General features: G+C 36.4%; 6 protein-coding genes across 9 annotated transcripts in view; 3 read left to right on the forward strand and 3 right to left on the reverse strand.

The window, feature by feature from the left end:
* Positions 1–4089, reverse strand: part of LOC120152440 (heterogeneous nuclear ribonucleoprotein 1-like) — a 4107-nt gene extending 18 nt beyond the window's left edge. Inside the window, exons 1-14 of one of the 3 annotated variants that reach the window (XM_039164662.1) lie at positions 4014–4089; positions 3662–3811; positions 3472–3561; positions 3163–3228; positions 3006–3071; positions 2824–2909; positions 2567–2612; positions 2383–2437; positions 2024–2100; positions 1703–1838; positions 1492–1619; positions 1312–1416; positions 457–591; positions 1–225 (exon numbers count right to left, since the gene is read on the reverse strand). The exon at positions 1–225 is cut by the window's left edge and continues 18 nt beyond it. In XM_039164662.1, the coding sequence (XP_039020593.1) occupies positions 163–225; positions 457–591; positions 1312–1416; positions 1492–1619; positions 1703–1838; positions 2024–2100; positions 2383–2437; positions 2567–2612; positions 2824–2909; positions 3006–3071; positions 3163–3228; positions 3472–3561; positions 3662–3679 (1071 nt within the window). In that variant the 5' untranslated portion in view covers positions 3680–3811; positions 4014–4089 and the 3' untranslated portion in view covers positions 1–162. Of the gene's footprint in view, positions 229–456; positions 592–1311; positions 1417–1491; positions 1620–1702; positions 1839–2023; positions 2101–2382; positions 2438–2566; positions 2613–2823; positions 2910–3005; positions 3072–3162; positions 3229–3471; positions 3562–3661; positions 3834–4013 lie in introns of all 3 variants that reach the window. The other 2 variants (XM_039164660.1, XM_039164661.1) reach the window with 2 other exon arrangements.
* Positions 4090–45059: 40970 nt separating this feature from the next.
* Positions 45060–48683, forward strand: LOC120152382. The gene is made up of 5 exons (XM_039164607.1): positions 45060–45775; positions 46429–46892; positions 47203–47748; positions 47839–48206; positions 48300–48683. Exons 1-5 carry the CDS (start codon positions 45060–45062, stop codon positions 48681–48683), a joined length of 2478 nt encoding a protein of 825 aa, XP_039020538.1.
* Positions 48684–48782: 99 nt separating this feature from the next.
* On the forward strand, positions 48783–49187 carry LOC120152383. The gene has a single exon (XM_039164608.1). The coding sequence runs from the start codon at positions 48783–48785 to the stop codon at positions 49185–49187; it is 405 nt and encodes a 134-aa protein (XP_039020539.1).
* A 1027-nt stretch (positions 49188–50214) lies between these two features.
* LOC120152403 (mitogen-activated protein kinase kinase kinase 18-like) lies at positions 50215–51534 on the forward strand. Its single transcript, XM_039164624.1, has one exon. The coding sequence runs from the start codon at positions 50297–50299 to the stop codon at positions 51350–51352; it is 1056 nt and encodes a 351-aa protein (XP_039020555.1). The 5' UTR covers positions 50215–50296; the 3' UTR covers positions 51353–51534.
* Positions 51535–66845: 15311 nt separating this feature from the next.
* On the reverse strand, positions 66846–68157 carry LOC120152404. Its single transcript, XM_039164625.1, has 4 exons — positions 67639–68157; positions 67361–67546; positions 66916–67234; positions 66846–66876 (listed from the first exon to the last, which is right to left on the reverse strand). Exons 1-3 carry the CDS (start codon positions 68131–68133, stop codon positions 66950–66952), a joined length of 966 nt encoding a protein of 321 aa, XP_039020556.1. The 5' UTR covers positions 68134–68157; the 3' UTR covers positions 66846–66876; positions 66916–66949.
* Positions 68139–71767, reverse strand: part of LOC120152402 (nicotinate phosphoribosyltransferase 1-like) — a 7492-nt gene continuing 3863 nt past the window's right edge. Inside the window, exons 10-16 of one of the 2 annotated variants that reach the window (XM_039164623.1) lie at positions 71588–71762; positions 71319–71453; positions 71123–71221; positions 70377–70485; positions 69953–70065; positions 69750–69868; positions 68139–68157 (exon numbers count right to left, since the gene is read on the reverse strand). In XM_039164623.1, the coding sequence (XP_039020554.1) occupies positions 69791–69868; positions 69953–70065; positions 70377–70485; positions 71123–71221; positions 71319–71453; positions 71588–71762 (709 nt within the window). In that variant the 3' untranslated portion in view covers positions 68139–68157; positions 69750–69790. Of the gene's footprint in view, positions 68158–69561; positions 69869–69952; positions 70066–70376; positions 70486–71122; positions 71222–71318; positions 71454–71587; positions 71763–71767 lie in introns of those variants that run through there. The other variant, XM_039164622.1, reaches the window with a different exon arrangement.

The following is a 71767-nucleotide window of genomic DNA, read 5'->3' on the forward strand; positions in this document are numbered from 1 at the left end:
AATTAGATAATTAAATTTGAATATTTGCTACACCATGAAAAGCATATAGCTCACATGACATGTTCTTATAATCAGAATTACTGACGATGATATCAGGGTAATAATCGAGATAGTTCAACAGTTGACATCCGAGAAAAAACTTCAAAGCTATTCCATGGCTGCTTAGTATGGCCGGTACCGCCAATCTGCTCTTGATGGCCTTGTACTCCCAAAGGCATAACCCCACTGCTAAATAGAAATACATAATCAATTGAACAAATGACTAAAGGAACTTTGTTTTCCATACCTAAAAGGTAAAAGGAACTCTGTTTCTGTCTAAAAATGATATTCCTTATAAGAAATGGGTTAAATTTCAAATTTTGCCCACCTTTGTTTGAAAATGAACCGAAGTCACAAGTTAATTGTTTAAGTTGTTTCCGGTATGCGTGTGTGTTTATGTAAAGTATTTATACTCACATCGTCAAAATGCATGCCTCCATACATCCTACCAAAGGGGAGCATTGGAGCACCAAAACCTCTAAATGGTCCAACAGGATTCATCATGAAACTAGGGCCAACATCATCGACAGGCGTTGCTGAATCTATTGCCACCTGAAAAGCAAGTTCAGACGTAAAATGATAAGAGCTTAAACCAACATGCGTTATGCCATTTTGATTGAATCACATAGAATAAAAGGTAGAAAGAACAACTGGAGCATAACTGTAGATGGTCAGGCCCGCCTGCCTAAAAACATATAATTTACCTACAATTCTTAGAAAAATTGTAAACCAGATAGGACTTGTTAACTTGATTTAACTATCTTGTAGTCGTTGCTAGAGGATTTCAAAAGAAAAATCTTCAAGTGAAACTGCTCTTTCTCTAGTTGCAGAGTTTTTTCCCCCTTCTTTTTTTAAATGCATTGCAGATCATCCCATAAACGGTCAAAACCACATTTTGGCCATTAAGATAACATATATAACATGTATAGTCCATAATAACCTAAGAGCATAATGGTATTAAAAATCAATTCCCAGCTGTAAAAATAATAATTGCAGTTTTCTAATTAATTCATGGCGGTAAAAAATAATTCTCCCCTAAAATATTTCAGAGCATAGTCTCAGAACTAGTGTTAATTTCCATAACCGGAAAAATAAATATTATGCGGCAGGATAAATTTAACAAATCACCAAAGTACTTGGCCAGTATAACCTCCAATCATGCATAAACTCTAACAAGTACGAATAAGAAAGTAAGGGCATCATGAACCAGATCTCAGAAGTGAGGTGGCAATAAAACACGAGGAAAGAAAATAAAAGCTTGTTTACATGTACCTGTTGTCCACAAATCTCATGAGACCTACGAGATACTCTGTCTGCAACCCCTTCGTCGGCAAAAGTTACAAAACCAAAACCTCTGTGACCAGATCTTTTGGGGTCCTACATTATAAGAGAATTCAACCCTTCATCAGATGGGTCATCTCGATTTTTTACATGACATTTTAGCACTTTTACCTTGGGAATATAAACATCTACTATCCGACCAAATCTACCAAAATACTGGCGCAGATCATCAATAGTAGCCTCCTGGGGGAGCCTGCCAACAAATATCTTTTTTCCCATCCCTCGACTGGACTCCCCTCCTAGTTCAACATAAAGGGGGAAACCACAACATAAGTAAAATGTAATTCTGCAAATCGAAGTCACTGGTAGGAAAGGAACTTACTTCCATACTTTGGGCCAGGATGGTCATACAAGGTAGGAGCACCAACTGCAGCATATCTAGTCGCAGCAGAAATGTAGGCATCATATGCACCATATCCCCCCTGTGACATTCGGACCGTAGGCTTGAAATCATCTTCCTGCCAACATAATATTAAAATAGTGAATAAATCCCACATATATCGAGTATAAATGTGAAATTTCCAGGCGAATAGAATATAGAAACCAAATTGCACTTTGTCCTGTACTAAAGGTCCACTTGGAACTTTTGGGTGGTAAGACAGGTAAAATGTTAAAAACAAAAAAGCACAGGCTCGTGACTTGCCTTGGGTGTTGCTCGATCAACTATTACAGTAGCACCTCCTAGTTCATGAGTATCAGCCATCAGATTCTCCACAGAACCTGTACATGTAAAACAAGTATCTAACTTTCGGACATAACAAGAGAGGAGGAAAAGAATATATACCTAACTTCGAACAAGTAATAGGTGATCATTAACTGCATTTTCAATTGGAAAAACACACAAGAATATAACTTGTATCCTATAAAAAAAAGAATATAGCTTGTAGGACTTTAATCTTGAAGATACCAAATAAAATATCCCAAAGGTCAAACGCAAACATGAAAACCATTTGATGCAGAGAATTAACTTAAGGTGCTAAGCCAGACACAAGAAAAACTGACCTGCACTAGCAAAGGTGATAAAGCCAATTCCACGGTGTGCTTTTGAGACTTGATCCTGTGAAACACATGCTTAATAATATAATCTAAAAAAGTTCCAACAAGAAATTGACTACATCTGCATGCAGCCATAAGCATAACATAGACACATGAACAAATACAGATTACAGAAAGAGAGAGAGAGTACCTTTGGCATGTACAAATCTGTTATCTCACCATACTCCTCGAAATGACTGTGAACAAGAATATAATGATTGTTATGTTAATTCTTCACATAGCTGACAAAACAAGACATTTTCTTTACCCATTGAACGTGATTAGACAGCTCAAACAAAGAAAGCCATTGTTTTGTTGAGTAGAGTTGACAAATCATGTTCAGAGAATAAAGAGAAAAAAGTAAAAAAGACAGCAGTACCATGATGATCATATACTGCACTTAATTACCTCCGAAAGGTTGATTCATCCACAGAGGGAGGAATTCTGGCCACAAATATCCGGGTTACTTTCTTTACAGGTGCTCTCATCTCCTCCTGTCAATATGACAAAAATGATGCTATTGATAAAAAAACTAGTTAACCCAAAATAATTTTCAAATAAAAAGGCATCTACTGAAGCTTATGTTAAACCTTTGGCGTAGCTATTTTAACTTCCAGCATTCTCTCCCCAAGAAAATGCTCTCTGGATAGCACACGCTGTGCAAAATAAACACAAGCATTATTTTTTATCACATGGTTTAAGGTTAAGGGAAAGAAAAAAACGTGGGAGATAGGGGCAATGAATTACCCTAGCATCATCAGCAGATGCAAATGTCACATAACCAAAACCACGAGATCGGCCAGTAGATCGCTCCTAAACAATGAAACAAGAACATTGATACCAATGAACAACATGTAATTGCACATTATTCAACACGTCCTCATAATAACTAAGGTAGAATAATTAAAATCAGAGGGAAATGACATCCCATGCTAGTGATTGACATTACATTTTTTTCTACATGTAAAGCAATTTTAAGTTTTCACCATCCTCCAGTAAAATACAATCATTGAATATATTGATAAAAGAAATGAGAAAATAAAAAAAGGGGAAAACCTTCATGACAATACAATCTTCCAGATCACCATATTTACTCATATATTCCCTCAAACCTTCAGTATCCACCTCCCAGGGGATTCCCAAAACCTAGAAAAAGAAAATTACTCAAATTCAACAATTTTTTTTTATTAAAAAAACCCAGTAACAAAAACCTAATCTTTCAAAAAATTAAGAACGGTAAACTTACCACAAGCTTCCGTTCCATGGGGAAAAGGAAGAACTTGAGCTGAGAAATGAAAATTGTTGAAATCTTTAACACACTCAAAACCAAAGCTCCCTCACAAAGATCCTCTCTTAATATATCTCTCTCACAAACTGTCTCTTCCTCTTTCTCTTCCTGCAAATAATAAGCACGCGCTCTTTCTCACACACAATCATCGCCAAATACGAAATCAAATTGACCATCTTTATATATAAATATATATTTAAAAGAAGCAAATTTTAAATTGAAAAAAAAATAGCTGATCAATTGTAGTAGTAATCGACTAGAATTATAGAATGGTTCTGGTTTTCATCTTCCCTTGTTGGCGCTCACTGACCTGACCAATCCAACCAAAAACCCTAAAATTTGCAGAAGAAGATCTCTCTCCCTCCCTCTCGTCTCGCTCCGCTCGTTCCCTCCCTCGCCCGCTCCTGCCGCTTCGTTGGTCGTGGAGAGGCCCTGTTGGGTTGCTTTTGTAGCCGACTTGGGCTAAATTTGGTTGGTTATGACAACCATGAGCGGGCTTTGAATCCATTCATCCTCAAGAAAAGGCCCAGCCTCAAGGAAATCGGATGGCGAGTTATTCACGTGCTCTGTGTCTATCAATTGGACTGGTCATGTGTGCATCGAGCTGGGTAAATTTGAGTAGATGACTTTAGGTTTTAAAATTTGTGAATTTTGATCAATTTTAAATCCAGGTTCTTTCCTTTTAAATTATTTTGAGAATTTTTATATTCTGAATCTGAGTTTATAGTTTCAATTTTTTGATCCATTTATAATAAAATTAAATTATTTTCATATCTCTAAATTTTTAAATTAAATTCGATATGTTTAAATTAACAATAAAATAAAAAAAATCTTAAAAATAAAATTTAAACTATTTATATAGATTATTAAAATTTAACAACATTAAATAGAATATTTACTCTAATACCATGAGACCGCAAAAGAGAAAAAAGATCAAAGAAAAAACACTATACCAATAACTACCTAACTATAGGCCTTTTCATTTGACTTACATAATAAATAAGTATCTAAATTATATTTTTTTATTTAAATACCTAAAGTATTTTTTGTCAAAATAAATACATAAAAGTTATCTTTTGGATCAAAATACGTATCTGAAGTATTTTATGTCAAAATTGATACCTAAATTATTTAATCTGTTTTATCTAAGTTCTAAAAAAATTGACATGTGACATTAATTAAAGATTACTTTAGGTACTTAGATAAAAAAAATTGAATGTTTCATGTACCTATTTTGACCAAAACCATATGTGCAATCCGGGTTGATCCGGATTAATCAAGACAAAACATTAAGAACCGGAAGAAAAAAATTTCTAATTATACATTTTAATTATGTAATCTAATAAAATATAATTAAAATAAAAAATGATTTGTAAATTTTTAATTTTTAATAAAATTAAAATTATTAATTAAATTATAAAAATTATAGTTTTTAGACTATTTCTATAACCATTGAATATATAAATGTTAAACAGTAGTCTAAAAACTGATGCTCTTTTAAATTTAATTAATAATTTTAATTACGCCTTTGAGGGTTGTAGCAAAAAATAATTAGGAGGGAATCAAGTGGTCCAATCTAATCCAACCGTGTGGCTAGTGTCAGTCGACTAGGGTTGTAAATGAAACGAGACAGATCGCGAGCTACTCGAGATCGACTCGATTAAGGCTCGATAAATACTCGGATCGAATGGACTCGACTTGAGCTCGAGCTCGACTCGAGTTCTTAACGAGCCGAAACGAGCTACTCGATATTCGACTTGAAAAACTCGTAAGCAGCTCGAAAATTTAATATATTAAGATTTTATTTTTTTAAAAAATAAATTATTAATAATATTAATTTTTATGTATTAATTTTTTTTAAATACAGTAAGATTTCATGTATTTAAAGTTCATGTTCGAGTTTGAGTTTGAGGCTTCAATCGAGTTAAGTTTAAGATTTTTTTTTTCATTTTGAGCTGCTCACGAGCTTCAGTTTAAGATTTCGAGTTCGAGTCGAGCTTGAAAATTTTAAGCTCGCGAATTTTCGAGTCGAGTCAAGCTTCATTTCAGAGTTTTCGAGTCGAGTCGAACTCAGCAATACTCGAACTTGACTAGGCTCGTTTACACCCTACAGCCGACAGCCGTGTCCTTCTCCATCATACATCCGTCGCATGTGTACCATGTCTCACTATCACATTCCACATTCCACATTCCATATTATTAAACATTATACTTCAACGAGCTTGATTAAGCAATGTTTGATAGACCCACAAGCATAAAAGAATCAACGATTAAAAACCAATCTAAAACTGTTATGTATGGCTCATAAAAAGTCTCGTTGTGGGGTTACGAATTATGTGGGTTGGGGGTGTGGGGGCGCAGCCCCCGCGGTACGGTACAGGGTTGATTTTGTAATTATGTACCAGGGTTCTATTATAAATAGAGATGTAACCTAGACCTAAAATATCATTGAATAAAACTTCTAGCGCCGCCTAGGCACCGAGGACGTAAGCACATTGCCGAACCTCGTAAAATTCTCGTGTTCTTTCGTTTTCTTTACCCGTTTTCGTCAACAATTGGTATCAGATGTCAGGAGCAAAATTCGAAGTCGCGAAATTCGATGGTCAGGGTAACTTCGGATTATGGCAAACGAGGGTGAAGGATCTATTGGCGCAGCAAGGGATCTTGAAGGCTTTGCGACCTACAAAGCCGGCGTCGATGGATGAGGAAGATTGGGAAGAATTGCAGCAGCGAGCGGCAGGAACCATACGATTATGCTTGGCGGACGAGGTCATGTATCACGTCATGCATCTATCGTCTCCAGACGAAATTTGGAGGAAGTTAGAAAGTCAGTTTATGTCCAAATCCTTAACGACAAAACTGTATCTGAAGCAGCGGCTGTATGGGCTGAAGATGCAGGACGATCACGATTTGGCGCAACACGTGAATGTCTTCAATCAAATCGTTTCTGATCTGGCTCGGCTTGATGTGAAAATTGAGGATGAAGACAGAGCGATGATTCTGTTATGTTCGTTGCCTTCCTCTTACGAACACATGGTGACTACTCTTACATATGGGAAAGAGACTATCAATGTTGAGGAGATTACTGCAGCCTTATTGGCTCACAACCAGCGGAAGCAGAATGCAGGGGAAAGCTCTCAAGCCGATAGCTTATATGTCAAGGGTAATCGAGATCGTGGACGGAAGCCAGAGAAGGCAGGGTCCGGGAAGCGGAATTCCAGATCCAAATCCAGGGATAAGAAGACGATTCACTGTTACAAGTGCAAGGAGGCGGGACATATGAAGCGAGACTGTCCGAAGTTGAAAAAGCAGACCGATGAGAAGCGTGATGGCTCATCCAAGTCTGTGAACGTGGTCGAGGATGATACTTCTGATTGCAGTGAGGGTGATATGCTTTCTATTTCAACGACACAATTGACGGATGCTTGGATTCTTGATTCTGGATGTTCTTATCACATCACGCCAAATAGGGAATGGTTTTCGACATACAGGCCGGTTAATTCTGGTTCGGTTTATTTGGGTGATGATCGATGTTGCAATATTGTTGGTATTGGTGATGTCAGAATTAAGATGCACGATGGCTCCGTTCGGACGTTGAGTGGTGTTCGACATATCCCAGACTTGAAGAAGAATTTGATTTCATTGGGCACTTTGCACAAGAATGGTTTTATCCCTAAGGCTGACGAGGATAGGGAAACCATTCGGATTGTTAAAGGAGCATTGACTGTGATGAAAGGCAAGATGACTGCAGGGAATATCTACAGATTGTTAGGGAGTACCGTTGCAGGTGGAGTTCACTCTGTTGAGTCCTGTGATGATACGACAAAATTGTGGCATATGCGCCTTGCTCATCTTAGTGAACGTGGTATGGCAGAATTACACAAGAGAAACTTGTTGCATGGTGTCAAAAGCTGTAAGCTCGATTTTTGCAAGTATTGTGTTCTTGGTAAACAGACTAAAGTCCGTTTCAAGACTGCGAAGCACACAACTCAAGGGATTCTTGATTATGTGCATTCTGATGTATGGGGGCCTTCCACGACATCGTCTTTGGGTGGATCTAGGTACTATGTTACTTTTATTGATGATTTTTCACGGAAAGTTTGGGTGTATTTTTTGAAACAGAAATCTGAAGTTTTTGAGAAGTTCAAGCTGTGGAAAGCTGAGGTAGAAAACCAAACAGGACGAAAAATCAAGTGTTTGCGGTCTGATAATGGTACGGAGTACACAGATTCACAGTTCCTACAATTCTGTAAGGAGCATGGGATTCAGAGGCATTTTACAGTGCGCAAGACACCACAACAGAATGGTGTTGCGGAACGAATGAACAGGTCGTTGAATGAAAGAGCTAGATGTTTGCGGTTGAATGCGGGGCTTCCCAAACACTTCTGGGCTGAGGCTGTTAACATGGCGTGTTACCTTATCAACAGATCGCCAAGGGCATCGCTGGCTGGGAAAGTTGCAGAAGAGGTATGGACTGGTCATGATGTTAGTTTTGATAACTTACGGATTTTTGGTTGTCCTGCTTATGTGCATGTACCTGCTGATGAGAGATCCAAACTTGATGCAAAATCGAAGGAGTGTATTTTTCTGGGTTACAAGAAAGGTGTCAAAGGATTCAAGTTCTGGGATCCAGTTGCGAAGAAAGTTGTGATTAGTAGAGATGTCATTTTTGATGAACAATCTATGTTGCAGCAGAAGCAAGACACGACAGTGGTAGATTTCGAGCAGTTTCCAGTTGAGAAACCAGAAACTTCTCAACCAACTTCTGGTGGTTCCACTACGGATGATTTGCAGGATTATAGTCTCGCCAGAGACAGGGTGAGACGGACGAATATAAAGCCTCCGAACAGATTGGGTTTTGAAGACTTGGTATCTTTTGCACTTACTGTTAGCAGTGATGATCCAGTTACTTTTCATGATGCCGTTACTAGTCAGGAAAACGACAAGTGGATGGCAGCCATGGTTGAGGAGATGGAGTCTTTGAATCACAATCGCACATGGGAGTTAGTTCCCCTTCCTGAGGGTAAGAAGCCGATTGGTTGCAAATGGGTGTATAAGAAGAAACCAGCAGTAACAGAAAAAGAGGGGGAGAAGTTCAAGGCTCGTTTGGTAGCGAAGGGTTTTTCACAGCAGAAATGAGTTGATTATGATGAAATCTTTTCTCCTGTGGTCAGGCACACTTCAATCCGAGCAGTACTTGCATTGGTGGCTAGTTGGGATTTGCATTTAGAGCAGATGGATGTTAAAACTGCTTTTTTGCATGGTGATTTAGAGGAGCAGATCTACATGCGGCAACCTGAAGGTTTCACTCAACCTGGAAACGAACATTTAGTTTGCAGATTGAAGAAATCTTTGTACGGGTTAAAACAGTCTCCGAGACAGTGGTATAAACGGTTTGACTCCTATATGATCAAGATTGGCTACAACCGATGTGAGTATGATTGTTGTGTCTATGTTAAGAGCCTTGATGATGGTTCTTTTATTTTTCTATTATTGTATGTTGATGATATGTTGATTGCTGCGAAGAACATGGATGATGTTATCGGTTTGAAAACTTTATTGAGTCAGGAATTTGATATGAAAGATTTAGGTGCTGCAAAGAAAATTCTTGGAATGGAAATTTGCAGGGACAGAGACTCAAGGAAACTGCGACTATCTCAACGGGGTTATGTTGAGAAAATGCTAGAAAGGTTTGCGATGAGCAGCGCGAAACCAGTTAGCACTCCATTGGCGAATCATTTTAAGCTCTCATCAGAACAGTGCCCTAAGACAGATAAGGAAGCTGAAAATATGGCAAAGGTTCCGTATTCTAATACTGTTGGCTGCTTGATGTATGCGATGGTATGTACTCGTCCTGATTTAGCTCATGCTGTTAGTCAAGTTTGTAAGTACATGTCTAAACCTGGTAAGCAACATTGGGATGCAGTCAAGTGGATCTTTCGGTACTTAAAGGGTACTGTGGGACATGGAATTGTTTTTGGGAGTCAGCGGGATAATCCTTTGGTTGTAGGATATGTGGATTCAGATTATGCAGGTGACTTGGATAATAGAAGATCTACGACAGGGTATGTGTTTACTCTTGGTGGAGGGCCTATTTGCTGGAAGTCTACTGTTCAATCTGTCGTGGCACTATCTACAACTGAAGCTGAATACATGGCAGCGGCTGAAGCTGCAAAAGAAGCTTTATGGCTTACTGGTTTAGTGAAGGAGTTGGGTGTTCAACAAGGTGGAGTTCAGTTGCTTTGTGATAATCAAAGTGCTATTCACTTGGCTAAGAATCAGGTGTATCGTGCTAGAACTAAACATATTGATGTAAGGTTCCACAAGATCAGAGAGTTGGTTGCATCTGGAGAGGTTTTGTTTCAGAAGGTACATACTGATGAGAATGCCGCTGATATGTTCACCAAGCCAGTTACGACAGACAAGTTCAAGCATTGCTTGGACTTGTTGAATGTTTCGAGTTGTTAAAGAAGCAAGGTAACCCAACCCACATTGAAGTTTCCAAGGGGCAGGATATTCGCCAAGGTGGAGATTTGTTATGTATGGCTCATAAAAAGTCTCGTTGTGGGGTTACGAATTATGTGGGTTGGGGGTGTGGGGGCGCAGCCCCCGCGGTACGGTACAGGGTTGATTTTGTAATTATGTACCAGGGTTTTCTATTATAAATAGAGATGTAACCTAGACCTAAAATATCATTGAATAAAACTTCTAGCGCCGCCTAGGCACTGAGGACGTAAGCACATTGCCGAACCTCGTAAAATTCTCGTGTTCTTTCGTTTTCTTTACCCGTTTTCGTCAACAAAAACAATGAACCCTAACACACAAAAGATGAAAAACTCATTCTGATTGGCCCTAGAACCGAAGCTCGCGTTAATGGAGCGAGGCATTGTTAAAAAGCACAGCAGTAAACCAAACCCTCAAAACCCTACTTTCATTACACTACTTCAACCTCTTCTTCAACAAACCTCTGCAACTCGTTTTAGACAATGGCTTCACTTATCGACAAGTTTCTTTTTGTTAGAAATTTTGATTTCTAATATTGATTCATACAGTGAAAATATAAGTTTGAGTGGTGTTATGTGTAACTGAAAAGTTGAGGGGCCTTTCGGTTATTGGGGCCTTTCAGTTTTTTGTCATTTAAAAAACATAGTGGAATCATTTTTTAAAAAAAAAACTCACGTAGAAGACATTTTTTTCAAGGCTCTCTCTTTTTCTCTCTTAAAAGAAAATAAGAACACTATCTGTTTTGGGGTTTTGATTCTTTCATCAAGAATCAAACAAGTCTTGATATCATCACAAGACCAATTGAGGATTATATAATATTAAGATTGTATAACATTTATTATTTCTTGCTTTTTGGGATATTCAACTATCATAATTAAATCATTACGCAAGTTTTCATTTCTTTTACTATAATTCTTAATAATTATGCCATGAGCTTGATTTGGTTGATTTAATTACCCTATCAAGATCCTTATGTGTTAATTGCTTCCGCATGCAAGATTAATTGCTTTTAATATTTGGCCTCAGAGCCAAGTTTGATAGGAATTAAATCATCAATTTAGGTTTCATAAGAAATTTGGATATTTTTTCTTATTAAAGGTTTCATAAGAAATTTGGGTATTTTCTTATTGAAGATTAAGTGAAGTTGATGAGGCAAGTAGAGTTAATGATGTTGTCGTGACAAGTGAAGTTGTCGTGGCAAGTGTAGGATCATATCAAACAATTTTATATCATGATTTAAATATTTATTTTAGTGAGTGTGTTAGTCATCAAAGTGGCCCAATCGAAATTAATTAAATGATTTATATTATGTTTATAAATGTTTATTTGATGTAGAATCATAAATCAGATTTATATTATGTTTATAAATGTTTATTTGATGTAGAATCATAAATCACATTTAAGAATAATAAACATTTATAGTTATTAACATGTAGTTATACGATTACCCAAAGGTAGATCTTACTCATGATTAATAACAATTGAAGTAGGTTATGGACTTTGTTTAATTAATATATAAGTTACATCCAAAGATGACTTGTATGTTAAAGTAAACTCAATGATTGACCTTATATATATATATATATATATATATATATATATATTATAAGAATGATGCATGTTTGATGATTGTTGGTTGTATTTAGATTTAGCCCAAAGGTGAACTTAAATGCAATGTTTTGGTATATGTTATAATATGAATTGTGGATTAAATTCAAAGTAATTAATATGTAAGAAGTAAATGTTTGCAGTGGTCTCTACTATGTCAAATATGACTACCAATGGTATCAAGTTTAATGGGAAGAATTGTGATTATTGGATCGAATATGTCAAGCTAAATGTTGGCCTTTTGGGACTCGATTTAGCTCTAGTTATAGATGAGACCACTAAACATACCGATATTAGTCCGGAGGCAGACAAGAAACTGTAGAACCGAGAGAGATCATATAGGCTTATGATGAGCTTTCTTAAGCTTAACATAGTGCCTAATATTAAGCATTCCCAACCCAAGACTGAGAGCGCGAGGGAATTTGTGGCTAAAATTAAGAAGTGTACTATGACGGACATTGTGGATAAGACTATTGTTGTTGCTCTTATTGATGATTTATATAATAGAGAGTACATTATAGCTTTGTCAATAGAAGAACACATTACTCACATGATGAATACCTATAACCGGCTTAAAAGTTTGGATATGGATCTTGGTGAGAGGGTGTTGGTTGAGTTCATGTTGAAATCATGTAAGGGTGATGATTTCAAGCAATTTCAGAGAACATACAACCAACTTAAGGAAAAATGGTCTCTTTTGGATACTAAGGTCATGCTCTTGCAAGAGGAGGCAAGACAAAGGAAAGACCTTAAGGTCAAACTTCCCCAAGTCAACTTTGTCTATTGTGGTAATTCAAACGCTGGTTCTAGTAGCGGTAAAGCTCCAAGTAATAAATGAAAGAACAAGGAAAATCAACCATTTAAGGTGAAACTCTTCCAAAGAAAATAAACCATTTAAGGTGAAACCCGATAAAGGGCAATGAGGGGTTGAAAAGATATTGAAATGCTTCTTTTGCAACAAACTTGGGCACAAGAAGGCTGATTGCCTAAAAAGGAAAGTATGGTTTGAAAATATAGGTATACATTTTGTTTCTGTATGCTTTGAATCAAATGTGATTGAGGTACCTTCTAATACTTGGTGGATTGATACTGGTGCAACCACTCATGTTTTTAATGTTATGCAGGGTTACCTAAATATCCACTGAATGCCAAAAAGTGAAAGCTTTCTATTTATGGGAAACAGAATGAAGGCTAGAATTGAATGTGGAGGGACATATAGAATTGTGTTAGATACGGGCTATTCCCTTGATCTAGATAAGTGTCTATATGTTATAGATTGCTCTATAAATCTTGTTTATATTTCTAGGTTAGATGTTTTAGGATTTGATTTAAGAATCGAACATGATTGTTTTTCATTGTATCGTGGAACAAACCTTTGTGGTACTAGTTTATTGTCGGATACTTTGTATTATTTCAATCTAAATTCTACTTTTGTTAATTCCCTGTTTAGTGTTGATGTTGAATATGACGTTAATATGAAGAGGAATGCACTCAATGAATCTTTTGTTGACTTGTGGCATAAAAGACTCAGTTATATATCCAAAGAAAGGATTTTGAGGCTAATGAAAAGTGGAGTTTTGTCTTAATTGGATTTTACCGATTGAAATGATACTTGTGTGGATTACATTAAGGGTAAGCAAACCAAACATGTATCAAAATAGACTGCCACATGTAGTAGTGTATTATTGATTTAATGCACACATATATTTGTGGTCCTTTCGATGTACTGTCTTAAGGCGGTGAGATGTATTTTATCATCTTCATTGATGATTACTATAGGTAATGTTACATATATTTACTATATGAAAGAACGCAATCAATTGATGTCCTTGAGACATTCATTACGGAGGTTGAGAGACAGTTAAATAGAAAGGTTAAGGTAATACATTCAGAAAGAGGTGGTGAATATTATGGAAAGACATCGAAAGTTGTCGAGCAAAAAGGCTTTTACCTAATCCTTTTGATGAGATCACCGTCACCTGCTTAGGGCTTTGTCCAGGCCGAATTACCCTCATCGGTTCGAGCACAAAAGCCGAAAGAAGCAAAAATAAAAGTTAAAATCAAATATCTTTTCTCATAACATGCAACATAAAAAATCAAAAAATGGGGGCTTTCGTTATAAAAGGGAACAGAACACGAGTAAATAAAAAGGGGAGCAAAGAGAAAAGGAGAAAGGGAAAAACCTTCATCTTTCACTAGAAGGAGCAAGTGTCACCAAAAAGTGTTGTCTTTCGAAGATAAACCCTATATCTAGAATAATTCATGAGTTTCTATGCTTAGAGGAGCTCAGTTCTTGGTTTAGGAGGGGAGAGGTTTCTTTTCGAGCTCTGACTCAAGTGACGACCACCGTAGACGACCATCGGTGGCGTCAACACAATGTGGCTGGAGTCTTTTCGGCCTCTCTCGATGAGGAGGAGAGTGGAGAGTTTGAGAGAAACTTTGGTTTCTCTTTTTAGCAAAAAATGGAAATGATAAAATGAGGGATGTATGGTCATTTTCGGTTTGATTTTAGGGTTTTATACCCTACGTCAAACGACGCCGTTTAGGAGGAGGGGCATGTGTTTTAGCGCTTGATTTAACTACTTCCTTGATAATTCATATTTTGTAATCTTTTAATTTAGTCACTAAATACAATGTTTTAGTCATTTTACTTTAAACATCAAATTTCATTTAGCATACATTTTAGTAATCACTCATGTTTTTACATGTTTTGGGTGAATATTTGATATGATCCTTAAACTTTAGGTTCTTTACTTTTTAGTCCTCTATTCATTCCGTATATGAAAGTGTAGTATTCATGCTTTAGGCCCTTCTAGATATATTATGTGTTCATTTTGGTCATCATTTTAGCGAGTTATATGAAATAAAATGAACTATTTGCTAATAGGTCCCTATAGTTCCACCTTAGTTCTGATTTAGTCTATTAATCCTATTTATTTTGCATCCGTACTATTTTTAATTTCATAAATATTAATGTAAGACCCATATGCTCTAAATATTTTATTAAAATGTTAGAATATCCCTAAAATTTGATAATTTTTATTATTAGATTTATCTAGTACCCATATTAATTTTCAAGAACGCATTTTGTAGAATGGGCGTGAAAAGTGCAACCTGTTGAGGTAGCATGATTCAATACGACATTCGAATGAAAACGAACTTGAAAATAATTGAGTATGCCTAAATAAAATGAAGTGATGGTGAAATTATTATTTTTGCTGTAATAATAACCACGTGTTTGTTCCTTTTTAGCATGTTGTTTGATTTAGTTTTAATCTTCTATTTGATTCATGTTTGACTTGAGGCCATAATTAAATAATAAGGGGATATTCTTGTATAGGGAAGAGGTAGATAGGAAAGTCTTTCCGGAGGATGTGTGAATCTCATTACCTCTTTTCAAAATAGGGAATATTCCCTATAATTTGAAATGAGTTAATTAATAAGAAATAAAATAAAATGTAAGATAATTCTTGACTTTAACATTCTTTAAGTTCTATTACCATGATAATGTATGATCGATTAAGTACTAATACTGGAAGTTATGAGTGCTTTTCCTTCATCATGCGTAACTGACTCCCGGGTCCTTAAAATGAATCTTTGGTAAACATAAACTAAATTGTCCTTTAAAAATTATTTTTTAAGTATTTGAATTATCTAACTTAAAGGTCAATAGCGACTCTAATTTCGAAATTACTAAATATTTAAATATCAAACTTTCATCTTGAAGAAGGAAAATCGTTTTCGATTTGAGAAAAAAAATAACCTTACAACAGTATACTTTATCCTTCCAAGAATTATGTAAATTAGACGTAGTATAATTGTTAAATTAATGTTAACACTTCAAAACAGCACACTTTCAAAGGCAAGATTTATTTGGCTCAAATCTTACTTCCAATTATATCAGCTGACAATTCTGGGCTTGACCAAAACATAATTTTAATGTGGTCTTTATTTTGTAGTAAACTTTTTTTTAAGAAAATTTGTAAAAACAAAATATCTTTCTAAACGTGAGGAATTGTGAACTTGTTTCCCTCCTTCGTTCACGTGAATAGTCGTCTCTATAAAAAAAAGTAAAGTATCTAAATAGTTCACGATTTTTTAGGGCATTGCATTTTTGTCATTCAACTTTTGAAATTTGTAATACTGTCATTTTTTAATTAGTTTTTATTTTGATCCCTATCGTTATCTCCCGTTAATTTTTGCTGACGTGATAATTAACCCGTTAACTCATCCCCTTCTTCTTCTTCTTCTCCAGATTATTTCTTTTTCTTCTCTGGGTTTCTTCTTCTTCTAAAATCAGTAAACTACGATTTATATGGCAACCCTCTTTCAGTCTTTCCCCCGTGGATAATGACTGAGAAGCTCGCACACTTCCAGCCAGATCAACAAAATTCTGCACTCAGGTAACATCTTTGCATGAGTTAACAATTTCGGGAGAGCTACTTTATTAACTGAATTACAAAGGTGAAAGTAAATTCCATGAGCCATACCACACTAGCTGCAAGGATTGTTGAATTTCTTTTCCTAAGAACTCACGAGCAAAGCTTTCAATTGTCTACAAAAGTTAGAACTCATATTAAGTATGCTAAAAAGGGAAGGGAAAAAACTCAACATCAGTACATAATCTATTTTCAATTAAATGTTCAAGCAAAGAAAGAAAGCATACCAATCTTATAATCTGATGAGATCTGGAACTTCTCTCATTCAATAAGGTCTCCCCTATCTTTCTTTTCAATGCAATATATTAAAAAATTAGTGATAATACATGAAGGTGCAACATCATCATGTAAACATAGGAGTACTCTTTCAAATGCTTCATTGTATATCTCAATTACCGAGAACTTTAAAACAAATGCTCTCTCTTCATGCTACAAGGATGATATCCATATTATACAAATAAAAGCTTTAAAATAAAGATACGGGAAAGGTGGAACTAAGTGGAGTTAAACTTTCATTACTTTGTTTATGTAATCAAATATATCTCCTCATGCTACAAGGATGATATCAATATTATACAAATGCTCTCTCCTCATGCTACAAGGATGATATCCATATTACTAAGTGGAGTTATGGTGTACGTCTTCCCACTGCTAGTTTGCCCATACGCAAAAAATACTAGCTGTGGAACATAAGGAGGATGAGGAGGAAGAAGAAGAAGAAGAAGAAAAATAAATAACTTGGAGAAGAAGAAGGGGTGGGTTAATGGGGGTTAGTGCCACATCAGTAAAACTTAACAGAAGGTAAAGACAGGGATCAAAATGAAAATAAACTAAAAGTTTGATGACTGTATTGTAAGTTTCAAAAAATTGAGTGACCAAAATATAAGTTTCGTAAAAGTTTGGAGACTATTTATATACTTTACCCTAAAAATTACCCAATAATGAATGGGGCGAAACCAACAGGAAGCTCATAAGGGCCAAAAATCAAGCAAGGCAGAGAGTGGCTGCGGCTGGCTACTGGTCCTCCTCTGAACCGGGCTAATGTGGTCGAGACCCCATTGGGGTCTTACATTCGCATGAGGTCTTACATTCGCATGAGGTCATAGGAGTCAAGTGAGAGGTCCCTACTAAAGGTGGGATGGATTCATATTTTTTTTAATGGACATTGACTAATAGAACACTCAAAGCCGCGGCTGGTGCATTGCATCATTGATGCTAGGTGTGCAATTTGATTTGGTTGGTTTGCTTGGCCTCCACCCCCACCTTCATATTTATGACTCCACGGTCGTCGCACCGTCTGTATCAACTACAGTTCAATGTATCATTGGATCACGCCGGTCGTGTCCAATTTAAGAAATCTCCAAAATCCCACTTCTTCATATTTCATATTTTTTTCTTCCTGGAACTTTTTAAAAAAAAATTACGTTTTCTAGTTCGATGAATTTTCTGTTGTGTAAAGTAGGCTAGGGTGGCGTTATAAAATATAGTATTAATACGCATAAATATTTAATATTTTAAATTACAAAATAATAAAATATAAACATAGATATACTTAAGTCTAACTATAAAGTAGCGGGGCTCGTTTTAAGCTTCCCATAAATACATAAACAACTTGGACGTCAGACTCTGAATCATATCATAAAGATTTATTTTAATCAAGGGGAAGATATTGTTAAATGAATGGATGCAGACGCAACTCTTCGTTCATGTCCGTACAAATGAATTTAATTAACTTTAAATAATCCCAATTAGTCTATCTTATCTCTTTGAATTGCATAAATAAATAGTACAAAGTTTCCGATGCATTAAAGGAAAGTCCATGTGTAAATATATTCATATCATTCTCGTTAGTGAATATGTATAAAAAAAAAACAAAACAGATATTAACGATTTAGGCCGTAATTTGAGTTTTGAAAGTCACTCGTACTTGCAGCTAGGCTAGTACATTGCCTTTGTGACTTAATATTAAAGAAAATGAACAACTTTTTTATAGTTATGTGTTTACATTTTAAATTAAATTTAAAATTTATGTAATATTTACTCAAGTTATCTTGAGCTTACTTAAATAGTAAAATGTCATGTCCAACTTTAAATTAATTTATATTAGTTAGCATCTATTTATATAGTGTTAAATATTTTTAATTTTGTACAAATTTAAGAATATGAGATGAGTTTAAATAGAGTATTAAGATTAATTTTTTTATTTTTAGTAAATATTTCATATTTTCCTACTATTAATTTCAATTATATATTTTCACTAATCCAATGATTTTAAGTCTCTGTAAAATTAAAACAATTATTCCATTATCTTTGCTCAACTCTTTTTCCCCTTCTTAGAGGGTCATCCTTCTAGTTTTCCTTTAAAGCTTCCCAAATTCATAAAACATAATCAAATAATTAAATTTACTACTTTAGTACAATACATAATTTTATTAAGGGTAAAATTCACAAATGATCCTCTGACTATAAAATAATATTTTGTTGAGTTCCTCGACTATTAAATGTTATAAAATGGTCACTCGACTATTCATTATATTCCAAACTCGTCATTTTCCGTTAATATTTTGACGACATTATAAATTGTACATAACCTACTCACTAATATATGTGTCGCGGCCGTCTTTCGGGTGGGCCAAGAATTGGGCTTCGACTTGAAATAAATTGGGTTAGAGTCGACATCATCTTACCTGATCTGCATTTTACCAGAAATGTGTCGGGTTCGGGAGTCGGTTACGGTTAAGAAATGATTAACACCCTTGAACCGCCCTTTCGGTACCAATTAATTTGTTAGTTGTCTTTAATTGCGAAAATTTTAATTTAAATTAAAATTTAAAGATTCAATTCAAATTAATTACCTTTGATCGATTCAAAGTATCTCTAAAAGTTAAAAATGTTAGATAATAAATAATAAATAATAAATAAATCCTAAATAAATTAAAGGGAAAATAAAAAATAATAAATAATAAAGTGGAGTGACAGTTCGGCATGTTAGCAAACCCACCCATTGTACTTGTCATTATTATTCTCTCTTAATACAAACACCTATATTAATATTTACATTAAATAACTAAAAAAGTAAGGTGTCACAGATTGAGCCACCTTCAGAAAGCATATAGATGTGCACAATACCTGACAAAACAACACGGTTGTAGTATCCACGTGAACAAAGGTTGTTGCAAAACTGGATCAGTCAAGTCATTAGCAGGCACATAAATGGCTTGCACAGAAGTGATAGAACCTTTCTTGGTGGTGGTAATACGCTCGTGAAGGCCTCCAAGATCAGTAGCCAAATTCGGTTGGTAACCGACAGCAGATGGAATTCGACCAAGCAAAGCAGACAGTTCCTGTTTCACTGCATACACAACAGATTTCCCGGCAGCCACCAAAGAAGCATCGGAGTAAACCATGGTTGGGAAAGTCTCGATCACCGATGCTTCAAGTCCACGCATCCCACGCAAGGAACTGTCGGTTCTTCCATTAACGGGGTTGATGTTGCTTCCGTTGGTATTGTTGGAGCAGTTTCGGATGTAAATATAGAAAATACAGATGAAAAACAAAGCGGCAATCAAAACGACGAGGATCACGGTCAAGGAGGGACGGAAACGCTTGTGAGGGGATTTCTCGCCGTATGGGGTAGTGGGTTGGGCGGCGGAAGGCGATGGAGAGGGGGTGAAGAGAAGAATGGCAACTATTCCACATTTGGATGTGTACGATATGGCAATGAGATGAGAGCATGTCAGAGGAAAAATCAAGAAGCGTGGGTTTTTAAATCAAAGAAGAAGAAAAAGGCGGAAGAGTGGTGGTAGTAAAAAGCAAAGAACCATTGGTTCACAACAAGCAAACAGCTTCCAGTGCCCGTTCTCTCCCCTCTTCAATTCCTTTTTTCCTCCCTATTGCTCTCCCCTTCTGTCTCCAACTTAGGTTGTGTTTGTTTGTCGTAAAACTAATTACGGAATTGATTTTCTCCGAAATCTCGTGTTTGTTTCATGTAATTCGTTTTTCGGAAAATGTTTTTCCGTGTTTGCTTCACGTAATTCGTTTTCCGGAAAATGTTTTCCCGTGTTTGTTTCACGTAATTCGTTTTCCGGAACGTAATTCATTTTCCCAGTAACAAAATTTCCTTTGTGTTTTCTGTAAAATGACTTATAGATTCATTCTCCGTAAGTCATTTTCCAAACTTTTCACTTCAAAGCAAAAATACTCAAAATATTTTTATTTTATGAATTTAATAGTAATAAAATATTTTAATATCATTTTCATCAAAATATTAATTATTAAAATATTTAAAATATATTTATTAATATTTATAATAATATAATAATATTATATTTTTAGTTTAATAATATAATCAATTATATTATAATAATATAAGATATTATATTTTTTATTTTAATAATATATAATAAATTTTTTATATATTTAATAATGAATAATATTTATTTATATATTTAAATAATATTTTAGTAAAGATATTTAAAATATACTAATTAATATTTTTAAAATATAATATAACACTATTACTTTAATAAATAATTAATATAATTTATAATATTTTATTTCACTAAAATATATCAATATTGATATTTTTATTAATAAAATTATAAAAAAAATATTTAATAATAAATAAATTATTTTAATATTTTAAAATAATAATATTAAGTTTTATGAGAAATAATATTATTTATTATATTTAATATTTGTAATAAATAATTTTTAAAAAACTCTTCAACTAGTGGAAAAAAGGTTTAAATAACATCTTCCAAACATCATAAAACGTTTTCCAGATGTTTTTCAGAAATGTAATTCATTTTCCAGAAATGTAATTCATTTTCTAGAAATGTAATTCATTTTCCAGAATTCAAATTCCAGTAATTCATTTTCCAGTAATTCAAATTCCAGTAATTCAAATTCCAGTAATTCATTTTCCGGAAAACCAATTACAGGCAAACAAACAGACCCTTAAAGTTGGTTTAAATAATAAGCAAGGCCCCAGATTCCCACTTTCCCTTTTGAGAGAAAAAAGGAATCATGTGTGATCTTAGTTGAGACGTGGAGGTATGGTTGGTAACTAATTAGGTAGTGGTTTAGTGGGGTTTTGTTGGAAATGGGGGCCTATAAAAAATAATTAATAAAAAATGTTAATAATAATAATAAATAAATAAATATAAAAAATATTTTTTAGAAAATATATATATAGATATATATATATGTGTAAAATAAAATAAAGAAATATGAATGAAAATGAGTGTCTACAACTGCCCCTCTTTATCCTTTTTCGTGGAACAAAAAATAGGACAAAGATAAAAAGACATAAATTTTCGTTAGGTGGAGTTGAAGAGTAACTCCCTGTCGAATTGAGTTGCAGATGGCTCCTCAGTCGCGAAGTCGAGTCCACCTTGAAATGATATAGAATTGAAGCCGTAGTTCGGAATTTGAATCGGAACGTGGCTTCTCATTGCCAAATTATAGTCAACTTCGGTCTTCTTATAGGTTTAAATACCTTGGTTAAAATTCGACTGGAAAGTAGTTCTTTGATTCCACTATGTGGTTGATAGGACCTCGAGCTGAATGAAATAGAACTCGAAAGGTCTCTTGTTGGCAGATAACCCTTATAGCCTTGAGCTATGCTGCAGATAATGTGTCTTTGAGCTGAGCGTAGTCGAACTCGAAGGTCTTTTGTTAGCAAATATCCCTTCTTGTCTTGAGTTATGTTGCAAATGATGTGCCTTGGAGCTGAGCGTAGTCGAACTCAAAGGTCTTTGGTTGGGAGATAACCCTTCTATCCTTGAGTTATACCGTAAATGATATGCCTTGGAGCTGAGCGTAGTCGAACTCGAAGGTCTTTTGGTGGCAGATAGCCCTTCTAGGCTTGAGTTATGCTGCAAATGATATGCCTTGGAGCTGAGCGTAGTTGAACTTCAAAGGTCTTTGTGTTTCAAGAGAAACATTTTCAAAGGTTTTTTGTGTTTCAAGAGAAACTGTCTTCAGGGAGGCAAAATTTTGTTTCAAGAGAAACATATTCAAAGATTGGTGTTTCAAGAGAAACTATCTCAAGAGAGATAAAACTTTGTTTCAAGGGAAACTGTCTCAAGAGAGACAAAACTTAGTTCCAAAAGAAACTGTCTCAAGGGAGACGAAATTTGTTTCAAGGAAAACATATTCAAAGATTTTGTTTCAAGGGAAACTATCTCAAGAGAGACAAAATTTGTTCCAAGGGAAACTGTCTCAAGAGAGATAAAATTTGTTTTAAGAGAAACTGTCTCAAGAGAGACAAAACTTAGTTCCAAAAGAAATTGTCTCAAGGGAGACAAAATTTGTTTAATGTAAAACATATTTAAAGATTTTGTTTCAAGGGAAACTGTCTCAAGAGAGACAAAATTTGTTTCAAGAGAAACTGTCTCAAGAGAGACAAAACTTTGTTTTGAGTAAATTAGTCTCAAGCGAGACGCCCCCTTGTTTCAAGAGAAACAATCTCAAAGGTGATCGATAATCTGCTTGTTCCTGCATGTTAAAGAAATTCTTTCAGAAGCTCTAATCGTTGACTTAAGGAAGTCAAATATGTGGATGTCATGTTTGTTGTGACACTAAATCACTCCATCGGGCACGATATCCTTCTTCGTGAAGTTGAAATCGTGGATGGCTCATTCGCTATGAAATTGAGCTTTTAATTGGACGTCATTCGTTGTGAAGTTAAAATCTACACTTATAAATTGCATCTCTTTCGAGTTCAATATCTTTCGCTGTGAAGTTGAAATTGGCTCCGAATAAAACTGGAAAGTTGAATGTTGACAGACGGTCGCCCCTTCGTTGTAAGGTCGAGCAACCACCATCAACTTTTGAATGTGCTTTTGAATCGAGTATCTTTCGTCTTGAAGTTGAAACTTGACTCAAAAAGCTGCAAAAAAATTATGTATGCTAAAAATGATATATGCGATGCTCTTAAGTATGTCTAAGATGCATGCAACATGAATTAATTCTGTTTTATCCCTTGGATGGAGTCTCATTTTTGCCTGATGGTCTTGTCCTTGGAATCGACCATGCACCATTTTCTTCTCAGGTTATAGGTAATGTCACAAGTTCTATCTGATCTCTCGGACTGATTGTCTTGTGAAATGCTCGAAAATTGTTCGTTCTTTCTTTAATAGAGGAAAAATGAGCCCTAGCACCTTCCAAGACCTTTCACATTTGAGATTGTTATGTTTAAAAATGTTTTTCTCATTTTTCTGTTTAAAAATGTTTTTCTCATTTTTCTTATCTTAGAAGGGAAGAAAAAAGATATAAAAATGCAAGAATTCTGTAAAACATTGACTCTTAATTCAGACTTGCAATCGAATCAAATCATAAAAATGATTTCAAGGTATATCAAAGGAATCAATAGTTCTTTTAATGCTTTCAGAGTTATAGCTCTTTGACAAATATTCAAGTGGATGAGTTGGCTTTAGGTTGACATAAGGTTTCAGTCATAAAAAAATGTCATTTTTTTCGGTCATTGCAACATGCTTTTTCTTTGGCTTGGCATTTTAATTAGATGCGGACAAAATAATGCAACTAGCATTATCAATTACTAGACCTTCTATTTAGGTTCTCTGAAATCTTCTATTTGTTCAAGTTTTGTAAACTCCTCTAACAAAGGTAGTGCAGAAATATCGGTCTAAAAATGAAATTCTTGAGTGCTCGTGTGAATTTGACTATAACATGTGTTCCTTAACTCCCTTAGTCCATCATTACCGAAAATTTCTTGATTAGGTAAATTTTATTTAATTTGCCATTATCTGGCTAGCCGAATCCATAAAGTCGGGGTGTTCAACCAATTGCTTTAGAGGGACAACTTAATATTATAATCACTTTTATCATGTTAACTGAAGGGTTTGTCTCATCACAAAGTCTTCGTCCTAACAATAGCAGTGGAGCAAACACCGAATTACTGACCGAGCAATGTCATGGTTTGAACGCAATTTATTCATAAAGCCAGGGCTTTCAAATAACCAATTGCCTTAGTGGAATAACTCATCTTTACGGATTTAATTTCTTAAGATTGTCAAGAAGAACCTATTATAGTCTAGGTGTTGTTGAAAGTAAAAAAAAAAATCATCTTTAGAGTTTAATTTTCAAGCAACTGACCTAAACTAGATTCACCTACTCAACTATTCCATCTGTAAAGATAATGATCATCATTAAACGTCTTAAACAAAAAGTATAGTAATTGTTATATGCAAAAGATGCCTCATGTTGTCCACACCTATGCACACCTAAATGCCAAGCCTCTTGTTTATACCTTGATGGGAAGAGAAAGCTATATCGGTTCTTGTAAGAGAATGATATGGTGCTCGAGTGTATATTTTGGGTGAAGTCCTTTGTTTTATCGGCTTTTAATCGTGTTACTTTGTCAAAGATTTGTAACTTTGAATACTTGACAGAGTTTTTTAATTCAGCTGATATTCAAAGAATTTCAAGTTGTAAATTTGATTCAATTCTCAGTGTAAATTCATTAAAATAATCTCATAAAAAGAAATGTCAAAGTTCAACAACAGGTTTCAAAAAGAAATATGAGAAAGATCAAAAAAACAAGTCCAAACAAGACGCTGTAAAATGAAATACAGCCTCATTAGGATGCCCCATAATGTCGAGGATTAGGGTCTTCATATGCTCTTGCTCCCCATTTTCAACCGTTTCACTTGTCGGGACTCTTGAACAGATTTTTGCTTCGGAAGTTTCATTGCTTTCATCATAGAATTCGCGCTTTTTTCTATTTGAATGAGTGTTATGTGGATGAGGTGTGTCAAACTCTTGAATGAAATATAAAAAAAATGTGAAATATGCAAGAATGCATGATGCATGAAATGTTCGAGGCATTGATCCAAAAACGTGTCTGTTGTTATAAATAATCCTTATTGGGGACAAAAGTGTTATGTCTTTAAGAGACAAAAAACATTTTGATGGTATAGATCCCGAATAGTCTCTGACAAGTTGATTCGTCTTCCATATTTTTTCTGTCACCGGTTGAATATCCTGTCAAACCGTTCTGGCTCCTTTGGCTAAACTTGTGCATGTGACGAGCTGCTTACCCCAAAAAAAGGTCTCAAAGGACTGTATCTCCGACTTTCACTCTCTACCGAGCTTGTGTCTAATGAAAGTGCCATTGGAGCACTTCATCTGAAGTTTATTGGCTTGTTTCTTGAATTCGTCAACAATGGTTTGTTATCTTTGAAGGAGCTCTCTAGGTCAATAACCTTTTCTCGTCTTGCTCCTACAACCTTTGCCTCGGAGTATTCTTTGACCATGAATGGACTTCTGAGCTTTTCATCTCTTTGTATTATAACCTCTTTGTCCATTAATGCAGATTATTCATGTTTAACAAACACGTTTTTGGTGGATGAACACCTCTTTTAAATGATGCGAATAATGAAAACAAAATAAAAGAGAACAAAAATAAAAAGAGTTAGTGAGGTAGATCAAAAAAATAATAAAAATGAAAATCCTACCCCACATGATATCTACCCCACATGATTATTATGTCTACCCGAACATGATCTCTATCTCGCATGCTAATTTCAAACAAATCCTAAATGCATATTTGTCTAGTTCGAATGCTTTGAACATAAAGTAAAGCAGGAAATAATTCAAGCATCTTAGGGTTTGAAATGAAGTTTTGGGGTGAGCTCTAATTCCATGTAGTCTCCCGGTTTATGTTCTAAAAATGGTACCCGAGTTCTCCTTGCTGGTGCCCCCTTGGGCTTACCAGACCCTTAGTCCTAAGCCCATTACAAGGTTGTGTGGACTAACTTAAACTCGAGAGGAAACATTCCTTTATACCCACACGGTGAATAAATTCACACGAAGACATAAGGTATATGAACCCCGAAGGTTACTTGCTAGGCCCGCACGATGAATAAATTCACACGAAGGTGTCGCTTTCACCCCCACTTAAATAGGGTTCAGAGCTCGGGTATAAAGCCAGAGATAAAAACTTTTCAAAAATCTGAATTCATTGAAAAATAAATGTCAGTAAAACTATTTATTTGAAAAATAAATAAAGGTAAATAATTAGAATCGAATAAATAAATTAAAATTTACCATTTTCGCATAAAAAGACAATAAAAAATTAATTTTGGCCTGACTCACTTACCTTTCCCCAACAGAGTCGCCAAGCTGTCGCGGTCGTCTTTCGGGTGGGCCCGAAATTAGGGTTCAACTTGAAATAATTTGGGTTAGAGTCTCCACCAATCATTTTAAAGAAATATTTAGGTTGACCGGACATCATCTTACCTGATATGCATTTTACCATAAATGTGTCGGGTTCGGGAGTCGGTTACGATTAAGGAATAATTAGCACCCTTGATCCGCCCTTTCGGTACCAATTAATTTGTCAGTTGTCTTTAATTGTGAAAATTTTAATTTAAATTAGAATTTAAAGATTCAATTCAAATTAATTACATTTGATCGATTGAAAGTATCCCTAAAAGTTAAAAATGTTAGATAATAAATAATAAATAAATCCTAAATAAATTAATGGGAAAATAATAAAATAAAATAAAATAAAAAAATAATAATAAAGTGGAGTGACAGTTCGGCATGTTAGCAAACCCACCCATTGTACTTGTCATTATTCTTCGCTCTTAATACAAACACCTATATTAATATTTACATTAAATAACTAAAAAAGTAAGGTGTCACAGATTGAGCACCTTCAGAAAGCATATAGATGTGCACAATACCTGACGAATCAACACAGTTGTAGTATCTACGTGAGCAAATGTTGTTGCATAGCTGGATCAATCAAGTCATCAGCAGGCACATAAATGGCTTGCACAGAAGTGATAGAACCTTTCTTGGTGGTGGTAATACACTCGTGAAGGCCTCCAAGATCAGTAGCCAAAGTTGGTTCGTAACCGACAGCAGATGGAATTCGACCAAGTAAAGCAGACGGTTCCTGCTTCACCGCATACACGGCAGATTTCCCGACAGCCACCAAAGAAGCATCGGAGTAAACCATGGCTGGGAAAGTCTCGATCATCAATGCTTCAAGTCCACGCATCCCACGCAAGGAACTGTCGGTTCTTCCATTAACGGGGTTGACGTTGCTTCCGTTGGTGTTGTTGGAGCAGTTTCGGATGTAAATATAGAAAATACAGTTGAAAAACAAAGTGGCAATCAAAACGATGAGGATCACGGTCAAGGAGGGACGGAAACGCTTGTGAGGGGATTTCTCGCCGTATGGGGTGGTGGGTTGGGCGGCGGAAGGCGATGGAGAGAAGGGGAAGAGAAGAAGGGCAACTATTCCACATTTGGCTGTGTACGACATGACAATGAGATGAGAGCATGTTAGAGGAAAAATCAGGAAGCGTGGGCTTTTAAATCAAAGAAGAAGAAAAAGGCGGAAGAGTGGTGGTAGTAAAAAGCCAAGAACCATTGGTTCATAACAAGTAAACAGCTTCCAGTGCCCGTTCCCTCCCCTCTTCAATTCCTTTTTTCCTCCATATTGCTCTCCCCCTCTGTCTCCAACTTAAAGTTGGTTTAAATAATAAGCAAGGCCCCAGATTCCTACTTTCCCTTTTGAGAGAAAAAAAGGAACCATGTGTGATCTTAGTTGAAACATGGAAGTGTGGTTGGTAACTAATTGGGTAGTGGTTTTGTAACACCCGAACCTGTACCCATCCCGGATACGAGTCCGAAGTGTCACATTGACTTTTCAAACTTTGATTCTTAAAGAAAAGCATGAAAAGTTTTAAACTTTCATTAAAATAAAAGATGTTAATTTACACAAGTTGGACCCAATTTGAACCAAATTAATCAGAGCATTAGAAATTCACAATTTTGTTACATGCCAACACACTATAAATAACCAAATACATACACTTAACTACAATTCTGATCTGTTTTGTGGAAAGGAGAGTCTGATCTGTCTAGCTTCAACTCGCTTCTCTTCTCGTTTATCCAGAACCTACGTGTGAAACATTCACACGCTAAGTCGATGACTTAGTGAGGCATAAAAAAACATATATAAAAACTCTAATTCGGAACAATGCATGAACATTTAATATGATTCTATCATTCATAACCATATAATATTTCATATAACATATACATACCTGCACCTGTATATTATCATCTTCACTAAATGTGCACATCATCTATCACTTAGAGCAATTCATAGAGAATCAAATATAACAATGTAATTCACGTTTGTCTACTAAACTATAACACATATGATCATATTATGCACATATGAAAATAATCTTCTGATGCAATTTCATTTCAATTTATCTTTGAATTGCCCATGTATATTATTGAGAACAGAAGGTACGTGAGTACACTGAGGTTGTGCACGAATGTTGTCACCACAGCTCGAATAATTCCCACTAGAGGCACTGAATATTTGTCCCGAAGGACCACTATGTCCCAAATGACCTCTGATATGTCCCAAAGGACCACTATGTCCCGAAAGACCACTGATAATCCCTCGACTCTTGGCATGCCAATTATACCTACAGCTCTCATATTAAATAACATGGGCTTAAATGTGGATACACTTCACATTTTCATATCTCTCTTATCATTCATCATATAAACACATCATTCACTTCAAATATACAAATATGATCACTCTATCTTTTCATATATCACTTAGCATTATCCTTTGATAATATCGCTCATTACACATAATGTCATATTAAAACATGGATAAATTATGCATGTAATCACTTGCAAGTAGAACAATTCCATCTAAATCACATATCACATGACTTATAACTTATTCTTATATTTTATCATAAACATATACTCTTATAACTTCTTATCACTTGATTTCATATAGCTCAATAATCACATGACTTATCTTATAAACATATATTCATATACTTTATAATTACATATTTTACTCCATTTCACATATAGCCACATAATCACGTAATTCACTTACACATATATCATTTCCATACCTAAATCATATAACCCCTAAGTCTTCCTCATAAAGTTATACTATATGTTCATATAATCTCATTTTATCCTATAAGTCAATACTTATCTTGACTCACTTTTCCATTTATTCATATAATTGATTATATCAATTTATATGATATATTACACTATCTTGCATTTATACTGATCATGAAATCTATACCATAACATATAATTTATATACTAAATTAATCCATTTATCTAGCTTCATGTCACATAACTCCTATATCCTAGTTTCTTTTAAATATAATTCTTCTCAAAACACTTAACTTATAATTTGGTATCATCATTTATATTTAGGCACCCTAATTTACATACTACTATCCTAAAGTCTTATAACCCTTTTCTTATACAAATCCTTATCCCATATAATATAACTTACACTTGATTATCTTATGATCACAATTATTTATAACAAATAATTCTTTAACTTAAAACCTATGCCACATGTTCATTTTATCGCTTATGACTTTATCAATCACATAGCTTATGACACATTTCATACAATTTCATATTCCTTTATTACTTGAATTATTTCTTGTTCCTATATCTTCTTATATACATATAAATATATTCTTTCTCATCTTATAACTTATATTACATATGCATGAAATCTTAGAACTTATTAATAAGTAACTCAGATAATATTCTTGTATTATTTCATAGATCATTATCATATAACACACTAAATGCACATCACATAACATGTAATGCAAGCATGTCATATTCACATAGCACACAATCCTAATAATGTTTCGACTCATGTATCAGATTGGAAACCAAGTCATTGGTCAGGATGACGGAAATCAGAATGTCGCGACATTAGACATTGTTGGTCCTGCTGTTAGGCCGCACGTTATTCGTGATCACTTAAATCCGATGCTGGATGATCTGAATCCAGGAATCGTGGCACCCGAAATTCAAGTTGCACATTTCGAGCTGAAACCAGTCATGTTCAACATGTTGAATTCTATTGGACAGTTGGGGGTATGCCAAATGAAGATACCAGGCAGCACATTCGTAATTTTCTGGAAGTTTGTGATTCTTTTCGCCAAAAGGGAGTACATGAGGATTTTCTGAAGTTAAAGTTGTTCCCGTATTCATTGCGTGACCGAGCAAGGGCTTGGTTGAGTGGTGTACCAGCCGGTTCGATGGAATCGTGGGCTGATCTTTGCAAGAGTTTCTTATTGAGGTACAACCCACCGAACATGAATACACAACTAAGGAATGAAATATCATCTTTTCGCCAGGGTGACGACGAATCCATGTATGAGTATTGGGATCGTTATAAGAGTTTGCTTCGAAAGTGTTCAAATCACGGTTTTCATGATTGGACTTAAGTAGTCATGTTCTATAATGGAGTTAATGCACCCACGAGGATGTTACTTGATGCCTCAACAAATGTGATATTGTTGGATAAATCACCTACTGAGGCGTTTGCTATTTTGGACAGAATTGCTAACAATGATTATCAGTTTCCTTCCTCAAGACTTGGGAGTGGGAGGAGATCACCTGGGGCATTTGAGTTAGATACCAAGGATTCGGTGTCCGCTCAACTCTCAACTATCACCAATATATTGAAAAACTTACAACGCTCTACTGAGATGAAGGAAGTGAAAGCAACCAGATTGGCATATCTATTATGCCAAGGCAATCATCATGAAAGCGAATGTCCGAGCAATCACGAGTATATCAACTTTGTAGGCAATTTCAATCGAGGCAGCAACAATCTTTACTCTAACACTTATAATGTTGGATGGCGTCAGCATCCCAATTTCTCATGGGGAAATCAAGGAGCCCACAATGCTAATCAACCTACTCGGCAGTAGAATCACAATGAGCCTCAAGGTTACCAGAATGTTATGCCATGGCATAATACTAACAAAAAAGCTTCAACTTCAGCAAGCATGAGTTCCTTGGAAGCTACGATTCAAGAGTTCATATCTACTACGAAGATAATGCTACAGGACCATTCTACTTCAATTAAGAATCAAGGAGCTTTACTTCATAGTCAAGATGCCTTACTTCAAAGTCATAGCTCGTCCTTGAGAGCTTTGGAAGGTCAAGTTGGTCAGATTGCTACGGCATTGCAAGAACGTCAGCAAGGACGTTTGCCAAGTGATACTGAAGTCACTAAAGGCCAAGGAAAAGAGCATTGCAATGTGTTAACTCTTAGGAGTGGGACACAAATCAATCAACAAGTCAAAGCTAGTGGGGCACAACATGATGACTCTATTCCCACTAATGACAAAGGTGAAGCTGAATTGCATGATGATAGCAGTACTAAGAAGGACAAGGAGGAGGATCTTACTAAGGCACCAGATTCTGATGCCAAGGCAAAAGTAATTCCTACTACTGTAGTTAAGGAAGATAGACCTCCACCACCCTTCCCGCAAAGATTGAAGAAGCATAATGATGAAGTTCAGTTCAAGAAGTTCGTGGACATTCTTGATCAGCTTCATATCAATGTACCTCTCTTGGAAGCTATTGAACATATGCCGATGTATGCCATATTTCTGAATGAAATCTGTACCAAGAAGAGGAAAGTATAGACTGTTGCCACGGTAACAGAATTTTGTTATTCATTGAGTAAGTTACCGCCAAAGCAAAATGATCCGGGCATCTTCATTATTCCTTGTTCGATTGGAGCTAATTTCTTTGGAAAGGCACTGTGTGATCTTGGCTCAAGTGTCAACTTAATGCCGAAATCTATATTCTTGAAGCTTGGCATAGGAGATGCAAGACCCACCTTGGTTATTTTACAACTTGCCGACAGATCTCATGTTAAACCTGAAGGGAGAGTTGAGGATGTCATAGTGAGGGTGGATAAGTTTGTGTTTCCAGTCGACTTCTTAATTCTGGATTGCGAAGTTGATTCCAAGGCACCGATTATTCTGGGAAGACCTTTCCTAGCCATTGGACGTATATTGATAGACTGTGACAAATGTGAACTCACCATGAGAGTGGATGATTAGTGTGTGACTGTCAATGTGTTTCAAACGCTCAAACATGTTGATGACAATGAAGAATGCCAAGGCATTTCTGAATTGAACTCAGTGATTTAAGAAGAAACTGAACATCTTTGCCAGAACAATTTCATTCAGTTAGCAGAAAATGAATATTTGGTGGATGATGAAAGCTTAATGGAGTCCGACGACTTTCCAATTTTGGAGGAGCAATCTAGCTTACTACAATCTAGATCAGGTATGAATTTTGAACCTCTAAATTTTGATGAATTTATTCCTCATAAGCCTTCATTATTGCATGCACCAACTTTAGAGCTTACGAATTTGCCAGGGCATCTTAAATATGTTTACTTAGGTAGCAATGAGACTTTACCGATGATTATTTCCGCTAACCTTACTGCTAATCAAGAGCAAAGTTTGTTAAGTGTTTTGATGCAGCATAAGAAAGCCATTGGTTGGACTATGACCGACTTGAAAGGCATTAGTCCTGCGATCTGCATGCACAAGATTCTACTTGAAGATTACCACGGTAATTCAATCGAACCACAAAGAAGACTTAACTCTGTTATGAAGCAAGTGGTGATGAAAGAAATGCTGAAATGGCTTGATGTTGGAGTGATTTACCCTATCTCCAATAGCTCATGGGTGAGCCCTGTCCAGTGTGTTCCGAAGAAAGGAGGCACGACTGTGGTTACTAATGAGGGTAATGAGCTATTACCCACTCGTACTATTACCGGATGGAGGATATGTATGGACTATAGAAAGCTCAATAAAGCTATGAAGAATAACCATTTTCATGTACCTTTCATCGACCAAATGTTAGATCGATTGGCCGGCAAAACATTCTATTGCTTTTTGGATGGGTACTCGGGGCACAATCAAATTGCCAATGCACCAGAGGACCAAGAAAAGACTATATTCACTTGTCCCTATGACACTTTTTCCTTTAGGAGGATGCCTTTTGGACTCTGTAATGCCCCGACAATATTTCAACACTGTATGCAAGCTATATTTTCAGACATAGTTGAGGATTTTCTGGAGATCTTCATGAACGACTTTTCTGTTTGTGGGGACGATTTTGAACGATACCTCGGCAATCTAGCAAAAGTTCTCAAAAGATGCGAAGAGGCTGAGTTGGTCTTAAATTGGGAGAAATGTCACTTCATGGTGACTGAAGGCATTGTATTAGGCCACAAAATTTCACACAAGGGTATTGAGGTAGACAAGGCAAAGATTGAGGTGATTGAAAAGTTACCACCACCAACTTCGGTCAAGGGGATAAGAAGTTTTCTTGGACATGCCGGATTCTATAAAAGATTTATCAAAGACTTCTCCAAGATTTCTAAGCCCTTGTGCACATTGCTTCAACAAAACCAACCCTTTGTGTTTGACGAGTTATGCCTCGGCACATTTACTGAGCTGAAAAGACGACTGATCTCGGGGCCCATTGTAGTTCCTCCCGATTGGACATTACCATTTGAGTTGATGTATGATGCAAGCGATTATGCCGTAGGAGCTGTTTTGGGGCAACGCCGAGGTAAAATCTTTCATGTTATTTATTATTCTAGCCGCACTTTAAATGAAGCACAGTTGAACTACACCACCACTGAGAAAGAATTACTTGTTGTGGTATTTAGACCTTACCTAATAGGAACTAAAGTCATTGTTCACACTGATCATTCGGCTATAAAATACTTAGTGAACAAAAAGGATGCCAAGCCTAGACTTATTAGGTGGATCTTACTTTTGCAAGAATTTGACTTAGAGGTGGTAGATAGAAAAGGAACTGAAAATCAAGTTGCTGATCACTTATCTAGGCTAGAGAACAATTCTGAATGCCATGACACTGTAGATATCCAATAGGAATTTCCTGATGAGAAACTTTTATATGCCGCGTCAATTCCGTGGTACGCTGACCTGGTTAATTTTTTTGTTAGTGGAATTTTGCCTTTTGATTTAGATAGTCAGGCTAAAAAGAAATTCAAGCATGATGCAAGGCACTATTTTTTGGATGAGCCATATTTGTTCAAGCATTGTGCCGATCAACTCATTAGACGATGTGTACGCGAAGAGGAGCAACGTGATATTTTATACCATTGTTATTCGGCCCCATGTGGAGGCCATTTTGGTGGAGCAAGGATTGATGCTAAGGTTCTGCATTCAGGCTTTTACTAGTCAACTCTTTTTAAAGATGCCCAAGCATTTTACAAAGCTTGTGATCGATGCCAACGGACTGGAAACATCTCTAGACGTCATGAAATGCCGCTGCAAATATCTCGGAGATAGAGTTGTTTGATGTGTGGGGCATCGATTTCATGGGACCATTCCTGTCTTCTGAAGGAAAATTATACATCTTGATTGATGTGGATTATGTGTCAAAGTGGGTGGAAGCAATAGCGACATCAAGGAATGACTCCAAGACCATATTCAAGTTTTTGTATAAGTATATTTTCACTCGGTTTGGAGTACCTCGTGCTATTATTAGTGATGAAGGAACCCATTTTGACAACAAGTTGATTGCCAAGGCATTGAAGAGATATGGAGTTTGACACAAGATTGCCACGACATATCATCCGCAGACAAATGGCCAAGCAAAGATATCCAATCGAGAGATCAAGCAGGTTTTAGAGAAAGTGGTAAACCCAAGGCGTAAGGATTGGTCTCCAAAGTTGGATGAATCACTTTGGGCGTACAGAACTACATTCAAGACTCCTTTGGGGATGTCACCCTTCAAGCTAGTATATGGGAAAGCTTGTCATCTCCCGGTTGAACTTGAACATAAGGCGTATTGGGTCATCAAGCAATTGAATTTTGATGCTCAACTAGCTGGGGAGCAGAGATTACTAGAACTTAATGAAATGGAAGAGTTTACAGCACAAGCATATGAGAATGCTCGGATATACAAGGAGAAAACCAAGAAGTGGCATGATCAGAAACTGATGCCACGACATTTTCATGTAGGGCAACAAGTCTTGTTTTACAACTCCAGACTCAAACTCTTTCCTGGGAAGCTCAAATCTCGATGGTCAGGGCCATTTGAGGTGCATTATGTCTACCCCTATGGAGCTGTTGACATCAAGAGAATAGACAATGGGACGATCTTCAAGGTCAATGGCCAGCGTCTGAAAGCCTACAATGGAGTTCCACAACCGCACAACAAGGACGTGTTACGTCTACACGATGCTGAAGCGTGCTAAGAGGAGAACCAAAATTCGATGCCAAGGCATTGAATTTGTGTCTGTGCATAAATAAAATTTAAAATTTAAAATTTAATCTTTTATTTTATTTTGTAATTAATTTTTGATATGATTTGTAGGGACCACATTACTGCAAACCATGCAGGGAGCGGTCACCCAAATGGAGGAAATGACATCGCATTAATGGGAGAGACATTCTTTGATTTTGTTTCTTTTTAATTTATTTCTGACATTTCTTTTCTCTCTCCAACAGTTTTGTCCTATCATCATTATTTCTTTTGGCAGTTTTTTCTTCCCCATATACGCATAACCCCTCCCCACCCACTAATTTCTCTCTTAACTGTCCTATCACCCCTTTTCCCTCCTAAACTTTAAACTTTTTCTTTTCTTTTTCTTCCTTAACTTTTCTATTTCATTTTTAACATATTCTTCATATTCTTTACTCTTCTCTCCATAGCCGAAACTTCACAAAGCTTTTGAAAGCTACTTCCTTTTCCATTTTTCTTACTTCACAACTGTTGAAAATGGTGCGCACAAGACCGGCTGCACCCGAAGGTTCCAAGTTCCAACAGTTTGGGAACGAGGAGGCCAAGGCTCGGTTCCAAAACTTCAAGAACAGGAAAATTTTCTTTGAGTTAGGTTTTATTTTTATTAAGGAGACCGATGGTGGCTTGGGACCTGACGTAATGGACATTGTTACGCCACTCAAGTGGAAGAAGTTCGCACGCCATCCGGGTTCAGTGAATGCCTCGTTGGTTAAGGAATTTTATGCAAATATTTCCAAGCCAAACCAACATGCCATTTTTGTGCGAGGTAAACAAATTCGTTTTAAACCCACTGTGATTAATCGATATTATCATTTGCAGGATGTGGTGGACCGATATGCCCAGTTCGAGGATGAAGCCAATAGCACCACCTACGATGAAATCCTTGAGGACTTATGCTTCGAAAACACTGAGTGGAATGGGCGCCAAACAAGTAGATACTCGGTCAACAGAGAGCGTCTTCAGTCGCGCGCTAAGTTATGGAATCACTTCCTTAAGCACAAACTCATGCCTACTTCTCACAATACGATGGTATCACTTTTATGCTTACTGCTTTTACATTCGATAATTGTATCCCATCATATTGATGTTGGTCGCATTATTGTTCAGCAAGTTCATGACTACTTGAGTAAAAAGGCAAGTGCTTTAGTGTTTCCTAACTTAATTACTGCTTTGTGTCATAAGAAAAAGGTCGAGGAAAATGCTTTTGATAAAATTTTACCTGGATTATCGGGCATTACTAGGGCTAGACTTCCACTGCTATTAGGAATTGAAAATCCCAAGTCTAAAGACCCTGTTCATGAGCAATCTACAAGAACTACACAATCCAATGTCGAGACAAGATTGCTTGCTCTCGAGGAAGCTGTGATACAGACTTAGACTCATCTGCATGCTTTACACGGTGATATCTGCAATTTCTTTGGGTATGTGAAGCATAGAGATGATGTGGTGGAATCGATGTTCCAAGAAATTATTCCCCACGGTCAATGGAATTTCCCTGGCTTCCCAGAAGAAATTCTGCCGGCATTCAATGCCGAGGCATCTCCAGATCCCGAACAAGATGAAGAAGATCCTCCAGTTGATGACCCGACTCCTGATCAACACCGTTCTGACACCCCTAAATATCAGCCCATTGTCCCTGTCGAAGAAACACCCAGTCTCGTTCCTGCACCACGTAGTGGTCGACGCACTAAGACCACAGCTGGACGTAATAATATTGCGCATTATTACTATACTTCTTCAGAGTCCAGCCCAGCACCCCTTCGCAAACACACTAGGCGAAGAGCTGCTAGCACCTCCAAGGTAACACCACCACGTAAACATTGAGGTACCTCACTTGCATTCATTTTCATTTAGTTTGCATTTCATTACATGGCATTTAGTTTATATTTAGTTCTCTTTAAGCATTGAGGACAATGATTCCCTTAAGTTTGGGGGAGGTAGTGTTTTTAGTAGGACATATGCATGATAGCATTAGCGTAGTATTATGTCATGGCATCAGTAAATGGTAGGATAGTTAGATAGAATGTTTTGAGGATACTCGATGATGCTGATCTTGTTAGGCTAGAATCTGAATGTAAATGACTGTTAAGAATGATAAAACTCACTCTAGGGCTTGGTGCTTTGTGAATTTTTTTTACACGGTTTGTATGTTCTCTATACTTAGAAAATTTGGAAAATTTTTATGAAGGAACTCTAGTTAGTTTTGGCATTGAAATATGGTATTGTGCTTAAAAGAAAAATAAAAAATAACTCCCTTATATATGAAACTGTGAATAAATGCTTAGGCATAGTTATAGAGGGACACTCCTCTTTACCGTGGCATTGCCTGGAACTCTCTTTAATAAATGGAAGCCATGTGCATATGAGTGAATGAAAGAAGTCACGACATGACTCTACTTAACTAGCTCGGGGGTGGAAGTTATGCTCCCTTTCACCTAGAGTGTGGGAGAGTATGTGTGATGAGCTGACTCTCTTCGTAACAGTAGTAAAAAAAAGGGAGTAAAGAAAATGTGCTTAATGAATAAGTAAATGCCTTAACAAAAACTAGGGGACTTGAGTAGAAATTGTCTAAGTTTGCTAAGTATAGATTGGATACAATCACGCACACACATTACCACAAAGGATTTTGACCTAGGGAAAAATACTTGAATTATTAATAAGTCTAGCATGTTGAAGCCTATTTTGCTGAGGGTTGAAATCTAATTTTGTCCTACTGTCTTATTGTCGAACATTGCCATGACATTTTTCTTATGTAACTGTTATCCATTGCTTGAGGACAAGCAATAGCTTAAGTTTGGAGGTGTGTTAACTTAAGTTATTGTTTATTTAAAAGCTCATTTTAGGCATTTTAGGATCATGTAGTTACATATAGTTGCATTTGTGGTGGTAGTGCTATTTTATTTCTTAATGATGTTGCTTGAAGGAAAGGTGCAGTTTGTCTGTGGTGTGCAGGGAATATCAAGCAAAAAGGACTATATGGGAAGTAATGTCGCGACATCACACGTTGCTGAAGCAGAAAATGACAAAAAGATAAAGCTGTACAATGACAGCTGGCTCTGCACGTGAAATGATTGTTGTAACCGCCTGCCGGAGCTGCTATGGGACCACTGCCACCTGGAGGATAAGGTTCATGCACTAAATGTGATTCTAGGTGTATGAGGGGTATTTTGTACTCAACAACCTCATCATTACCCCTAGATATTTTTATTATATATTACACCTGAAGGGAGACAATAAAAAACATGTGAAGAGGCACACGCATAGAGCAAAAAAAATCAATTTTTTATTTCCTTTTCATTTTCTTCTTCCTTGGGTTTTCCTCCATTGATTAAGCTCCAAGGAGTGGCGAGCTAGGTGTCGAGAGGAGCTAGCGAGCTAAGGTGGTTCGTGGTAGCCGATGAGACCTCCGGTGGCGTGTCGAATGCTACTTCTCACTTCCCTTTTTGTTATTATTTTTCTATTTATTTGTGGGTTGTTGGAACGAATATTTGCATAACTTTGTATTTGGAAATTTTGAACCCCACCATGAACTAACTTATTTGGTGGTGGTTGGTTTAATTGATGTTTAGACTTTATGTTTATGGTATATTTAAGTTTATTTTGGTTCTTTATTTGCTTTGCTTATGAATGCTTCACCATCTAGGCTTGTAAGAGGCATGTAAATGTCCATTTCTTAGATGAAGTTTAGGTATTCGGGAGAAACCTAAGCTAAAAATACTTGTAAGTATTCGAGAGAACTGCAAGACAAGATCCTCATAAGCAATGGGTTATAGTATTTTCAAGGGGCTTTGAACCGGCCTAGGAATATTATAACCTAATCCCTTAGATCTCGGGAGAGACTAGGATAGGATTTCAACGACTAAAAAGGGTGTCTTTATCAATAGGGTAGGCTGGCCAACATCGTTGAGTGAGAGCAGATGCCTTGACATCCTATTCTGTTAGGTTCCTTTGAGAACATTTTAGGAAAGCCCTGTCGAGCAAGTAAAGATTAGATAGCTTAAATATACCTGAGGAATAAGTTTAGCATCCTTAAATCAATCTCTATCATTCATTCCATTGGAAGCTTGTCGTGTGAGGATTATCTTCTTTTCATTTTATTCGTTGTTCATTTATTGTTTTTATCATTTTTCATTGCCTCGACATTGCACCATTTTCAACACTAAACATCTTATCTTGCCACTGCATTTCCATCTGCTACACCATCAGACCATTCATCTACATCCATCAGCATACACATTTTCATTTGCCGTGACATTTGTATATATAAAGACTAACTATACATAGATAGATTAGTGCTTAGCTTTGGTTAGACTTTTGTAATTTTACCCAATCACTGTGGAGACGATACTCACTCATCATTATATTACTTGAACGATTGTGTATACTTGCACATTATCTGCGTATATTTTATAGTACTCACACACGCGGACACTCATGCTATCATATATTCATAATCTCGGGAACATACTTATCACAAGTCCAATTCCCATGTAAAAATACATATATTCCAACAATATGCACTCACCTTGCCTTGCTTGCTTTGACTCAATCTTAATCCTTCAATTGTTCCGGAACAGGATTACGTTCTATATCTACATAGTATACATTGATACATATCAGTATGCTAATTAATATATTCTAATCTTTCACTTCTTATACTAAAAGAAAGGTTATTTTCATCTTTTAATAAAGGTATGCATCGATGCATTCTACAGTGTATCGATGCATTCCTTAACGTGTGCATCGATGCACTACCTGTGCATCGGTACACAAATCACCTTCGATGTTTATTCTTAAGGGGGTGCATCGATGCACTCCTTATGCATCGATGCACTAATTGCATTCGATGTTCATCTTTTGGGATGTTACAGGTTTAGTGGGTTTTTGTTGGAAATGGGGGCATGTAAAAAAATAATTAATAAAAAATGTTAATAATAATAATAAATAAATACAAAAAAAAGTATTTTTTAGAAAATATATATATAGATATATATGTGTAAAATAAAATAAAGAAATATGGACGAAAATGGGTGTCTACAATATGATTAAATTTGATCTCATAATTTTAAATGACTATCATATCTCAATCAACATGTTAACGTCTATCTCAGAAGACTGTTAATATTTTAACGGAAAAAAGACGAGTTTATAACATAATGAATAGTCGAGTGACTCAACAAAGTAACTCCTTATAGTTGATGGATCATTTTGTAACATTTAATAGTCAAGAGATTCAATAAAAAAATATTCGATAATCGGGACACCATTTGTATATTTTACCCTTTTGTTAACATAATCGAATAACTATGTGTGCATGGATTCAAATATCATCTCACCTTACTATTTTCAAATCTAATTTCCTTTTAAATACTAAAATTACCTGACTTCTATAATGATAATCTAAGGGGTTTATGAATTATGATCATTTAGTCCTCGATAACAATTCTGTCTCTAATAACCTTCTCTAAATCTTGTCTCGAAATATAAAAGTTACTATTTTCCTTTCTTGCTCCAAAATAAAAGAAAATAACACAATATATATATATATATCATACTTTATGAATCAATTCCATTTAACCAAAAATATCTAATTTTCCTTTTTTTCATAAAAAACAAAAAAAATATTGTAAATAATTTACACTTTACCACTCAATTCAAAACTAACAAGAACAATAAGTACCGGTTATTTGTTAATGTTATTCCCTCCACATATGGATGAAGGGGCGGGTGGGACAGTGACCTTTAAAAATTTAAAATTATTGTATATTTTTGTTTTTTGAAGTATTTTTTTTAAAAAAATCTATTTTCGACTCCTGAAATTTTATAAATTTAAGTTCGTCTCTTAAATTTTATAAGTTTAAATTCATAGTTGATATAAAATCTTGTGTCCGTACCCGATTCTCTCTAATTATCTAAGTTTACTCTTTTAGGCCAAAATTATGATTTTGCTCTTAGTACTATATAACTTTTACAATTTAATTCAGAATCTCATACTAAAACTTATTCATTAGAGACATTATAGATTAATATAATATTTTATTTATTCTATCAATATTGATATATTAATAATACTCTTAATATATGACATTTAATTTTTTTAGAGCGTTACACATATATTATTTAATAATATGAATAAAAGTATTTTCAGATGAGATTTATAGTAATGTTGACTTATAAATAAACATGAAAAACAACTCCTTTAAAACATTTTTCTAAAGTCGATTTGTAAGTAAATGTGCAAATCTGATGCAATTCCATTTTGATTGTAAAAAAAATTGCAAATCAATTCCTTTAGATACATCATTTGAAATTAAAATAAAAAGTATTAAAAAAATAATCAGGTGTGTATGTAAATCAATTTGGATTGTGCAGGCGAACCATTTTATATACCTTTGTAAATAAGAATTAAAATTATTTTTCTTTCTATTTTTCCCCAAGCTGTTGGAATACAAAGTATTAAATTGATTTGAGAGTTATAATGCATAAATACCTTAAAATATATAATTTAATAAAAAAACACACATATACTTTTATATTTTGGATTGTATAAATATTAAATTTAAATTAAATTTATGAAATGTTATGTGGAAAATTTATATAAATGAAACATTTAAAATAAAATAATAAATTTAAAAAAATAACCACGTTTTAGTTAACTTGTCATGTGTTAAAAGTTTAAATTTTGGGTTTTTTTCATATAATAATATAAATTGGGCTGAATTCGAAATATTCTATAGTGTGACATTAATTTAATGCTGGTATTAGAAAAGAGCAATAAACAAATTTAAAATTATGACATGAATCAATGGATCTCAATAGTTAAAAAATTGGATGTAATTTTCAGAGATCCTAAGTTCGAACACCAATAACTATCCGATACATTTAAATATTCATCGTAAAATAATTAAAAAATCTTTATGACAAATATTATCTTTATAATTATTATAGATTAATAAAAAAAACGTGAGCTTTAACGGAAAGGGAGGCAATGCAATCAATCAGCCTTTAATTAATTTGTGGGTTTTCCTACCTTACCTACACCTAATGAGTAAATTACACCTATCATCTACCCTCTCAAGACTTTTTTTAGTTGCCTTAATATATGTAGGCCAATGAGATATGTTTGGTTTTAGTTCTTAAAATTTTCAGTTAAATTAAATTAATTTATTAAAAACAATAAATTTATCAAGTTTAATGTTAATTATTTTAATGGCATGTTCCACTTATATAATAATAAAAAAATTGTTTTACATTAATTTAGAACGACTGCGTACACGATTAATTATCTCATTTTTTGTTTATTGAATATATTCTTATTTTTTAATATTAATATCGATAGTCTATTTTCAATCATCTAACTATCCAAAATCAAAATATTTTTTTACATGGTGTGACTAGCTCTTTCTACCGCATTATTGTATCTATTTATCGATACTAACGTTAGAAATTTAATTGTGTTACGTAAATAATTTAAATTGTTTTAAAATTAATAGAAACATTTGAAAATAGTGAAATATAAAAAAATTGTAAAAGCTATAAAAAATTTAGTTCTTAAAAAATATTAAAATAAACACAAAGAAAATTAAATAATATTAATTTAAAGACTAAGTAGAATAAAAATATTTAAAAATTGAAATAACTTTCTTAGAAAAAAAATGAAGATTAAAAATATCATTTATTTATTTTGGTGCTATAGACTGGTAAATCGGGCATCTTTTTCGTGCGACGTTTGATTTATTGCATATTTTTTTATTATTGTTGACATGATTTTTCCCTTTCAGTTAAATGACTTGAAAAACATGCACATTTAAGCAATGTTAAACCCCACGCCATTCCTTTTCGAGACCTTCACTATTTTACTTGGATCTCTTTAATTTTCAAAATATATTTTTGAAGAAAAATAAGATACATAATTTTGGTGGATTTTCTAATTTTAGTAAATTATAATTTAAAAATCTTTTTTAAGAAGAAAAGATATATCCTATAAAAGTTATAATTAATATAAATATCTCAAAAAGAAATGGCCAACCGATCTTCTTTTTGCCCTCACATGGACCATGAATGGTTGTAATTTTGTTTTTAACAAAGTTGCAACTCTAAAGTATTAAATTATATTGTAATATTATTTATCTATGTTCCTTAAATAATATAATATATATTTGTAAATTATATAATTAATTTTAAAATATTCATAATATCAAGTGATCAATATTATTTTTATAATACTTTAATACCTATAACTAGGGATGACAAACGGGCGGGTCGGGTGCGGATACCCCCTCCCCCATCCTCATACCCACTTAATATTTTTAAATCCACCACCCGCCGACTACTCATGATGGGTAAAATTTTTCAAATCCACACCCGCCACGCAGGCACATTCTTAAATCCATCCCCACACTCACTACCCAACTGGAGACGTACCCGGCTAGACCCGCCTGACAGCAACCTTAAGTTATACATAAGCAACAAACATAAAACAAACACGTCCATTAAGAAACATAATAAAATAAACCAATGATTATCTGAGTTAAGTATTAACATAGATCTTAAAGTACATAAAACACCATAATAAAATACATAATTAAAGCCTAGAAACATAAATATTTTTGTTTTTTGGCACACATATATGACAAACCCTAAAATTATACCTAAATTTATAATGATCCAAAATTTAATGGGTATTTAGTGGGTGGGCGGATGTGGGGCAGGTGAATGCGGGGCGGGTAAGGTCTCAAACCCATCACCCGCCCACTACCTGCGACGGTTACCATTTTCTAAATCCACATTCGTCCACTACCCACTAAAGTTATACCCATCCCCGCTCCAATTGGAATGGATACGGTGCAAAATCCATGAAATTGTATCTGTTTGCCATCCCTACCTATAACTAGTGGCGACATGCCTTAATGAGTATGGATAAATATACACCTTGGATTTTTTTTTTCACTTATTTTATATAATAATTCTATGACATAGGTATAGAGATTATCTCTTAATGGCGTACGATAAGGTTTTTCTCTGGGTACACGTTAGCTAGGCTAATGAATCCTGAAAACCTCGTTCGTTTCTTCGGCGCGTTCAAGTCTTTCCTCTTTTTATTTTCATCTTATTTTCTGGGTGTTTTCTTCCTTCTGTCATTTTCGATGGATTGGAGGAAGCTTTTCGGTTGCTCTGAGGGACATGATTTGGAATTTCACCCGCCTAAGGTTTAGTATAGGGCTATCCCTGTTCGTCCACCTTCTGAGGTCTTCGATATTGGGATTGAAGAATGGAAGCTATCGCTCGTTGGTCAATTCCTTGGTGTTGTGCCTAATTTCGCTTCAATGCAACGCATCGTCAATAATCTATAGAAGAGGGCTCTGGAGGGCAGCAAAGTCCAAGTCAGTTTCGTAGGAAATAACCTTTATGTTTTCTCTTTTAATTCAGAATCAAATAGAGATTGGGTACTTGAAAGTGGACCCTGACATATCCTTAACAAACCCCTAATATTTAGGAAGTGGGAACCTAACTTGAAAAGGCTTCAATTTGACCTATCTCAAATTCCAGTATTGGTTCATATTTTTAATGTTCCCCTCGAGCTCTTCTCTAGAACTGGCTTGAGTTATATTGCCAGTGCCATAGGTTACCCCCTCTCTATGGATATAACTGCTGTAAAATCCCACTTGGAATATGCCAAAGTTTGTGTAGAAATAGGCGTTAACGATGTTATTCCCAAATTCGTTGACGTGGTTCTTAATGATGGTAAAACCACCTCTGTTGTGGTTGAGGTGCCTTGGTTCCCCTCTTGTTGTAGGAAATGTAGTGTCTTCGCTCATAGTGAGAAAAATTGCATCTCTCTGAAAAATCAACCTCTTGTTAAACAACAAGTTTGGAAAAAGAAAGAAGTCTCTAGTTCATCTCCAGTGTCTGAGCCCGCTGTTGGAGGCATTGAATTATTGCAAGAATCTGAACCTAATATCCCTAACAATGTTGTTGACACCTTTAAACATCTTGTTGATATTGTTGATGTTATTATTGAATCTACTGTAGAGGATTCTGCTGATAAATTACAAGATACAATAGCTCTTACCTGTGCTTCTAGTGAAGGAAATGATCCATCTCTTTCTAAAACTTCTGATGTTCATACTGATACTTTATCTAATTCTCAGTTTTCTAACTCAAAGAGGGGTAGGGGTAGACCAACAAAGAACAAATCCAAATTAGGTTTATCTGAATCAAATAACAGATTTACAGCTCTTAGTGTTGTTGATGATTATTCTTCTGTTCCTGAAGGCCAACAAAGAAAAATTAGACAAGCTTCCTTGGGAGTAGCCAGTATTGTTAATGACCTAAAACAGAAAAAGAAAGACAAGTTAGTCAAAGCAAAAAAATTCTGAGATGGATGGAGGTGGAGGTTCCCTTACTTCTCTTTCCCAATGATCTGTGGATTCTGGAATATTAGAGGACTTAATTGTCCTCATAAACAAGCTAGTGTCATTAGAAGAGCTAATATAAATAAAATTAATGTCCTTTATCTGCTAGAAACAAGAGTGAAAGCTGGTAAGTCTTTGAATATTCTTCAGAATAAATTTGCTAATTGGATTGTCTGTACAAATTATGACTATACCCACAATAGTCGAATCTGGATCTTATGGAGAAAGGGCATAGACTTCACCTTCTGTCATGCCTCTAATCAATGTATCACCATCAAAGGCTCCCATTCTAGTATGCCATTTATCATCACTGTAGTTTATGGTAGTAATGATGGTAGAGAAAGAAGACTTCTTTGGCAGTAATTAAAGGATTTGGACAGAAACCTAGGTCACTTGCCTTGGATCATAGGTGGTGATTTTAACATCATTTTGAACCCCAATGAGTCTTCTGATTTTGAACTACTTGGTCCTTCTTCCTCCTCTAATATGATAGATTTTCAGGATGTCGTTTCTGAACTTGATTTTTTGACCACCCCTTTTTTGGCCCAACTTTTTCTTGGAGCAACAAACAACAATATTCTTTCCTTACCAGGAAACTTGATAGAGTCCTTATTAATCACCATTGGGTTAATTCCTTTCATTCTTCCCAGGTTGAGTTGCTTGTACCTGGAATCTCATACCATTGCATGGCTCTTCTCTGGACCCACAAAGAAGTGCAGGCTAATAGACCAAAACCCTTCAAGTTTTTTAACTTCTGGGCCCATCACTCAAATTTTCTTAATATTGTTGAGCAATCTTGGAACAATCCTGCTATGGGAAACCCTATGCAAAAACTTTCCTTTAAGCTCAAGCGTCTTAAAACTCATCTTAGAGCCCTTAACAACTCTTTCTACAGTGATTTTTCCACTCGGGTTAAGCTTAAGAAAGATGAACTGGAACAACAACAGCTCAAACCCCTCAAAGGTGAAGCTGGGTATGATTTGGAAATTCCCTTACAAAAGGATCTAAAGTCTCTTGAAGATGCTGAAGCTATGTTCTTAAAGCAAAAAAGCAAAGGTCCATTGGATTAAAGAAGGTGATAAATGTACCAAATTCTTCCATTATGCTTTTGCCCTTAAAAATAAAAGAGATACCATTAGACTTCTTATTGATGACCAGGGGAACAGACTGGAAACTTTTGAGGCTATGTCCACTGAGGTGATCAATTTCTTCACAAATTCTATTAGCACTCCTGACCCTCTGGTTAAATTCACTGATCCTAATATTCTCAAAGACCTTCTTCAATCTTCATTGCCTTCAGATCTCTCTGCTGACCTTATTAAAGATATTTCTCAAGATGAAATTAAATAAGGATTCTTTTATCAAGGTAATGACAAAGACCCTAGCCCTGATGGGTACACCCCTCTCTTCTTTAAAAAGCCTTGGGTTATTATTGGGGATGATACCTCTACTGCCATTAACTATTTCTTCAGGGAATCCTTCTTACTTCCAGCTTTTAATGCTACCACAATAGCATTGATTCCTAAGATTCCTAATCCTAGTAAGGTCAAAGACTTTAGACCTATCTCTTGTTGTTCTGTGGTGTATAAAGCCATATCTAAAATTCTGGTTAATAGAATGTCCAGACTTCTCCCAGACCTCATCACTCTTAATCAATCTGCATTTATTAAGGGCAGATCCATCGTTGATAACACTCTTCTGGCTCAGGAATTAGTGAGAGGCTATAATAGGAAGAATATCTATCCTCGTTGCTCATTGAAAATTGACCTCCACAAAGCTTTCGACTCTCTTAGCTGGGATTTTATCTCTGTTGTTTTAAAAGCTATTGGTTTTCCTTCTCTCTTTATTTCATGGATTGAAACTTGGTATTCTACTGCAAGCTTCTCAATTTCCTTAAATGGGAGCCTTATTGGTTATTTTAAAGAAGCAATGGGAGTTAGGCAAGGGGATTGAGTTTCTATTAATGTTCTGTCTAAGCTCTTGAACTTGGCTGCCACTAAAGGTTTGATTGGTTATCATCCCAAATGCAAACGTATTGGTCTTACTCATCTTTCATTTGCTGATGATCTCTTAATTTTCTATAAAGACACTGTGGATTCTGTCATTGGGGTCACTTCTGTCCTTGATTCTTTTTATGAGATGCCTGGCATTAAATTAAATGCTTCCAAATGTGATTTCTTTTCTGCTGGCATTTCTTATTCAACTCTTGAAGAACTGAAATTGATTACTGGTTTCAAATTAGGCAGTTTTCCTATTAGATATATGGGCATTCCTTTGGTCACAAGGAAAATTTCAGAAAATGATTGTTCAACCCTTATTGACAACATTAAAGCTCGGTTGAATAATTGGTCTGGGAAGTTTTTAAGTTATGTTGGTAGACTGGAGCTTGTTCGAGCTATTTTATTTAGCATTTCTAATTTTTGGTGTAGGTAACTTTTCTTGTCGTACTCTGTCATTAAAAAGATAGAGCAGTTATTTTCAAGATTCTTTTGGAAAGGGGCTGACAAGCCAGTTGCTAGTGCTGGAGTGAGCTGGCAGAAAGTCTGCCAACCTAAATCAGAGGGTGGTCTCGACCTTAAAGACATGAAATCATGGAACAAAGCTTGCATGATGATTCACATAAAGAAAATTTTGGCTGGGGAAGGTTCTTTGTGGGTGGCTTGGTTAAGGAATTACATATTCAATGCTAATGATTTCTGGATTGTTGCTATTAAATCAAACATGAGCTTGAACTTAAAACAGATCCTCAAATTAAGGTTTGAAGCCTCCTCTATTTTGTCATCTGATACTACAAATGTTAGTGATATCTGGAATGAGATTAGGGTAAAGAACCCTAAAGTTCAATAGCACTCTTTGCTTTGGTTCCCTCTTTTCATACCTAAGCATAGTCTTATAGTCTGGATGTCATTTCTTGACAGACTTCCTACTAAAGAAAGACTTCATAAAATGGAGACTGTTAATGACAACCACTGCATTTTATATGCTGCTGCAATGGAAACTAGGAATCATTTATTCTTCGAGTGCCCCGTTGCTTCCTCTTTATGGTCTGCTCTTTTTTCTATCAATGGATTACGGTTTAGACATCCTTCTTGGGTTGCACTCTTTAGTTGGGCAGCTGCGCTTTGGAAGGGTAAATCCCTTCTAACTTCTATTATGAAAGTTTCTTCGAATGCCTTAATTTACACCATATGGAAGGAAAGAAACAAGAGGCTTTTTCAAGGTCATTCATCTACTGTTGAAGAAATGTTCAATGCTATCAAGGAAATTGTTGGTATTCATCTAAGGGGAAGAACTATTAGTAGATTAGACTATGTTAATATTACTATTTGTAACCAATGGAGTATAGTTTGATGGGTTGATTGCCTTTTGTTTTGGGTGATCCTTGTATTTTTGAACTATATTGTTTTGTAGCAGTCAACTGCTATTGAGTAATAAAATTTAATTATCCAAAAAGAAATCTATGACATTAATATTTATGTATGTGTCAGTTCATAATTTTTTTTTTTGTAAATTCAAAACGATTTACAATACATATAACATAATTAATTATTTAATTTAATATACAACACTAAAATAATATCAAGTTATTGCATTTCTTTTTCTTCAAGTGACATGGAGAAATTGTGTACCTTACGCATTGAAATTAGAAAGAGACTGAGAGAGACCCACAATCACCAAACCTCACTTTTCATGTCAAAACTAAATCGTTTTTAAATACAAGTTATTTTCAATGGTTATATTTATATATTATATGTCGGCATCATAAGTTTTAAACTTCACCAATCACAATAAGTCAGTAAATACCATATAAAATTTATAATTTAATTGAAAAAGGAACATAAATTAAAATAAATTGTAGCATTAAAAAGTTCACCTTTAATGTATTAAGAGGAACACATATATTTATTTCTACATTAAAAATATAATATTTTTTATTAATTTGAAGTAAGTATAAGATAATATTTGTTTAAAAAAACTCTTAATATTTTAATATTGAATGTTTACAACCTTTGACATCTATAATATTTGAATCCGAATATTTAAAAAAATAATAACAATTTTTTTACCACGAAAGACACTTAATTCGTGAAAAAAATGAGTTTTAAATATCCACGTAGGTGAAAATATTCGGGGATTTGCCATATCCACCACGTTTTAAAAACTGGGGTTAAGCTGTTTTTTTCATATCAAAATTTTGAAAAAAAATCGAATTATAAAAAAAACCCCGAAACGTCACGTGCATTAATTAGAAGAAAATTGAATTTTCACACTTAATAAATAAAAGTCCATCTCCTAGTCCATATATAAAAGCACTCTCCGCCACCATAATTCCCTGCGAACCCTGATTCTGTCACTCCTCAATTCCTTTCTTTCTCCCAAAGAAAAAAAACCCTACGGTTTCTTCCAAAACCCCAAACCGAAAAAAACTGAGTTCTTTGGGTTGAGGTTGGGAGATTCAAATGGAGTGGGTTCGCGGGGATGCTATTGGATATGGAAGTTTCGGCACTGTCAATTTGGTTGTACCAAGAAAAGGTTTCCCAATTTCTCCATTAATGGCGGTCAAGTCATGTGATGCCATCCACTCTGTTTCTCTCCAGAACGAGAAGGAAGTGCTTGAAAAACTCGGGTTTTGCCCGCAAATCATCCGTTGTTTCGGCGACGATTATACCGTCGAGAATGGAAAGAAGTTCTATAATATGTTCTTGGAGTACGCTAACAAAGGAAGCTTGGCCGATCAGGTGAAGAAAAATGGCGGGAACATGATGGAATCCGATGTTAGACGATACGTTAAGTCGATACTGAAAGGGCTGAGTTTCGTTCACGCCAGAGGGTTTGTTCACTGTGATATTAAGCTTCAAAATATTCTCTTGTTTGGTAATGGTGATGTGAAGATAGCTGATTTTGGTTTGGCGAAGAGAAACGGGGAAGAAATACAGAGGATGGAAATCAGGGGAACCCCTTTGAATATCGCACCAGAGTCTGTTAATGGGTGCGATTATGATTCGCCGGTAGATATATGGGCCCTTGGATGCGCCATTGTCGAGATGTTTACCGGGAAACCGGCTTGGAATTTCAAACCAGGGACGAACGTGGCGGCTTTGTTGATTCGAATTGGGACTAGCGATGAATTGCCGAGGATTCCTGGAGATTTATCCGATGAAGGAAAAGATTTTCTTGGAAAGTGCTTCGTTAAGGACCCGAAGAAGAGATGGACGGCCGAGATGCTCCTCAATCATTCTTTCATGGCTGACGATGAAGAAGAAGAAGAAGAAGAAGAATCAACGTCTCCAAATTGTTATTTCGAAGAATTTTCAGAGTCACCGAGATGTCATTTCGATTTCCCAGGATGGGTTTCAAAACAATCAACGGCTTCTCAACCAATTTTCCAGGAAAATTCAAGGATCGGATCTTCGTTTTCTAGCCACATTCCATCACCTTCGGATCGGATTCATCGATTGGCTTGTGACGAGGCACCGAATTGGTCAGTTTCGGAAGGCTGGATCACCGTGAGATAATTAATTTTGACGGCTTTGATGCAATTGGTGATGATTTTTATTGTTAATGATTAGAGAGAAAAAAACAGAGTTGACTGACATTTAATTTTTTGGTGATTGAAGAGTTCTGATTGGCTATTCACTGGCCACAGATTGTATATACCATTCTTTATTGAAACTTGGTAATTTTGTTTTGCATGAAATTTATATACTCTCAAGTTGTTAAGAATGTGTGGGTAAATTGTTCATCTAACTTTGAGGGTCAGTCTACCAATCCTTGTGTTTTGCTTTGAAACTCTAACAGTTGACTTCTTTAGTTTCAAAAGTACATGGTTTTGTTAATTTTTTAAAATATAAACCAAAGTTTATATAAGTTATTTTACTTTATTGACTTGTACATCAATGAGATGAATATGTGCATTGTAAACTGGATTCGCATGTGAAAACATTGAAACTTGTGCTTGTTTTCTTGTAGAAATTGATTGTTGTTTTGTACAAACTCCAAATACCAGATAGATTGGCTGCCACCATTGGCATCTCAATGTCAACTTTTTCTGGGTTATGTTCGATATCATGAAAACTACACTAACAACATGAATATCATTGTGGTTTAGAAATAAATAAATGAATGAGAAACGTAACCAAGTGTTTCTCGCCGACACCAATGTTTGGATTACCTGTCCCCAAACTCATGCCGTCGGTGGTGGGTTTATCAAAATTCCTTCACCTAATCAAATGATTTTTGCTTAATCTTAGATCTTAATTTCATAAAAGCTTTTGCCTTCTAGAAACAAGCGATGAGCATTAGTTTGTTGTGAAGTTACAAAATCGATAGCTGAGACTTTAATTAAATTAATAATGGGAATGGGTTGGGTGAGTTGGTAAAATGGGTAGGGTTAGGTCCCTTGCCCCACACCCATAAAACAGGCATATTCTTTGGTTTTCAATTCAAAGATGCTTTATCTTCACCACCAAACTTCAAGTTTGGAGATTGATAAAACGCCTACCACGTGAGCAAATTGAACCTTCAATTCTTTACTTCTTGGCTACACCTTCTTTAGGTTTACGTTAATAAAGTTGAAGGTTTTTTGGTCCTTGGAAATGTTGTTTTAAGGCCACTTCAATGTGGGTTTTTTTTCCAATACCCCTGCGATTAAATTAATTGGTCCAATAAGTTGCATTCGAATTTATTTTGTAATCTACAGTAAATATTACAGTGCATCACAAACTCCTCAAATCGAGGTAACGAGTTTATCAATAATTATTTTTAAATGGTCCCTAGTTAGTGGATCCCACATGAGTAAATATTATAATATATTTGTAGGGACTCGTCACGTCCCATGAGAAGTAGTTTCATTTTTTAAATTTAGTAAATAATTAAAAAAAATCAGAGAAACTCATCTCGTCGAGGTGACGAGTTCCACTTGAATCTAAAAAACTAATCGTTTATAATCATTATGCAACGGGCAGCTACAACGGTCAATTTATAACTCTCACCTCGATGTGACAAGTTCGGTTGGATTTTTGAAAAAATAGTCGTTGGGTTTTGGGTATAAATAGGGGTTTGTGATTTAGGATTTTTATTGTGTTATTGTTAAGAAAGAATTGAGAAAAATTCATATTTTTTGAAAAGTCCCCGAAAAATGTCTACACAAGATAAAATGTTACACCTTGATGTTGTCCATATTTCTTCCTTGAACTCGGTCTGGAAGAAGAATGAGACATTCGTCAACGATGAATGACATCGAGAGATCTGCATCAGCGGATTATTATATATCTATAACAATATGGGTTGTATCCAGTCACATTTATGTGTGGTTTTAAGGTGAACCCGACATTGATTTTCGCTCTGATTGAATGTTGGAGGCTCGAGACGTATACTTTCCATTTTTGAGTGGTGAAGTAATTACGTTGGAAGATGTCACTTACCAACTCAATGTTTCAGTTAATGGTGTGACACTAATGAGGCACAAAGATTTCAACCGATTTGATATTGTTCAAATAATTTCGGGGAAGATGCCACCACTAGAGATCTTAGACGGGTAGCAAATACAGATCATTTGGTTGGAGTTTGAATTTAATGTGACTAACGACTCTACGGATGAGGAGGTCATATTTGCAGCCAAAATGTATCTTCTCCAATTGATTGGAGGGATATTGTTATTTGATAAATCTGGTAATTTGGCACACATTCAGTATCTTCCATACTGGATAACTTTACTGGGTGTCGTAATACTAGTTGGAGCTCGACCATTTTTGCATTTTTATACCAGAACTTTGCAAGGCTACAATCATTGAAAGAGATCAAAAAGTCGATGTTGATGGTTGTCTAGTCTTGCTACAGTCTTGGGCATGGTATCAATTCCCCTTTTTTATGCCAATTACATCAGCCTCGTTGAGTTTCTTTTGGCTGAAAGGTAATTTTTTAACTTTATTTTTTAAGAAAATTTTTATATTAATTTTCCTTTTTTTATTATTTATTTATTATATTATATAGATGACGACATAAAATTACTGAGACCAAGTTGTCGGGTGCAAATAAAACTGATATACGAATGAATATCAATATCGCCAGTCGACATATGACAAATTACTAACTTTTATATTATTTTTTATAGTAATTTTTATTTATACTACCTTTTATAATTGATGTTTACAGTTTTCTTAGATCCCGTATTGTGACGATGAGATCCAACGGTTACTTCCATTGAGATTTTTATGATTGTTGAGATGTACGATGTAGATAAAGTGTTGCGATAGTTTTCCTCTCATTAACCAATTCCTATGCAAATATTTGATATGAATACGCTCCATAAGATTGATACACGTGGGAAGCATAAAGATAATTGGTTGGGGAAACAAGTTGTATACATTAAACAATAGAATGAACAACATTTATATGTACCTATGCGTTTTGAAATTATATATGTTGACCTTGATTTTGACATTTCTCCTTTCCTTTGAAATTATGAAGAAAATGAGAAACCATATTTAACAACACCATAAGAGTGGGAATAATGGGAACAAATGAAGGCCAAGTTCGCAAAGGGAAAGAAAACATAATCATAGACATCTTCGTCTTTTGCTTATGACGAGTATTTTGCATCTCCGACCAATTATGGATTTTATCCTCCATATCATGCTTTAATGGAGAGTTAGACGAATTGGGTTGGAGGTTCATAGGATATAATACAAAACACTCAAGAATCTTCGACAAAAACATGCAGGTGAGGATGACTAGGATCATATTATATATGGTCAACAAAGGGATTTCGATGACCAAGTCGAGTTAATGACGACAATGATGACGTCAAATACCTTAAGCATTCCGTCATCTTATTTCGAATGTGGATCTCAAAGTGGAGTGATGTTCAGTACTCCTCCTGTTGAAAAAAGAAAACGATGACGAAAACGATCAAGGTGTACGACCACGATGTACTCAGTGAGTCCCTCCCTATTATCATTCGAACACTCCTCAACATCTTCAAGAGTTAATGAAAATATAAAACTATAAGAACTTTTATTATTATTTTTTAATAAAATTATTTTTAAATTATTTATTTTTTAAATTAAATTCAACAAAACTCATCACCTCGACGTGATAAGTTTCAACGGTAATTTTTTTTAAATTCAAAAGTTACATGTTGTCTAACAATTATTTTATTTTTAAATTTCAAGGTAACTCGTCACCTCAACGTGATGAGTTTCTCTATTTTTTTAATTTTACTTTATTTTTTAATTATTTATGAATTAAAAATTGCTTCCCAAGAGACTCGTTACGTCGAGGAAATGAGTCTATGTAAATATATTATAATATTAGTCCACATGGGGATTATTGACTAAGTACCATTTAAAAATAAATTTCGGCTAAACTCATCACATCGACTTGATGAGTTTTTGCTGCACTGTAGCATTTACCGTAGATTGCAAAATAAATTCGGGCATGGGCTATTGAGCCAATTAATTTACCAGTCTAGGGTATTGGGCCAAAAAAACCCTTGTACGTGAACCTCAATTTTGGTTTCAATAAGATACTAGTGAATTGGGTCAAGCCGATTCCAGTTAGCCCAAAGATTAAAGAATCTAGCCTCCCCTTTGCATTTCAACATTTCACGTTATTATTTTTCAGAATAATTAAGTCTTTAAGTGATAGTCACACTTTTTTAAATAATCACTTCATTATTTTTAACTAAAAATGATAAATAAACTCCTGGGTTTTTTGTCTCAGTTTTTTAGGATCTTGTTTTGTGTTAGGGTCTGTTGTTTGCATGGTTAGCAGTCCTCAATCAGTTGTCATACGGTCCTCAACCGGCTGTGAGGGTAGTCGGGAATCATCCTCTAGAGAAATTTGGTTCCCCGAATAGTGGGATTGTGTCAAATAATCTGGCTGGATTGGAATGTTCGATTTGTCCTGATTTTGGTACACCCGTGGGAGGTGTGACTGCATAGCTGGGAGAGATGAATCGGATGTGGGAAGGGCTTTTCATACCACATATGAATAAACTTTCTTATGTGGCCATGGTTGCAGACTTAGGTGTGGTGGATGATTCAGCCAAAAGTTTCTTTGAAAGGAATGACATTACCATCCAAGAGGGCATGTGGTGGTGGATAGAAGCGGCTCTTATCCTATCATCACCTTCTCCGATGGGATTCATGATGTCATTGATGAGAATATGAAGATATTAACTATTGTGTGTTTCTTAGGGAGGACTTTTGGGTACCATGCGTTGTGCAATAAAATTCAACTTCTATGAAAACCGTAAGGACATATTCAGTTGATCGATCTTGACAAGGGTTATTTTTTGGTGAAGCTGAACTGCGAAAGTGATTACAATATAATCTTGACGGAGGGTCCGTAGGTGATGTTTGGTAGTTATCTAATGGTTCAACCATATAGCCGGAGCTTTTCTACATCTGAAAACCACCCGTCTCAAGTAGTCATATGGATTTGCCTCCCAGGTTTACCGTATCATTACTATACGAAATCTCTGTTTGGTTTGGTAGCTGCTGAAATTGGAAAAGTGGTCAAGGTATATTATAATACCAATGCGGTGGGGAGAGAGAAATTCGCTAGATTAGCGGTTGTGGTAGATCTCAACAAATCATTGTTACTATGTATTGGTATTGATGGTTTCATCTAACAAATTGAGTATGAGTGATTACAGTCTATTTATTTCAAATTTGGAGTTTATGTTCACCTTCAGGATTCTTGCGGTAATCAGGTGGCTACAAAAAAACCTATGAGAGATATTTCCGACCGTCCGAAGTGATTGGAGGAAGTGTCGACAACAAGGAATACACGTGAGGACTTCTATGGACCATAGATTGTAGTAGTTGTACTCAACATACCCCTAGCAGAAGGGGCCAACCAAAGGAACTTCATAACGTGGAAAGTCAGGTTTCGATATCCTTCATAGTTTGGACAAGGAGAATGTTGGAACAAAAACTAACAAGGACACCGCTAACAGATTAACTGCTGATAACCTTAAGAGGATAGTTGAACGATCATCAAAAGGTAAAGTCCCTATCTCAGATATTGCGTCCCAGCAAGGCTCAAGTAAGCAACGTGATGCTTCTAGGAAAGATTATTTGAACTCTACTCCTCTCAAGATTACTCCTTTTAGGGAGGCCTTGCAAGAAATTTTGGTTAATGCTCTAAACAATCGGGAGAACTTAGTGGGATAGTCAAGCAATTTTTATGTGGAGCCTGCTACCCTGGGAATGGATGCCCAGATCAAGCGACATGAACCAACAATCTCAGGTAATCACTCCACTGTTTCAGTTATTAAGGTAGGTAGAAACAAGTCTATCTCTGGTCGAAGGTGTAATGATGTAGGAAAACTAGGTATGCGTAGGACTGAACGTGAGGATACCTTGAAAATATCAAGTATTAAAAAATCTGTAGCTTCTAATCGTCTAAATCACCCATTATTTTTTAATTGGGTTCAAGCGGCTGTAGCGAAAGTGGAGACTCAGGTTTGTTGTCTTGTTCAACAACCAGTGCATGTACTCCAATCGGTTATGTATGTCAACCCGAATGGGGTAGGTCTGATAAATGTCGAGGTGACCATCGGGTCTAGTGATACTCGGGTCCAAGCGGACCATCAATCCTAAGTTTATTAAATGATTGATCTCTTTTTTTAGAATACCCAGAGGGTGGTTAGGCCGACTTATTATCACCATTTTAAACGTGTGATGAGAGACCATAACCTGGCGGTTGTGGCCTTAATGGAAACCAGGACTAGTGATTGTAAAGCGGACAAGATTATCCATGGACTAGTTTTTTCTAATTCTTTCTAGGTCAAAGCTCAGGGATTCAATGGAAGGATTTGGCTGCTTTGGTCGGATGTTGTTCAAGTGAATATTCTATCAATTTCGAACCAATTCATTCATTCAAGGGTTTAAGTGATGGGAGAGGTTTCATCGGTGTTTGTTACTGCGATTTATGCCAGTCCAATTATGCCTATCCATAATGGGAAGTGTTGGTGTTCCTTAATCCAGGCTCTGTAGCTTTTGGGGGAGATTTTAATGCGATCCCCCGACCTTGTGAGTGTCGAAGGGGAGTCTCTTCCCGAGATGGGACTGGTAAAGGTTTTGCTCAGTTTGTGTTTGATTCGCTCTTTTGGAGGTTGGCTTTTGGGGAGTTACGTTTACTTGGGTAAGGGGATCTATTTATTAATGCCTAGACCGATGCCTTGTTAATTCGGCGTGGTTTGACTGTTTTGAGGGCTCGATCGTATTACATTTGGATCGATTAGGTTCGAATCACTGTCTAATTCTACTTCGGTCACAAAGGTCTGTTCGTCTCCCCAATAAAGTCCCCTTTCGTTTCGTGTTTGCATGGCAAAGGGTTGGAGTTGGAGAAAAGTAAAAAAAAAAGGGTGGGGTCAAGCCGAATTATAATTCAACAAAGGGAGTAATTTTTCAGCAAAGGGGCACTCAATTCGGTGTCTCAATATTTTAATTAAAATATTTTTGGGTTAATTATTTTTTAGCCACTGCACAGTTTAGGGTATTTATAAGATTAGTCCTTAAGTTTCAACTATAAATACCCTAGTTCATTTAGCTTCAAAATCATCCCAAAATCTTCCAGTTCTCTCTCAAGTGTATTTTGTAAACACTTGTAATTTTTTCTCTATAGTAAAAGATCTGCAGCAGTCCGGAGACGTAAGCACAATTGGCTGAACTCCGTTATCAATTTTTCGGGTATTATTTTTTCCGTTTTTATTTCGTATTCTCACTAATCTGGCTATAGGGAAATTACTTGTACTCGGTTTATTTCCTAACAATTGGCATCAGAGCTTTTGGTTGTGAATTATGTCAATTTTTTACGAGGTTACTATTCCGGGTACTATTCACATGAATAGTAAAATTCGGTCGGCGATACGAGTTTGTCGACGGAGGTGTTCTAATACACGGCGGTTCGTAGAAATTGTCAGAAACGATCCAAACGAAGCCAGATTCGAGTGAGAGCGATGACTGCAGACGAAGGGAATGTGAAAATTGAAAAGTTCGATGGTACGGACTTTGGATTTTGGAAGATGCAAATTGAAGATTTTCTATACCAAAAAAATCTATATCAACCCCTCTCAGGAAAACAACCAGAAGGCATGAAGAATGAAGACTGGGCTCTTCCCGACAGACAAGCCCTCGAAGTTATCCGACTGACGTTATCCCGCAATGTTGCTTTCAACATAGCAAAGGAAAAGACCACGGCGGGTCTTATGGCGGCTCTTTCCAGTATGCATGAGAAGCCATCGGCCTCAAACAAAGTTCATTTGATGAGGCGATTATTCAATTTGCAGATGACAGAAGGGGCATCGGTGGCACAACACCTAAATGAACTCAACACAATCACAACCCAGTTGAGTTCAGTGGAAATTGAATTCGATGATGAAGTTCGAGCTTTAATTCTCTTATCATCTCTACCAGACAGTTTGAATGCTACTGTTACAGCAGTCAGCAGTTCATCGGGAAACAGCAAATTAAAATTCGACGATGTTCGGGATCTGGTACTGAGCAAAGAAATTCGACGGAGAGAATCGGGTGAAGCATCAACCTCCTCAGCCTTGCACACGGAGTCTAGAGGGAGAACTTCAGAAAGAAATTCAAATCATGGCAGATCGAAATCCAGAAGGGGTAAATCAAGAACATGAAAGAAAGATTTTACCTGTTATAATTGTGGCAAGAAGGGTCACTTTAAAAGAGATTGTCGAGCACTGAAGAAAAATACCGGCGTACAGGAATCTGCCAACGTAACAGAGGAGACAGGTGATGCCATGATTCTAAGCATCAACAGTCCGATTGAATCATGGATCTTGGATTCAGGAGCATCTTTCCACTCTACCCCATGCCAAGAAATCATGGAGAACTATGTCAGTGGTGATTTTGGGAAGGTTCATCTAGCTGATGATGAAACCTTGAAGATCGTCAGAAAAGGAGACATCTGACTAAAGTTGCCAAACCAGACCACCTGGAAGCTGACAGGAGTGAGACATATTCCTGGCCTCAAAAGAAATCTGATTTCTGTTGGACAGCTTGATGGAGAAGGATACAGTACAACCTTTTCAGGCTGTGAATGGAAGATTACAAAAGGAGCACTCGTCATTGCTCGTGGTAAGAAGATCGGTACTGTCTATGTAACCTCAAACTTAGAGAATATCATTGCTGTAGCAAATGTTGATGGAAAATCAAACCTATGGCACCAAAGGCTTAGCCATATGAGCGAGAAAGGAATGAAGATATTTCTGTCAAAAGGGAAGTTGCCGGATCTAAAGAATGTAGATGTCGGACTATGCGAGGATTGCATCTTTGGCAAACAAAAGAAAGTCAGTTTTGCAAAGATTGGCAAAGCACCCAAGGCAGAAAGGTTAGAATTGGTTCATATTGATGTATGGGGACCATCCCAGTTCCATCTCTTGCAGGCTCACTATATTATGTCACCTTCATCGATGATTCAACAAGGAATGTGTGGGTTTATTTTCTGAAGAAGAAATTAGAAGTCTTTGATACCTTCAGAAAATGGAAGGCCATGGTGGAAAATGAGACTGGTTTGAAAGTCAAGCGGTTGTGGTCTGACAATGGAGGAGAGTACAGAGATAGTAGATTCAGAGATTTCTGCGCAAACAATGGGATCAAGATGGAGACAACAGTTCCCATAACACCGCAGCAGAATGGCGTAGCAGAGTGCATGAACAGAACTCTGAATGAACGTGCTAGAAGCATGAGGATACATGCCGGATTGCCCAAATTTCTATGGGCTGAAGCTATCAACACTGCAGCTTACCTGATCAACCGTGGGCCCTCAGTTCCTTTGGATGGCGGAATACCAAAAGAAGCTTGGAGCAAGAAAGAAATAAACCTTTCACACTTAAGAGTGTTTGGTTGTATTTCTTATGTACACATAGACTCTGCTGAAAGAAGTAAACTTGATGCTAAGTCCAACAAATGTGCCTTTGTTGGTTATGGCGGTGATGAGTTCGGTTACCGATTTTGGGACTACGAAAATCGAAAGATCATCAGAAGCATAGACGTCATTTTCAATGAAAATATGATGTACAAAGACAGGTCAACCGCAGAATCAAGTAATATCGAGGCTGAAACAAAGGAATTTGCTGAGTTCGAGGAGATTTCTAGAAATGATGTTCAGATCAATCCTGAAGCAGTTCAAGAAGAACCACGCACACCAGAACTGAGACGCTCCTCCAGAATTCCTAAACCAACCCAACGTTATTCACCTTCTTTGCACTACTTGTTGCTGCCTGACAATGGTGAACTAGAGTGCTATGATGAAGCAATGCAGGTGGAGGATTCAATCAAGTGAGAGTCTTCCATGAAAGATGAGATGGACTCGCTTATGTCAAATCAGACGTGGGAATTAGCTGAATTACCACCAGGCAAGAAAGCGCTCCATAACAAGTGGATTTACAGGATCAAAGAAGAGCACGATGGGAGCAAACGCTACAAAGCAAGATTGGTTGTCAAAGGCTTTCAGCAAAAAGAAGGTATTGACTACAATGAAATTTTCTCTCCAGTCGTAAAACTGTCTACAATCAGACTGGTATTGAAAATTGTAGCTGCAGAGAATCTACATCTTGAGCAATTAAATGTAAAGACAGCTTTCCTTCATGGTGATTTGGAGGAAGAAATCTATATGAGTCAGTCAGAAGGCTTCACAGAGGCAGGCAAGAAAAACCTGGTATGCAGGTTGAAGAAGAGCTTGTATGGTTTAAAACAAGCTCCTAGACAGTGGTACAAGAAGTTCGATAGTTTCATGGGTAGCAGTGGTTTTACTAGATGCCAATCAGATCATTGTTGCTACATCAAGAGGTTCGACAATAGCTTTATTATTTTATTGTTATACGTTGATGACATGCTCGTTGCAGGCTCAGACATGCAAGAGATTATACACTTGAAGCAAAAATTGTCGAAGCAGTTTGCTATGAAGGATCTGGGCGCTGCAAAGCAGATTCTTGAGATGAGGATCAAGAGAGACACAAAGTCGGGGACTTTGATGTTATCACAGGCTGAGTACATCAACAAAGCACTCTCCAGGTTCAACATGCAAGATGTTAAACCAGTAAGTACACCTTTAGGTGTTCATTTCAGGCTCTCCAAAGAACAGTCACCAAAGATGGAGGAAGAACGTGCACACATGGTGAAGGTGCCGTATGCCTCAGCAATTGGAAGTCTGATGTATGTCATGGTTTGTACCAGACCAGATATTGCTCAAGCAGTGGGAGCTGTTAGCAGGTACATGAATAATCCGGGCAAGGTACACTGGGAAGCAGTCAAATGGATCCTCAGATATCTGCGGGGTACCACAAACAAAGCACTTTGTTTTAAAGGTGGAGATACGATACTGACAGGCTATGTAGATGCTGACTTAGCCGGAAATGTTGACATTAGAAGGAGCACTACAGGGTATGTCTATACTCTAGGAGGTACTGCAGTGAGTTGGGTTTCTCAACTACAGAAGATAGTTGCTCTCTCCACAACTGAAGCAGAATATGTCGCTGTTACGGAAGCCAGCAAGGAGATGGTTTGACTCCAAAGTTTCTTGGAAGAGTTAGGCAAGAAACAAGAAAACAATGTCTTGTATTGCGACAGTCAAAGTGCTATCCATCTAGCAAAGAATCCGTCTTTTCATTCCAGGACGAAGCACATACAATTACGATATCATTTTATCCGATCTCTTCTGGAAAATGAGATTTTGAAACTTGAAAAGATTAGTGGAGCTCAAAAATCCGACAGACATGTTGACAAAGACGGTGACTACGGACAAACTGAAGTTGTGTTCAACTTCAGTTAGCATGCTAGAGTAACAAGATCATAAATGATGTTGCATTGATCCAGGTGTGAAGACAGATTAAAATCAGTCTTCAAGTGGGAGATTGTTAGAGTTGGAGAAAAGTAAAAAAAAAAAAAAAGGAGGGGGCTCAGCCGAATTATAATTCAGTCTCAGCCGAATTATAATTCAGTAAAGGGAGCAATTTTTCAGCAAAGGGGGCACCGAAAGTGCCCCAATATTTTAATTAAAATGTTTTTGGGTTAATTGTTTTTTAGCCACTGCACAGTTTAGGGTATTTACAAGATTAATTCTTAAGTTTCAACTATAAATACCCTAGCTCATTTAGCTTCAAAATCATCCCAAAATCTTCCAGTTCTCTCTCAAGTGTGTTTTGTAAACACCTGTAATTTTTTCTCTATAGTAAAAGATCTGCAGAAGTCCGGAGACGTAAGCACAATTGGCTGAATTCCGTTATCAATTTTTCAGATATTATTTTTTCCGCTTTTATTTCGTATTCTCACTAATCTAGCTATAGGAAAATTACTTGTACTCGGTTTATTTCCTAACACAAAGTAATACGAAGTTTGAAAAGCTTATTTGTGATTCGTAGAAGGGAAATGATACTGTTGTGAATAAATTCTCTTCTCTTTGGTCCTCCCTCGAAGAATGAAATAAAGTTACGTTTGATTCTATCGGTCAGAGGTAGAGGGAATTGTTAGCTAGATTAAGAGGCGTTGAACATGCGCTCAGAAACAAGTATTTAGAGTTCCTCTCGAACCTTGGGGTCCAACTAAAAGAGAAGCTGAAAATAGTTCTATATCAGGAGGAAAGTTTGTGGATGCAGAAGTCTAGGTGCCAATGGTATATCCAAGGGGACCGAAACATAAGTTTTTTCCATGAGCAGCTTTTCACTAGTCAAGGTACGTGTGCCCCTTTGTCGAGTATGCATGGTAATTTTCCTCGGGTTGATAAGGCAACGATTCATCTATTTTGGCTCAGGTCACTATGGAGGAAATCAAGCAGGTAGTTTTTGAAATGAATCCATCCAAAGCACTGGGTATTGATGGGTTCAAAGCCTCTTTTTTTTCCCAGAAGAATTGGGCGGTAACTGGCAATGATGTTTGTTGTGTGGTTTCTGAGGCCTTCCATTCTAGATGCGTTCTGAATAATTGAACGGAACCCTTCTAGTCCTCATTCCGAAGATTGTTAATCCAAAGAATTTCTAGGCCTCTACATTGTCCTCTACAAGATTATCACGAATTGTGAATCGGTTAAAACCCTTAATGTCTACTTTGATTTCGAAAAACCAAATTAGTTTTATTCTAGGTAGGAGTGTCACAGATAATATCATTATTGCCTAGGAAGTAATCCATTCGATGTGGATTAAAACTGGAACGGTGGGGTGGATGGCCATAAAGATTGATTTTGAGAAGACATATGACAAACTGGAATGACCATTCATTAGTGATACTCTATGTGAGATTGGTTGTCCGGAGGATACTCCTCGTCTAATTATGAACTGTGTGTTACTGTCTCTACTTAGATACTATGGAATGGGTCTACCTCTGCTGAATTTTCACCCTCAAGAGGTATTCGTTAGGGTGATCCACTCTTGTCATATTCGTTTGTTCTTTGCATGGAGCGACTTGCGCATGCCATTAAATCTAACGTAAATAGTGGAAAATAGAAGCCAATTCGTTTGAGGAGATATAGACCGAACCTTTCCCATTTGTTCTTTGCAGATGACCTGGTGCTTTTTATGGAAGCTTCGATGGATCAACTTGAGGTTATTAAGAGGATTCTGGAGGATTTTTGTTGATTTTTGGGCCATAAGGTTAGTCTTTCTAAAACTAATGTATTCTTTTCGAAAAATGTTTACTTGGGTATTAAGGAAGGTATCAGCAGGGGTTTTCAATTCACTCAAGTTGAGGACCTAGGCCGTTACCTTGGTGTCCCTCTTCTCCACCATTTTGTGACCTATGGAACATACAATTATCTTATGCAAAAGGTTAGGGATAGATTATCTGGCTGAAGAGTGAAATCCCTTTCTCTGGCAGGTTGGATTGTTTTGGCAAAGGCAGTGCTCGCGACATTGCCCATCTATTCTATGCAATCGTGTTTCTTATCAAAAAAAATTTTGACGAAATCGAACAACTCATACGAAAAGGTGGAATAATAGGGGTTACTCTCGTAAGTTGGAATGAAGGTTGTAAACCCCTGAATGAGATGGCCTTTGTGTTAAAAAAGTTCAGGACCAGAACTTTGTGTTCATCATGAAATTAGGATTTTGTATCATTACTGAAAAGGATCAACTAAGGGTTCGGTTTTGAGAGCCAAATACCGAATGACGTAAATCATCCCAGACTCGATTCGGAGGCAACGTTGTTCACATTTATGTGTAGGGCTATCCTCGTTACGCAATGAAATGGTTGAAAGTTTGGTCTGGGTGTTGGAAAATGGTCGAACGATTGAATTCTAGATGGATACGTGGTTAGGAAATATTGGGTCGCTGAATGAAATTCGTTGTGGAGCAATCCCGGGTCCTGTCGCGCCGATAAAGGTAACGGATATGGTCTCTACTCAAGGTGACTGGAAGTGGGATGAATTTATTGATTGTCTTCCTGAGTATACACGTGACTATTTTGCAGCCGTGAAACCCCCCTTTACCGTACTGTGGCGAAGATCGCCTTGGTTGGATGTGGGAGAAGAACATAAAATTTACAGTGTCCGATGCCTATAAAAATCGAGTGAATCCGGGTATGACAACCTTAATTGCTAATCAATTATGGAAGCCCCTTTGGAGGTTTAATGAGCTCCCGCGAGTGCGTGTTTTCCTATGGTTGGCTTGTAAGGGTCGCTTATTGACTAATGAAGAGAGAGCGAGACGCCATATAGCAAACAATGCTAGTTGCTCGGTGTGCAGTGCAACGACTGAAAGTATTTCGCATGTGCTACGGGATTGTGTGGAGGCTTGTGCAACTTTGAACGAATTTATCCATCCAGATAGATTGAAAAGTTTCTTTAGTATGGACATTGCTGACTGGGTACTCTTCAACTTAAAACATCCGAATTATTTTCCCACTCATGCTAATGACTGGGAGCAGCTGTTTAGGACTATTTTATGGAGCCTTTGGAGGCGCAGGAACCAACGAATCTTCGAACCAGAGACTTCGATAGCTGAGTGTGTCATCTGTCAGAGTTGTCGATTAGTACGGAAGGTGGATGGAGCCCGGAAACTTGCGATACCAAGACCATGAGGAACTGAGAAAATGTACCGGCCTGTTCATTGGTGCAAGATAAATATGGATGGGGTTCATAATATTACTACAAGTCACTCGGGCTGCGGAGGGTGATCCGGGATGCTGAGGGTCGGTGGATTGGGGGGTTTTTGCAAAAGCTATAGGAATTTGTAGTGCCCTCGAAGCTGAGATCTGGGGTGTCTTGGTAGGCCTTTCGTTGGCCTGGGATTTGGGACTAAGGTCAATCATCCTTGAAACTGATAGCCGAGATACTTGGCTGCTCCTCAAACAGGCAAGGAGCTCAGTGGTGTCTTCACCCCTTATGCCTCACCTTGCTGAACTTATGCGACGAAATTGGAACGTGCGAGTTACCCATGTGGTTCGGGAGAGGAATGAAGCTGCAGATTGCATGGCGAGGATTGCTTGGTTTCTGCCTTCTTGTTCACGAACTTATAGCACCTCACCAGCTGAAGTGTTATCCTTGATTCAAGCTGAAGCACATAGCTTAGCTTAGTTTCATCTTTTCTCTTTGCATTAAAAAAAAATAGTCACTTCATTTAGTAATAACTAAAGGATATAATTTATAAAATTAAAAAAAAAAACATCATTTATCTCTTTTTAGTCCATCAATTAAATTTTTTTGTATTACTCATGTCTTTTCATCTATAACAATTAAAACATTTTTGAATGTGTTAGAGGCAACGGCCACACCAGATATCATACCAAAATTTACCGCATCAGTGGAAATATAATTAATTAATCACATCATCCGAAGATTATCATTTAAGGTTGTAACAGGCAACATGCTAGTAATCATATTTTTACACATATTAATGCCCATTCGGAAGGCACATAAAAGATTAAGCAAAATAGACATTCATCAAAATGTCCAAATAATTGGAACCAAAACCATCATCAATATTATCCCAAAGGCTAAAACTCACACACTTATACATGCAGTACAAAAAAATACTATAATATTATTAAACCACCGACCACTGCTTACATTTCCAATGCTCCTGAGAATCATGAACTCATCCCGAAATCCAAGCCACTCACCGTAATTGTAAACTTGGGTTGGCCAGCTGATTAGGTGTAAATGCATTTGTTCTTTAGTGAAATGGCCTTGTTCATCTGCTTGGGGTCCATGGTGACCCAACACTGAATCCTCTTATAGAACTTGGGTTTAACCAACCTGCCCAAAACATAAGCCCTGGAGCGAACCATGAAGTTGAGTGCCAATGGCACGGGTTGAGTGGGTGCACCATTGAGACTAGCCAAGTTAGCCCCTCCTCCATACAAGGGAATATGACTCCCTTTCATCGTCACAATCAATGATCTTTGGCTCTTTCTGGATTGATAAAACTTGCGTATCTGCACAATAATAGAATAATGATTTTGCTTAGGAAGAATAAATAAGTGAACCCCCCATTATGAAAGAAGACAAAGTGCATAAAACATTTAATATTTGTTTGATAGGGATACTGCGTGCTTGTTTACCGATCCGGTGGCCACGGTGAGCTGAGAGTACGAGAGATCTAAGGGTGTTGATGTTACATGGACCCCAAAAAATGTGGCTGTGTTTCGATATGTGAGCTTCAGTGTGCAGTTCATCGATACCATTTCTGTGCTCACTCCGGAGAAATCCGCACCCGCTTGAACCCTGAATTCGTTGAACCAAATGCTCTGCAAACCACAATCCCATCCCTCTCTGAGGTTAACGGAGCCAAAATGAAAAGATGAAGGGAATGCATGTTAAATCTAGTTATGTGTCTAACCTTCATGGTGATTTTAGGTTTTTGGGGTTTACTAGCTCCCCATAGGATCAAAGAGAACGTGGTGAAGAGAACGAAGAAGCCGACGATGAATGCGAGGAAATAGCAACGTCGACGGTGGAGGCCGTTATAGTCACCTTCACCGTCGAGCAAGCCTTCTTCTTCGATGGCGTCGAACTCTTTCCAGGGCTGCTTGTTGTTGCGGCCCTTGCGAGATCCGTCGTGTTTTCGATGAGGTTTGAGAGATCCAGAGAGGTGCGTGGAAGATGACTCGCGCGACGAATGGGGGCCTAAGGTGGAGTTGGAGTGGGAGTGAGGTGGAGAGCCCATGGGGCTGAGCACCGGCGTCGAGTTGAAAGAGTTGGTAGTCTTTTCACCATCGTGGGAGTCTCTGGATGGACTCTGAACATAGTACATTTGTCGACGAGGGGACCTTGCCGGTGATGATTGACTCACGCTACTCACCTCGGAGTCTGTCTTGGAGAGATGAGCCGACATTTTCACTTGTTCCTCTTGTTTTAGCTGAAGAAGAAGTTTACTTTGATCTCTGAAAATGTAGATTTATGTCAAGACTGAGCACGTTGCAATTGTGTTTAGTTTATTGGCATCCAAGTTATTGTTTGTGAAAGTAATTAATGAGAGAAGATGGGGGGCTTGGCAGAGGGACAGCAATGGCAGTTGTCTCCAGTTAAATTCCTCTTTTTTTTGCATGTAATTCGTCAACTTTAACTAATTTTACACAAACTCTCAGCTCGGATTTGCTGCCTGCATTTTATATGATATGAACTCTTGAACATGAGTGAATAAAGATATAAGAAACTGCACTGAATTCCAGAGACAATATCAACCCTTCAAGGATATGGCAGTGGGCCTCAATATCTCGCTGCAATCTTGTATTCTAAAGTGCTAAATCAAACCTTAAACGAGATAAATCCGCAACAATATCGGTTTAATTTAAGCATTACTTAGTTAAAATCATTCATTAATTGACGCAAAAATATGTTGAGTTGTTAGTGATAGTGAGCTGGTCCCTTGAGAGACGCTTATCATGTGCCTATTACAGTAAATTAGGTTGACTTAAGGGCATCAATGCCACCTTTACTAAGATTCAGTTGACCAACTATCTTCAGACTTCACTTTTGTCAAAAGAGACTTCGGATTTTTCTCCCGGTGTGTTAAACTCTGTATTCTATGGATTGGACCCTGCGGATCTTATGCCTATTGACACATAAACTGACCCACTATAAATAAAATATTTTATGTGCAAAATATACAATTGACCAAAGATTAGAGGATGATTCTGATGGCCAATGTTGGATCTCTGACCACATGCTTATGTTTAACTTGGGTACCAAAATCGGAAGATCTAATGGACCGAAATGATCAATAAAATCCGTATTGATCTTAACCATTTCCTTCATCAGTTTTGGTCCCTTTAGATTATGTTTATAGCTCTGTTTTGGTACTTAAATTTTCTTTTCTATATAGAATTTATTAAAACGACATGCACCTCGAGAGTTGAAACCAATAATCGAATCCAGCCGTGTAATATAATTTGTTTTTCCATGTCCTGCATCTTATAACATATCTGTCCATGGATTTGGTTGGGGCTTTTGTAACCAAATCATTATTCACCAAATAGTAAACTATTTCAAAATTTTATAATTAAATTGAAAAAAAAAACAATTTTCTTTACCATGTACAAACTCAAGTTGGGGCAGGATCCAATATGTAAATCTTTTGTCCAAGATTTGGCTCATACAGGCGGGGAGAATAGTTAGATCTTTAGGCGAATCTACTTGGACGAAATAAAAGGCAAACATCACAGGAAAAAAACAACGAAATCTACATTACAAAATGGCATAAAATGGCATAACCCATATTTGCCATTAGTTTCGTTTCGTTTCCTGAGAAGAAGAAAACTTCTATAGCTCTAAGCCGTATTTGTTTTGTATGCAAGATTTACACGTGATCCATTGAGACAACAGAAAAAGCAATGTTTTATTTTATTTAAGCATTGCAAAAAAACAATGGATTTTAAAGCACAATGAGAAGACAACAATGTGGTGTATGAAGAAAGCTCCTCCAACTCCATTGGAATCATTACTTTGTACCTGCTATTTGTAAGCTATTCCATGTTGATATATCTCGGATCTCAATGCAGCTCCCCCACAGGCGCCTCGTTGAGCCATAGGAAATGGATGAAATCATACAGTTTTGCACTTACACTCACCTGGTTAGCGATAAGAAAATGCTTTAAACTAGTGATACTTTTGACTAGGAGAAGGATACTTTCAAGAAGTTAGTCTTGCAATACCTTGTATGGTGTTGGGTTTAATCTCCTGATGTGATCAGGCCTCATTTGCTCAAGCTGTTTGATGCAGTGGTCTCTAATGTCCTTGAGAGCCGGTAACTCTTCTCTCTCTTTACCTTCAACAGCCAAAAAAAGAGGGGAATTTTTTTCAGAAAATGGGAATAAACAAATTGCTCCAGAGCTTCTCGTCAGCTCAACAGTTGGCTACAACTAAATACGGAGACTCAAACTGATCTGGTATTTGATATTGAGGTGGCAGGGGAACATGGAATAATGTTTCTATAATGGTTTCTTCATGTTCTATAGACAATGCTAAATCAATTTAAAGCTGGACACTCAGAGTAAACAATGTAAAATAAGGTTTGATAAGTTTATCCATTCTGCCCTTGATAGGACGCCCATTATGATGGATATTCTGAGCTCCCACCTGATTTCCCAGGCCAGTAACACTTCAGAAGCTCCTCAACACGCTTTGGCACCACATATGCTCTTTTGGATTCACTAAAAGGGTGACGACATAGAAGTCGTTCTCCAACCTGAAAAATTATAGAGCAGAAAAAATCAGGTCATTCAATCTCATCATTGTAGGTAGCATCTATGTAGTTAAGTATATATACCGGTAGGGTGTGGTGCATACAGCTATTAGTAGTTGATAACCTAACAGAGGGAAAAACAATCCGACCACAAAAAAAAAGTGATTATTCTGAAATCAAGCTGAACAAGCTGATTTACTGAGGATTTAAATGTCCAAAAAGGTGGATTCTATCACCACAAAGGAGAATATCATCTTACTTAATTAGTTTTATGTCAAGGTAGAAATATTCATGTTGGGATGTGGGTAACTAATAAGATCATCAATTATGTAGTCACAAGTTTGGGCCGGCATACTAAGAGTTTTAATATGTAGATCATAATGCAGAAAAATTAAGCATGTATTTAAGTTGAAAAGATATATAATATCTTTCTACATTGAATTCTCAGGTTAAAAGTTACAATTACATCCAAAATAACTGGCTGCAACTATGTTCACATACCCTACACTACACATAGTATAGTACTGAAGAGAAAATTAAGGATGAGAATGTACACATTTTATAGTATTAAAGAAATGGATGAGACTGTTGGTAACTAATCACTGAAAAGTTTTGGAGACTATACAACTGGAGTTAATACCTTTGGACATGGTTCATTTTCCCCTGTCATGATGTCCACCAGGGAATATCCATCCTTGCCATACAATCTGTAGCATCGTTTTTTGCATGGTATAGAGACCTACCATTCAAGAAATAAATGAAAGAATAGAGAAAGAAGTGATTTTATTATACGAAAGAGAGCATGTTGTTAAAATTTCTGGACAGTCCAGTCAAACCTTCGATACATCCTCTGAAAGCTTGATGCGTGGCTGATTATTGATCTCAACAAGCTTGAAAACACAACCCAAAGCTGCTTGCGCATAGCAAGTTACCAAATAGGTTCCTATTCCAAAACAATCGACCTCATGACCCTGCAGAGAAAAAGTGTGATTGAGGCTAAGTAAATCTGCACAAAAGCGCATAACGTACTATATTGGAAACATTGTCATCCTGGTTCAGGCTGTTAAACAGAAATGAATTATTCAAAGAAGTTTTAGTTTACAACCTGTTTTTTTAGTCCATCTAAAGTTTCTTCATTCAAATCATTACTAGCAGTAATGCTAGTCTTTCCAAAACCAGGAACCCCAAATTCCTTCTCAATTATATAAAAGATCTTTCGGGCTTCACTAGACAAGTATGCTAGGTCACCAGAGTCCAATCTGATGCCAACAGCTTTGTACCTGCA

Source organism: Hibiscus syriacus, unplaced genomic scaffold (assembly GCF_006381635.1).
Source record: "Hibiscus syriacus cultivar Baekdansim isolate YM2019G1 unplaced genomic scaffold, ASM638163v2 tig00111088_pilon, whole genome shotgun sequence".
Classification (NCBI taxonomy): Eukaryota; Viridiplantae; Streptophyta; class Magnoliopsida; order Malvales; family Malvaceae; genus Hibiscus; species Hibiscus syriacus.

Coding starts and splice junctions, on each gene's coding strand:
- LOC120152382 (XM_039164607.1), top strand. CDS start 45,060: ATGGATATAACTGCTGTAAAATCCCACTTGGAATATGCCAAAGTTTGT. Junction 45,776..46,428: donor AAACAGAAAAAGAAAGACAA/GTTAGTCAAAGC, acceptor TTTCCTTACCAG/GAAACTTGATAGAGTCCTTA. Junction 46,893..47,202: donor CTTAAAGCAAAAAAGCAAAG/GTCCATTGGATT, acceptor TCTTTTATCAAG/GTAATGACAAAGACCCTAGC.
- LOC120152383 (XM_039164608.1), top strand. CDS start 48,783: ATGGAGACTGTTAATGACAACCACTGCATTTTATATGCTGCTGCAATG.
- LOC120152403 (XM_039164624.1), top strand. CDS start 50,297: ATGGAGTGGGTTCGCGGGGATGCTATTGGATATGGAAGTTTCGGCACT.
- LOC120152404 (XM_039164625.1), bottom strand. CDS start 68,133: ATGTCGGCTCATCTCTCCAAGACAGACTCCGAGGTGAGTAGCGTGAGT. Junction 67,547..67,638: donor AACCTAAAATCACCATGAAG/GTTAGACACATA, acceptor TGTGGTTTGCAG/AGCATTTGGTTCAACGAATT. Junction 67,235..67,360: donor TCACCGTGGCCACCGGATCG/GTAAACAAGCAC, acceptor ATTATTGTGCAG/ATACGCAAGTTTTATCAATC.